The sequence below is a fragment of the Amborella trichopoda genome, chromosome 7, assembly GCF_054954075.1.
Source record: "Amborella trichopoda isolate Santa Cruz 75 chromosome 7, AtrichopodaSantaCruz75HAP2 v2.0, whole genome shotgun sequence".
In the NCBI taxonomy this organism is placed as follows: Eukaryota; Viridiplantae; Streptophyta; class Magnoliopsida; order Amborellales; family Amborellaceae; genus Amborella; species Amborella trichopoda.
The window spans coordinates 12,852,540-12,924,628 of NC_142342.1; the positions used below are offsets into that span (position 1 = coordinate 12,852,540).

The 72,089-nt window shown below is 36.5% G+C and overlaps 1 long non-coding RNA gene across 1 annotated transcript; it reads right to left on the reverse strand.

The window, feature by feature from the left end:
* Positions 1–29,493: 29,493 nt before the first annotated feature.
* Positions 29,494–32,615, reverse strand: LOC148781261 (uncharacterized). Its single transcript, XR_016058903.1, has 3 exons — positions 32,353–32,615; positions 29,920–30,049; positions 29,494–29,820 (listed from the first exon to the last, which is right to left on the reverse strand). It is a non-coding gene; the product is annotated as an uncharacterized LOC148781261 (long non-coding RNA).
* Positions 32,616–72,089: the final 39,474 nt, after the last annotated feature.

Consider the following 72,089-nt stretch of genomic DNA (forward strand, 5'->3'; position numbering starts at 1 on the left):
ACCCTGCGGATTGCCCTTCTCCCTAGTTTCCCATTTTAGCTGCTCACCAAAGCTCACCGGAATTTTGCTGAGTTTTCGATGAGCTCAATGAAGCCCCTTCTCCTTCTCCTCTAACAACCGAGGAGCTGACAAAGCGCTCTTGACTCTCTGCGACCTCCACTTCAGTAGCTGAATGACCAAGCAACAGTCAAACCCTGGTAGGACACCTCTACAAATTATGCTAAGGCCCTGAGAGACCCTTTTCCGTGCTCAGAATGTCTCGACACTTGCTAAAAAGTCTTCGCAATCACGCTAAAAAGCTTCGCACCTCATGAAGCTCGCTAGAAATATCCCTTAGGACCTGTCTCTGCATGTTTTGGCCCGGAAGTGCTTACCAGAAGACCCTCGCTAGGAAGCTTTGGCTCTCTCTCTCTCTCTAAAAACCTTTCTACTATTTTACCCCTCGGTAAAATAATAAACTGAGGTTTCTCTCCTTTTTATACCCCACTGTACCGAAGACTACAACCGACAAACATAGAATGATGCTCCAGTCCCCAGCTCTTGATGGTGATAAGACCAGGCTGAGGAGGGCCAACCTCAAGGCCCGAAGCATCATCACCACTCCCATCATCAAGACTTGCATCCCGTGCCTCATTAGTACGCCTCGTCGAAACGTTTACCGAGCACCTCTACCAGAGACTATCGTCGCGCATCTCGTCCAGAGGTTATCGCCGTGCATCTCATCCAGGGGTCATCGTCGTGCGTCTCGTCCAAAGATCATAGTCGCATGAAATGTCAGCGGTTACTTCTTTGCGCTTCACCAAGGGACCTAACTTAGTGCCATGCGCATGCCCTGGCGCTCCCCTTCGGACTATTGTCTATTATCCTCAAGAATTTCATTCCCTGCATCACAGTCCCACTCCTTAGGGAGCCTAGTCTCTGGTGACGGCTCTATTCCCCCATGGAGTCACATCCCCTCACCGCTACCGCCACAGTTCGCGCTGTAGAACCTTAAACTATACTGCCATAGTCCACACTACATGACCTTAAACTGCACAGCCATGGTCTGTATTGCATGACCTTAAACTGCACAGCCACGGTCCACGCTGCATGGCCTTAAACTATACTGCCACGGTCCATGCTGCATGACCCTAAACTACGTAGCCATAGTCCTGGTCACATGACTCAAAATTGTACGACCATGGTCCAAATTATATGACCTTAAACTATAGCAGAGGTCTAAACGTATGACCTAAACTACACGGTCCTAGTTGCATGACCTAAAACTGCATAACCACGGTCAAGCTATATGACCTTAAACCATAGTGCTCATCCTGACCGCATGATGCTAAACTACTTTGCCTAGGTCTTGGAGGTTGGACCATAAAACATGCCCCTGTTAACCGCACACCCCTTTCATGTGCAATTTCATGTATGCTTTCCCTAACTGACCCATTTGTGTGTGTGTATCCCCTTTTTCTCCCTAGCGAGCCTACTTAAGCGCACAAGCCCTTTACGTGCATCTCCACTCACGTCTTCCCCATCCGGCCTCATTCATGTGGGCGGGCCATCTTCACTATCTTTCATCATACCTCAGTGAGTCTTACCAATGCTCACCAAGTAGCAAGCTATCTTCACACCCATATTCCCCATCAGTTAGTGAGTCACCACCTTTCACCTACCATCCAATCAACTCTCCACAGGCAACTTCATGTCATCCTCTCGGCATCACCAGACTCACTTTGTGGCCTATACAGACTTCCATTCCTTACTGCTACGGTCCAGTTGTATGACCCTAAACTATAGTGCACATCTTAGCCACATGACGTTACAAGGCATCGCACAAGTCTCGAAGGCACGACCCTAAACCATGCCTTCTAAAAAAAAATGGGCATGGTGTACACTTGGATAAGGGAACGTTAAGAGTAAAAATGACGGATGAGCATGGTCACGAAACCATGAGTAAAAGAGTTCTGTGAAAAAAGAAGCGCAGGCACAGTGAAAAACCCAAGAGGGCACCAAGAACAAAAACAGATGAAAAGAGTGGACATGACCACAAAGTCATCAGAAAAAGAGCCCAAAAATAACATAAGTTGGTAAAAACCGTCCTCACAGTGCCACTTCCCATGTTCAAGTACGAAAGGGCTCTTGGACCGACAAGCAGGTTGACGCACTTGCACAGCCTCAGCCGACTCCCCAGTTTCATGGCTCATCAGGGACAGAGAGCCACATAAGATCTCCCTAGTTTCATGGCTCATCAAGGAGTGAGAGCCTCATAAAATCTCCCTGGTTTCATGGCTCATCAGGGAGTGAGAGCCACATAAGATCTCCCCAGTTTCATGGCTCATCAAGGAGTAAGAGACGCATAAAATCTCCCCAATTCAACAATAACAAGAGTCCTTGAGGGTGAGGATGATGACCAAAAAATCCCTTCAGAAATGCTAAGAGCCATCACGAAGGCAAAAAACTGATGAAGCCAGGGTCTAACCTGCCACAGGCTTCAACGTAGTCTTCGCCAAACCCCTTAGCCTACATGGGACCAAACTGTCGGGTTGGGTCAGAAGCCCCCGACTGGACTCCATTAGACGGGACCTACAAGAGATACTTTGAGCATCGAAAGCAAACTTGGTGTAGAAGCAAACAACACCGAGCGAAAGTTCGTAGCATTTGACCTTCAAAAAAGGCCTGGTTTTATACGAAGAGGTCTTGACAAAGGCCTCATGCTCCAGAACCACAGATAGTCTCTTGAGGGTGTGAACTTTGACAAAGATCCCTCAAACTTCCCAAATGATTCCACTTCTCGATTCTCTCGAAGCACAACATTCGGCGGGGCATGCTATTGGAATGTATTTTTCATCAACATGGGGCCCCTGCTCAATAAAGACCAAGCAAGTAGTGGAAATTTGAATAGTCTCAGAACAGCCCTAAAACTGCCCAAGATCTTCATGAGGTCTTTCAAGAGTCTCCTGTCAAGTTTCATCGCACTCCAACATGTCTAAGGCAGTGCAGACTGAGAAACAGTTCCGCTAGAATCGACCTCTAGCACCCTAAAATAGACCAATATAACTAGAGCTACTTTTTTCAGCATCCCAAATTGCTGTGGGACCACAACCATTGGATCCGACATGGTTGTAGACCCCCAGGGATCAAGTTTCACCTCAAACGAACATTCTAGGAAGAAGTTATAGGCGAAAGAATGAAACAGGAGAAGCCGCATGCTATTCCCGTGCGGCCACCCTGTAACACTACACCATTGAAGGGACAGTCATGACCAATGACTTTCGACACTCACATCTCACTCGTCCTAAGTCAGATTGTGCTCCAATTTGGTTATCATGTTCGTCTAGTTAAGACGAGCGATTTGAGATGTGGCACACCCGTGACGATACCCGAGCGTGAAGAAAAGCTACAGAGAACTTGCTAATCTGTGAAGAAAAATGCAAGAAATTTAGCAGCGTCATACCTCGTTCGAGCGGCCAAATCACGCCGCTTGCGAGCCCGATCGACGTGAGACCAATTCCATTGCGGGCGTAAGGTCTCCGACCATCTCTGACCCGAACCCGTACATGATTAACGGTCGGATTTGCACATGAAGCTGAAAAATTGACTGCAAATTTCCACCGCCGTAATCCTTGATTCCGGCTAAAATCCCAAACTTGCAAAATCTTCATTCGACCACATAATCGAGCTGCATTTGGTGCCCCGTAGTCGTAGTGGCATGCTCAGTGTGATTCAACAAATAAAACACATAAAAACATTAAGGAACAAACACACTATCGATCCAAAGTTTTAAGATCTACTCAAATTTCAAGTCACATGATCATGTACCAAAAACACGATCCATGGCTTGAAGTTGGTATCAAATCGATCACCATACCGAGCCCTACAAGAAAAAATCATCTTACGATCAATCAGGCATCAGAACGACCCCAGATCAATCATGCAAGATCACACAAGTCCTACGGCAATAGAGGGACTGTTCTGGAATTCTAAACTTGTTAGGAAGCAGCAAATTTGTCATTTTTCACCCTATTTTCTAATTTATTTTAATTCAATTTAATCTTAATTTCCAGTAATTAGGGTTACTTTTGATCATCCGCCCATGTTTGGGGCACACTTCTATATATACGTACCATCATTGTATACAGAAAAGAGAGGCATACACACACAAGAGAGAGTTTTCACTTAATACAAGTTTCTCTTTCTTACCATTGTGGTGTCATGTTTCAGAGAGAGAGTGAGGTGAGAGAAACTTTTAACCTGTACCCCTAGGGTTGAGGTAAACCTTCTCTCTCTTCTTTTTTCTTTTCTTCTCTCTCTCTTCTCCCTTTCTTCTCCCTCTTCTTTGTCTGAGTTCCTTGCAGAGGTCGTGCATGGCAGTGGCAGTGTCGTGCATGCCTCTCCCTTGGTCCTACAGGTTGTGCATGGTGATGGAAATGCCATGCACGAGTCCCCCTCCCTGCTATTCGTCTGTCTCTTTCTTATAGTGAAGTTTGTAGATAGCACTACCTATCACTGCCCATAGACGTAGGTGTGACATATCAACGAAGAACCCAAATGGCAAAGCTTGTTGTCGCATGCAGGGGTCTTCCTCTACTACGCGTCTAGCGAAGATGACGATACCTATCGCCACCCACTCGAGGCTCTGACGACACCCATCGCCGTCCGAGAGCTTCCTCCACGTGATCAGTTCCCATCGCTATTCTCCTTGCATCCCACGCCTCTCGCCGTGTGACCTATGAGAAACCATCGTCGTGTGCCTCGTCAGGAGCCAGCGTCATCTGCAAGGGATGTGTTGTCTCCTCGTGTTGTCAACGACAATGCCTATTGACACCCGATTTTCCCCTTCGCTCTTCCATCTCGTTCTTTCCTCGTTCTCCTCTCACTTGACTAAGAGTAGACCTAGCCTATCATCGATGTGTCGACCTTGTTTCATGTAGTATTGCCATCGTGCTGGTCCTGAAAACCATGCCTGTCTTGCTACCACTCCAAGTCGGTAATTTCTAGTTGTCATGCTAGTCTCATCCCTACGTCAAACTCTCTTCTCTTTTCTATCTTTCACGAAACCTTTCACTTCATCGTCTTCTCATGTGAATGTGCATTGCCCTAAGAAAAGGGTGGGTCCCAACGACCCACTTGTCTTATGTCGTGGACGGCAGAAGATCATCGTCGTCCATGTTTTCTTCTATTATCTTACTCCACTGTCATGGATGGCCATGGACGGTGAAAGCTCATCGTCGTCCATGTTTTCTCTCTCTTCTCCATCCTTTATCATGGATTGCAGAAGCTCATCACCGTCTATATTTTCTCTCTCTTCTCCCTCTATTATGAAAGATGAAAGCTCATCACCGTCCATATTTTCTATCTCTTCTTACTCCTTTGTCATGGACGGCAGAAGCTCATCACCGTCCATGTTTTCTCTATCATCTTTCATGGACGGTAGAAGCTCATCGCTGTCCATATTTTCTCTCTCCTCTGTCATAGATGGTGAAAGCTAATCACCGTCCATATTTTCTCTCTCTTCTGTCATGGACGGCAGAAGTTTTTCACCATCCATATTTTCTCTCTCCTCTATCATGGATGGCAGAAGTTCATCATCATCCTTATTTTCTCTCTCCTTTGTCCTGGATGGCAGAAGCTCATCGTCATTTTGCTTCTCTCCCTTTCTCTCTCCTTTGTTCTAGACGATAGGACCTCATCACCATCCATGTTCCCCTTCTTTCTTCTCTCTCTCTTTCTTCCTCTTCCTTCTTTCACTTCTTTCTTTCTTCTTCCCCCTTTTCTCTTCTTTCTCACTGCTCCTCTGTTCTTATTTTCCTCTCTCTCTCTTCCCTGTATTCTTCTTACATGCACAACATTGGTAGTACTATGAATGCCTCTCTTTCCCTTTTCTTTCTCCTTCTCTCTTTCTCTCTCGTTTGACCAAGGAAGGCTAAATCAAGCACCGTCATGGTAGTCTTATTGTCTAGCAGTATTGTCGCCATGCCAGTGTTAGTTACCGTTTCCATCTTACTACCACGATAGGCTAGCCATCGTGTTAAGCTGGTCGGTGATCATTTTATCGTCCTGTAGTATTGTCGTTGTGTCGGTTTGAGTTACCATTCCCGTCTTGCTACCACGTGGGGTCAATCACTTGGTAGTCTAGCTACTGTGTTAGTCTAGCCACTTGGTCAAATTCCTATCTTCCCCTTTCTATCTCTTTCTCAACTTTTCATCTATCCTCTTACTTTTTTCTTCTTTTGAATGTGCATGCGCCCAAAGACAAGGAGGGGTCACTTGGCCCACTTGTCTTGTAAATTAACCATGTGTGTGTGATTGCAAGAACTAGAGAGTACAAGCCAAGGGAGGCGATTCCGAACCAGTTGTAGGACTCGTGGGGCTTTCCATCATGATCTAAGAGGGTGCCTGCATGAGTCAACCTGAGTGAGTTATGGACTTAGGTGAGGTGTGTCCCGCCTCACATTAAAATTCCTCTCTCATCGGTTAGTATACCTAGCCTTATTTCCTAACAAGGTTCTCGCGAGAGAAATCTCAAGTCCCGGGTTCCCCTGAAACTCGAGACACACGTGCCACCAGGTCATCCCTACCTGAAGGGTGAGATCGAAGCACCTAACCAACGTCCAATGAGAGTGAAGATGTTAAAAGCTTCTTTGAGTCCAATACAGTGATGACCTCAAAAGCTACCTGGCTCAGTCCAACTTGAGTGACGACTCTAAAAGCTCTCTCCCTTTTTCTATCCCCTATTCTTCAAACTCATCTTCTCTAATCTCTCCTCTCTCAGTAGTTACTCTTAAATGCCCAGCCTTTGAGGGTCTTGATAAAGAGCTTAAAAGTTGTAACGCCAGTAAGCGGCATCGCAAGCAGTTTAAAAAGACATTAGCACAAGTGGTCGTATTCTTAACGGTTGTAGATGCCTTGGCCTCCAGATCGAGGAAGAAACCTCTTCCTACTCCTGAAGAGTTAGTTGAGCAATATCAAAACCCGAAACCCAAGAAGTCTCGATGGCCTCTTGAGCCCAACCCAGAGCAATAATGGAGGGATACGAAGGGGCAAAGCTACATTTCTCATGAAGCATGCCATATGGTACAAGTCACTAAGGGAGTGGTCAATATTAGTTAGATTGACATGAGATTCATGAAGAAGCTCCAGTCGCTCCTGCAAAAGTAAAAACTCTTGAAGAACCCAGGTCCCCACTTATACAGTACCCAAATACTCCAACCAATACACCACCCATCCTCAAATACCTTGGTCCAACACTAGTTCCATATCCATACCCATCCCCAACATTCCTATCAAACCCTCAAACTTCTCAAACTACACCAACCCCAATTCCATCGCCACCTACCCCATCTGTGCTAACCAACCTACTTGCACCTACTCCCACAGTAACAGCTAACTAGTGTGCACCCATTCCCGTTAGCCTGTCTAACCAACTTACACCCACCTCTACTGCGCAGTCAAGCCAGCTTAGCCAATCCCTCCAGGCTGCACAACCTAGCCAATCGACACCTGCTCAATCTACCTCGATTGTGCAGTCAAAACAGCTTGCATCCACAAACAATCCTCCTAAACCCATCCCACAAAGACCAGTGGCAAACCCCAGAGTTCATGAAGTGATGACAAAGTCAAGTATGATGTGGTTGGAAACTTGAGAAGACTCCCTGCTCTACTGAGTGTTTGTGACTCTCTCATGCTATCAGGAGACTATCGTATGGCCCTCATATAAGCCCTTTCCCATCTCGAAGTGTATGAGACCGAGGTTGAACGAATCGAAGTAAACCCAACAATCCTTAACAACTGTAAGACCGCCACTTTCTTTGATGACGACCTTCAGTTGGGCGGTAAATTCCACAATCGCCCCCTCTTCATGATTGGCGAGTTGCATGCCCATCCTATCAGCCGGATAATGCTTGATGGAGGTTTGACTGTAAACCTCATCCCAAGAAGAGTTCTCACTCGCATAGGGCTGGGACCTGATGATCTCACGCCAACGACTCTAATAGTCCAAACGTTTAATCGGTTAGGGGAGAAGCCAGCTGGCACCATTCATCTCCATCTTAAACTCAGTGACTTGAATGAGTATGCCCAATTCCAGCCTCTTTAAGAGGGGAGGACAATGCTTACCCTACCCAATGGTACGCTTATGTGTGCGAATCCCATAAAGTTTTGCATATTCCATATTCCTTTGACTGCCCCAGTACGATTGGGGCCTCGTCATCACATATTCAGGTTCTAAGTGACATCCCACTCCCTCCGCTTGACCACTTGAATCAGGCCACCATTGTTGATCTAAGGAAGCAAGCCTACGAACTCCTTGGTCAACTGGAAGACATCAGAAAAGGAAAGACTAAGATGGAAGAGGTCCCTTTAAAATTTACGGCTTCAAAGCCATTGCTGGGATTCGTTTCGGAGACTCAAAATCCTAAAGTCCCTGGGGCCACTAAAGGACTACCCTATAAAGCTGCTAAGGTGCTGCCAAAAAGGGCCTTTATAGCCACCAAGCCCATCAAATTATGAGAAAGATGAATTTTGAGCCCTTGGCCAATCAAGGGCTGAAAGACGACAAAGGGATGATTGCCCCATTCAAAGTCATTGAAATAGCTGCTGCTCAATACGACACGAGAAAGGGAGTAGGGTATGCTAGCATTTCTCATCTTCTACAATGACATGAAGCTTGACAAACAATTCGTATGCCAGACCTTCTCGGTGCATCATCACCTCCACATTTGAGATCTTCTCTCGGACCATGCACCCTACCATCATGATCTTGGAGGCACGACTCTAAAACATGCCCTTAGGTCTGGGGGCATAGAAGCGAGGCTCTCACTGAGAGTCCCTTCCTGCTCTGAATGGGATTCAACGTCAGATGACATGAATACAAGAGCCTTAGCTACATCGGTTGCATTGGGATGAGGAGCCAACACTGGTTGCTCAAACGCCACTATGACATCAAGATTTTCCCTTGGGATGACATCTGTGACCCAACCAGTGACCACGCTAGTTGTACAAGTTGCCTCTGCCACCAAGGAAGAATTTCTTTCTTCAAGGCAAGGAGTCAAGTGAAAGCTAACCCTCCCGGAGGATGAGGGTACGACTGATTGCAGCTTTTCCATTGGTTGCACAAATAAAGGAGCTCCCTCCGACAGAGGAAGAGCATTAGTGTTTACGATGAAAATCTAACAGATCTTCCGACAAAGATCTCTCGAATCGAACACCTTAAACTTGATGAAAAGATAGTGGTAGAGAAAAGTGGGACAAATCGAATTCAGATCTGAGGCCAGATCTGCCTGGAAACGAGCAAATCTACTCTCAGAATTTGTGGTAGAGCCAGCATGATCCAAAATACTAAAAATACAATTTTAAAAGAAAAATAATCAAAATAGATCAAAATAAAATAAAACAGTAAAAGAAGAAGAAAGAAAGAAAAAGAAACAATACCAAATCGGGCTGGATGGCCCGGGACTCTTGAGCCTTCAAGGGCTCGCCCCTATCAGCACCAGCGTCCTCTTTGCCTCTCTGATTTGGATGTTGACGAGTAGATCTCTAGTGTAGAAGGGTTGTTGTATCCTAAAGATAGTTTAGATCTAGGGTTGTTGTGCCCTAGGTCTACGTTTTCTCAGGCTTAGGGTTCCTCTGGATGTCTACGGTTTTCAACTTGCTCTAGGGTTTGCAATCTCTTATGTAGCTATTTTGTTTGTCTCTCCCTCGTTTCCAACTTCATCTGCCCTTAAATAACCACGAAAAAGGGATATATAAGGGCCTAGGATCTGTTGGGAAGGATGTACTTCCATCACCAACAAATCCTCGATCAAAGATATCCGTTTTTTAGGGTATGAATTTGGGCGACACGCCTAGTGTCACCCAAAAAAATTATAAAAAATGACTCAAAAGAGAAAAAAATGATTTGGCAAATGCGGCTCTACTGTTATACATGAAATTGTTCTTTTCTCATCATTAAGAGGCAGAGCTAGGTGCCATTCTATTGTATCTTCTAATAGTTTCATCTCTTAGATCATCATGTGAGCCATTGACACCACGGGCTTCCTACTCAAGGCATCTGCCCCGATGTTTGTCTTGCCCAGGTGGTAGTTGATTGTACGGTCATAATCATTAAGCAAGTCCATCCATCTTCTTTGTCTCATGTTTAGTTCTTTCTGAGAAAGTAGATACTTAAGGCTCTTATGGTCAGTGAACACTTTAAATTAGGCTCCATATAGATAATGCCTCCAAATTGTTAGAGCGAAAACCACAGTAGCCAACTCTCAATCATGAGTGGGATAGTTTTGCTTATACGGCTTTAATTGCCTGGAAGTGTAGGCAATAACCTTTCCCCATTGCATTAGTAAGCATCCAAGCCCTTTGTGTGAGGCATCAGTGTAAACTATAAAATCTTCGTTCCCCTTAGTTAAGGTCAGTATCGGGGCTGTAGTTAGTCTTTTCTTCAGTTCTTGAAAACTTTCTCGTAGTCATCCGACCATACAAACTTTACATCTTTTTGGGTTAGGCGGGTCAGTGGAAGTGTTTCTTCAAGAACCCCTCCACAAAACGTCTATAATACCCTGTTAGTCCCAGGAAACTACGGACCTCAGATATATCCGTTGGCCTTTCCCACTTAAACACAACCTCAATCTTACAAAGATCAACAACAACCCCTTCTTTGAAAATAATATGCTCGAGGAAAGCCACGCTTAGGAGCCAGAATTCACTCTTACTGAGCTTGGCATACAATTTTTCTGTCCTAAGAGTCTGAGGGACCGCTCTTAAATGTCATTCATGTTCTTCTTGACTCCTGAAATACACCAAAATATCATCTATAAAAACCACCACAAAGTTATCCAGATAGGGTATAAATACTCGATTCATCAAATCCATAAACACAGCTGGGGTGTTTGTTAAACCAAAAGGCATGACTAAGAACTTGTAGTGACCATAATGAGTATTAAATGCGGTCTTGGAAATATCCTTTTCCTTGACCTGCAACTGATGATACCTTGACCAGAGTTCAATCTTGGAAAATACGTGGGCTCTATGTAGTTGGTCAAATAGGTCATCAATTCTGGGCAATGGGAACTTATTCTTCACTGTGACCTGATTTAGCTATCAATAATCAAAATATAGTCTCAAGGTCCCATCTTTCTTTTTAACAGACAAAACCACACACTAGGTCGGATGAACTCCTTATCTAGTAATTCCTGTAATTGTTCCTTCAATTCCTTTAATTCGGCTGGGGCCATCCTATAAGGGGCTTTAGAAATAGGAACAGTATCAGGGGTCACTTCTATTTCAAATTCAATCTCCCTAACTGGGGGTAGAGAAGTTTACTCTTCAAGGAAGACCTTTTGAAATTCTTTCACCACCGGTATCTCTTCTAATTTGGACTGGACATCCCGGTTTTCTACTACATACGCCAAGTATCCCACACATCTTTTGGCCAATAAGCGAGAGGCCCGAAGGGCTGAGTTGATGTAGAAAGGAGAAACATCTTTGATGCCCTTAAAATTTAGTTCAGGATAGCCCGGGCGTCTAAAAGTTATAGTCTTGTCAAAGCAGTTCACTGTGGCATAGTGGGTGGACAACCAGTCCATACTCAAAATAATGTCAAAATCTTGAACATTTAGAAGTACCAAGTTTATAGGCAACATATGCCCTTAAATCGCAACCCCACACTGCTTCTACACTATATTAGTTTCTATTGACTCTCCCATAGGTGTACATACTACTAAAGTCCAATCAAGTTGTGTAGGCCAAACATTTAGGTGACATGCAAAGTGCGGTGCGACAATCAATGGGAAGTGTCAGGATCAATTAAAACTCTTGCTTCAATTAACATATAGAAAACGTACCTCGAATAACAGAGGTTGACACCTTGGCTTCTTGATCTATCAGGGTGAATACCTGACCTTAAGCCCTCGATTGGTCCTCTGATCCTCTAATTGGATAGTCCTTCACTAGATGGCTTGGTTTGCCATACCGAAAGTAGGCCCTGGTCTTTCTGAAGCCCTCAGCTATCGTATGATTACCTAGTCCACAAAGAGGCAGACTGAGCACCCGTTGTTCCGCACCTCATTCAAAAAAGCCCCTGGGATCTTGACACCGCCCTGATTATTTTTCCCCCTCAATTCTCTCCTTGGAGGTGGTTGTGCTCTCTTCTTAAAATTTCTAGGTTGTGCAATACCCAATCTCCCTTCTCTTCTTGCTCGAAAGTCTTCACAATCTTTTACTATCTTCGGGGCAAGGTCCACTAGTGGGGAGAAGGTCTTGAGGTTTCCTGAAATGATCCTCCCCCTTATATTACGGCAATTTAATTACCGTAAAGACGTCCTACAGAATTACGGTACTCAAAAGGCTGTAATGCTCAAGAGTCCACTAGAATTTTTGGGCATTTTGGTCTTTTGTTTACTGTGACGATCTTACAACCATTTACGGTGATAAAATTACTGTAATACCTATTACGGTAATCTAAGTACCATAAAGATGTCTTTTGTCATTACGGTAAACAAAAGATAGTGATGCTTCAAACCAAATTAATCTAAAGTAGTTTCTTTAAAATTTTAATATTTTTATCGATCAATCGGGTGATGCTTTGTATCACATTGCCTTTCTTTATGTGGACCATATATATTGGAATAATATGGTGTGTGAATGCATATAAAAGGATTCACAATTCCCATATGAATCAATGAGTTGGTTATTAGTTCATACTAGGAGTAACAATGCTTCTTTGGATTTATTTTAGCCCCAACTCCAAAGCAAACAAATAAACAATATTTTTACATAAGCATATCCTAATCATGTACATAAGCATATCCTGATCATGTAAAAAAAATATTGATATTTCAAATTTTCAACAATGCATCCAACCATGTACAAAAAATATTGATATATCAACTTTAAAAAATATCACACATCAAAAAGAAGCAATATAGGCTACTAGTCTCTTTACACAATTTAGGCACTACTGACTTCTTTACAACAAAAAGCATATTATCGTGAACGCTTTCATCATACTGGAAACTTCTCTCTCAACTATGACAGCTACAATTCAATATATGAACTGCTCTCCTATTGTGAGTTGCTCTCCTTCCGTCTTGCAACACGAAGACAAAACTGCCATCTAGGCTCCTTTGGTTGCACCAATATGAGGATGAGTTGTGTATTACTTGGCCCCTTATCTATAGTAAGTTGTCATCCATCTCATCATCCAACTCCAATTCTTCAGATGCATCATCTTCCCCTGCAACTTTTGAGCAAAAAGGTTTTAGGAATTCTAATACTTCCCTAACTATGTCCCAATTTCTTGAATTGTAACCTTTACGTACAAGTTCAGCTTCATGCCTGATGTCCCTAAGCTGCATCAAGTCATGTGAAACATGAAAATAGATTATTGAGACTTCCAAATTTAAAATGTCGCAAATAAAAAATATCGTAAATAATCACATCATATGAAATATGAAAGAAGATTATTACAATGCTATATACATCATTATAACCTCAAGGTGCATATTTAGAAGGACGTTTCCTAAATGGATTATGTATTAGGGACCTAGTCTTTAGCTTGCACCACTCGATGTATTTTTGTGTCGGCTTTCCTACTGAACTTATCTTTATCTACTTGACAAATATAATCTAACCTATTGATCCACATATCATTTTCTGTTCGACGCTCATCTGCCCAGTTGTCAGTCCTCTTCCCCTTTCTCTCAGTCCTTTCCCACTGCAAGGGATCAGCCGTTATCCCTTGGTGAAGTCCAAATTTCTAGAGCACACGATCTAGCATATACCCCTCACAAATGTATCCACATATGAGGTATGTGTGGTACAAAATAGTCTGACAAACAATAACCCTATAATATCTGTTATCTTTAGTTTCCTCTCCTAGGTCAGGATAATCATAGTATGAGGTCCATATGACGTATGAAAAAAAAAAGATAAAATTTAAATTGAATAACATGAACCAAAAAGTAATTAACTTACAAATAAATAAAACAATTATATTATATTAACATCATTTATCTACATGTTATCAATCTCTTGCCGCCCCACGAAATAGAAGTTGTGAGCGTTATCCCATTCTCTAGGAGAGGCCCACCTGAGGGATTTAGGTTGCCTTATCCTTATTTTTTTGGGAATTGGGCACAATAGTATGAAATGCTCGAATGCCCAACACTAAAATGCATGTATAAAAAAATAAGAATCAAAACAATAAATATCTATCGAACTTTAAAAAAGCTATCAAAACATTAATATACTAGCATTACTAGCAAAAGAATGGCTGATTCATTTAGGTGTTGATGACCATGACGAACAACTTTTGACAAGCCTCAAAACAAAAAAGCTAGGGCAGTTGTACCCCATGCATACTGATAAGCTACTTCCGTATCCTCAAAAATCTATAAATAAATTGTAGGAACCGTACCATCTGTGGAATCCACAAATATTATGTAGCCAACTAGATATAGGATGTAGGCACAGGTGTATCTTAAAAGAGTGATGTAGTTATAGTTATATGGTAGCATCTTAAATATATCCGTCGGATAATAGAATGGCTACGACTAGGTGGCAGCTGTTTTATCATGTAGATTATATAATCCTGTAATTCTCCACTCTCCTCAAAGTTACAGCTACGCGAGTCACCTTTGACAGAAGAATTTTTCATGTATCTTCAAGAGTATGCATCATCTCTTCGGTGTCTATATTGAAGTGCCTGGTGTTTATCTTTACACCTCACCTTTCGATAATAATAGATAGCATGCCACGGTCATAGTGAGTCATCAGTACTATGGTCAGTTGATACAATCATGATCTTTAGATCAAATCAATTTGATCGTTGTTTGTTAAAAGTCATAAAAAAACGGCATTGGGCTTCACCCTTAGGTAATTTTCTCGATCCTGAAATATAATTTGTGATTTCAGATACTCAAATAAGTAAATTGATTAACTAATATGATAGACAAATATTTAATTTTAAATACTTGTATATATATCTCCTTCGCAGATCTTCTGTGATATCTGTTCTCTCTATCTATTAAGCAATGTAGGAATTTAAGGACCTCCAAGGAAGGAATCTTCTGCCATGATTCCTATTCAAAAAATTATAATAAAATAACAAAGAAACAAAGATAGGGAGCTGAACAACTTCAAAACCACAAATATTAGAAGACCAGGGTTGTCTACTAGTCAGTGAGTTGCAACCTCAAAGAAAAATTTTCTCGAACAGTCTATGTTCACACTACTGTGACGCAACAAAAAACTAATAAAGGAAAGCAACAAACTTCTTTATGTCAAATCTTGCACAGTAATAATTTTCATAAATATATGAATATGTTTAACACAAGAGAGATAGTCTATAATGATATTTGATATTTTAAACAAAAATGTAGCATAACAAAAATATAGCATCAGAAGATCATAAAAAAATTTTACTTAAAGAAACCAAAACATAGGATAATTATGTATGGCAATGATAATTATGATGAAAATAAAATTATGGAAAGTCCCTAAATTATAAGCCACAAATAATGCATGCAATTGATATGTCGACCTTTACTCGAGTTCTTCTTGTGTGCATAACAATTTTCAATATTCCCAAAAAAAATATGTGCTAATTTTCAGCAGCAGTTATGTATTTCTGTCTCTCTATCTCTAAAATTACAGCAACAACACTATATCTATCTCTAAAATTTCAACAATATATTTTTTCGCTAAAATTGCAGCAAGATTTATTTTATTTTTATTTAATTTAATAAATTAATTAAAGAGAATACTGATAATTTCGTTTAAAAGGTATAGAAAAAAAAAAATATCTTGATATGTTAGATATGTAGATATGCAGCACATTTCCAAGTATATATAAGTATATATATATATATATCCCATGCATACCAAACAAAAAATACACAATGTTGAACAACTTCAAAGAAACAAAGATTAGAATATAGAAACAACACAATCAAACGTTACATGGTAGGCTTGAAATGTGGAATCAAAAAACAAATATAAAACCTCATTTATAAATCTAGAAAAATATTTTTTATCTCAAATATGTGATGAGGGAGAGTGACCTGTGAGAGATTGAACAACAAAGGTTGAGAGTTCTATAATGGTATAACAAGAACCGTAAAGAAAGAATGGGCTTCGGGTTAGGGTTTATAACATGCGAAAGTATTACGGCATTTCGATTGCCGTATTATTACGGTAGAAAGAATGTTGTAAAGAAATTGTTATCTATTACGATACTTAAAGTACCATAGTATTACTTCAAGTTATTATGATATTTTAATTACCGTAAAACTTGCAATATTTATTACGGTAAAATGACTACCATGAAGATTATTTTCATAGAAAAAATCCAAAAACGATAGAAAAAAAAAAAGGGTAGATGAAATTTATAGAGTTGGTTTTCTTTTTTCTTAATTAATCTAAAATTAACCTTATGTAAATACCACTAGTTTTTGAAAAGACATGTGACCACTAGATATACTACTTTTAGTCAACACCTAAAACTATACTTTTTTATTGTTCGAGGTAGTACTACCCCTCTCACAAGCAATGTTTTCTGACTTAACCTGATATAAAAAAAATCAGGGTTCTTTGGTCTTTCTCTAAAGGGTGCGGTTTGTATAGAGCCTACGCTCTGAACAATCAAATTAGAGCTTACCATCAAATAGTGTCGAAAAATATGGTTTCAATACTGGAAATCATTGTGATAGCCTTAAAATTTATTTTCATCTTTATTTATAAAGTTTAAAGCTTCAAAAATAGCGTAGATCGACATATCTATAGAAACTTGGAAATCTTGAAAATTGATGGTCCAAAAATGCCTTACAAAATACACCGTTTCTAAAACTTGAAATCCTTTTTTTTCTAGGTCCATACATTTTGATGTCAAGATGATCAATTTGAGAATATTTGAGCATCAAAACAATCTCTTTTGGTGAAAATTTTGAAATTGGTTCAAATTTGATTGTTTAGAGCCTTGGCTCTACATAACATTTTTTCTTCTCTAAATGGGCTCTCCGGTGAGGTTTTAACGGTTGTCAAAATTTCACTAAAACAATGGGACGTCCAATCTACTTTTCTCTCTAATTTTGTAGGCGTGCAGTTTGCATACGGACACCTCCATAGGTGTAGACGTAAGGTGCCCTTCAAAATTTAATCATGGTATATATTTTTTATATAAAATGTTATTAGGATTATCTCAAAATCTATTTTTATATCTGATTATAAAATTTCAAATTTCAAAAATGGTCAAAATCAAGTAGATCTATAAACTTATGAAAATCTTGAAAATGGACGGTGTAGATAATATATTGTAAAATGCACTATTTCTGAGATTTAAAATCTTTATTATTTTTCATAGTCATATATCTTGATGTCGAGATGATCAGTTAAATGGTATTTTAACATTAAAACTACTTTTTTTTGATGAATTTTTGAGAGGCATCCATAGTTCTACATTATAAGGTAGCATCCTTATTTAAACTTTTTCCATTTTATTAAAGACAAATTTCAAATATTGGTTCTCTAAATGTCCTTGTTGATATGTTTGGTGCTCACACATTTGCACTTCTTAGCTCACATACTTGCAATGAAATATCAATATCTCACACACTTGGTTTCATAGTCTTTGTTGATTGAGTTATGTTTCTTCTTTGCGACAGTGATTCGTTGGGGCTTCATTGAGTGATTTTTTTCCTTTATCTCGTGACGCAGATCTGGCATTTAATAATGGAGCACGAAAGTTTATCATAAATTCTAATAAGGAAAAAGTTTATATAAAGATGCAACCTTATAATATAGAACTACGGAAGCCCCTCAAAAATACATCGAAAAAAGTAGTTTTAATGTTTGAAAAACCCTTTGATTGGTCATCTTTACATCGAGATGTATAACTATGAAAAATAAAAAGATTTTAAGTCTCAGAAATAATACATTTTACAACATATTATCTACATCGTTGATTTTCAAGATTTTCATATGTTTATAAATTTACTTGATTTTAACTATTTTTAAAATTTAAAATTTTATAATTAGATATAAAAATAGATTTTAAGATAATCCTAAAAACATTTTACAATAAAATTACATACTATGATAAAATTTGAAGGTGCACCTTACCTCTACACCTACGGATGCATCCGTATGTCAACTGCACCCTTCTAATAAAGCCCTAGGTATCGCAATGTTACAAAGTCATAAATAAAGAAAAAGTTAGCCTGACAAAACATGCATCATGAGTTCCGTTTATACGTTAACATGTTACCCAATATCTTTATTTAAAGGAAAAGGTTAAAAATAAGGGAAAATTTAAAAAAAAAAAAAAAAAAAAACTATACAAATTACCTTCAACTTAATTTTTTCTCTCACTTTTTTCCCCAAAACACATTTTCTATACAAACACCTCCCAACTAAATAAAAAATTTAAAAAATATCTAAACTACCCTCTCTTACTTTTACCTCATCCATATCTCTCTCCTCTATCCCACCTAAATAGGGGCTCCGGCACTATGTAAGTGCAATCCAGCAGTAGGGCTCCGGTACTGTGTAACGTGTGTTCCGGCATTAGGGCTTTGGCACGGTGTAAAGTATCATTCAGCAATAGGACTCTGACACTACGTAAAGTAAGGTCCGGCAATTGCAAAGGGTTGTCTGGTAATAGATGTTACTAGATTCCAGGGCTTCAGTACTATGACAAGGGCAGTTCGGCAGTACTCAGTTTCGGTCCGGTAAATGCAAAGGGCTATCTGGCAATAGATGTTACTAGATTACAGGGCTTCAGTACTATAAAAAGGGCTGTCTAGCATCAGTTTCGGTCCAGTAGTTGTCTTTGGGCGGTCTGGCACTTGTGAACTTCGACAATGTGATGGTACGCTCCAACAATGTGCTACTGGGCTCCAAACGTCAACGTAAAATCTAGCAAAAATGATTTTTGTGTACAGGAAAAACACTTCTGTCTAAAATATGAACTTTTCTCTTGGGGAGTATTTACATAGAAAGTTTTTTTTTGGGGAAAAAGTGATAGAAAAAGTTACATTGGGGATAAGTTGCATAGTAAGTGTGGTCTTGGGGGTTTTTTGTAATTTCCCCTCAAAATAAAGCTGCGGATATGGCATCACAGACTCACAAAAATGTGGGCCATTAATAATTTATTTCTAAATAGAATTTAGGGAAATTATCGCTAATATACCCATATTTTAAGGAAATTGGAAAAAAACCCCTTAACTTCCCAAAACCTCGCCCACACATTTTTTCCCCATTTTTCTAAATTTTTGGACGAAACTACCCTTTACGGTAGTCTTTGTATCGCAAAAAGAATTATGATATTTAAAAATACTGTAATGATTTTTTTACGGTATTAAGGTTGCCGTAATAAGGATACGGTATTGTATTTACAGGAAATTACGGCGGTCGTAGTACCGTAATTCTTTCCTGCTTTTTTTTTTTTTTTACCAAAATTTTCATAAAACTCTATTTTGACAAATTGCATAGCACTTTCATCTTTTTTTATCGCTCTCATCCATTCTCTCATCTATTTTCTATCATATCATCTACTATTTTATCAATCTTTGAAGGATGTCTATCAGAGGATCAAATTTACAGACCAACTGATTTTAGGTATGTCATCAAAATATTTTGTTATTTTTAGCATAAAAAAAATATTATGTTGCATAAATAAGTTTGAGATTTATTTATATTGTTGCATAAATAAATTTTGGCTTTATTTAATAGTTGGCCATCAAAATAATGTTTTCCAAATATTTTTATATTATGACAATTGTAGTTTGGATGACAATTTTTTTTATATTATGACAATTTATTTAATGGTTGGCCATCAAAAAAATACTTGATGTAGTTTGGATGGCCATTGTAATTTTTTTTATATTATGAAAGTTGTATTGAAACCTCATGTTCCTCATGCAACCTCCTCACTATGTGTAAATATTTTGAACTTCTTATAAATATTTTTTTTTATATTTCCATCTGAAATTTCTATGTAGTGATTCAACTTGTACGCATCAATAATGGATGAGAACAGAGTGAAAATCGTTTTACACTTTGGTCGATTTTTTAGTAGGAAATTGATATGGAAGGAGCTTCTAACGACATTGCCAATATGATGGAAGGGGCTTCTCCAATTGCTATATACGTATCAAATATACCAATTGAGTCTGACTGCACTGAATATCAACCCCAACAATGCCCAATATTGGTTCGTCTGACTACACTGAATATTGACCACCAACAATGCCCAATAATGATCCATCAAGATTGGTCATGTAAAAAGTTTGCAATGGAAATGATTATTTTAATTATTTGCCAATTTCTTGTTATTGGGTTAGGATAATTCTGACTTGTCTTGTTATTTTTTTTCTACAGCACATCCCGACCAGAGCAAGCAGGTCAGAGTGAATGTGTTGTAGGCATAGGCATACAAGATGAGCATGAATCAGAAATCGAGCGGTATATGGACGACATTGATCCGAAGAAAGCTCCTTGAGGATTAATCGTTACGAAGTTGTACTTCATGATGGTTAGATATTTGATGATGTACATGCATGACGTAATCATCTTATTGATTATATCATATCACAAAAATTCAATATGAATTTCATAAAAAGCGAGGGAAGACGTGTATAGGCAAGGTGTGTTGTAGATGGTTGTTCATGAAAAGTGCGTGATTGGAGGGTTACTACAACAAACTTCTTAGGGGTAAAGAAGTTGGTAAACATACACACATGTGCCGGGGGAATAGGTCGGGTTCATCGGCCACTTACTCGAAGCTATTTGGTGACAAGCAAGATCAAAGACCGGTTGAGTGATATGCCCAATCTTACACCTAGAGATATGGTTAATGATATACAATGTGATCACGGTGTCATGTTATCATACTAATAAGCATGACGGGGCAAAGAGGTTGCACGATAGATAAATGGGGGTTCCTATGTGAAGTCATACAAGGATCTCGCTAAATATCTTCATAAGATCTGAGTCACTAACTCTAGAACCTTAACGATCATTCAAACAGATGATCATGATAGGTTTGAGCGTGTGTTTATGAGCAATCGTCCATGTTTTTATAGATTTTTATTTGGTTGTAGCCACTAATAGGACTAAATGAAACATGGGGTAGATGCAAATGAAAATACTTTTCCTATAGCATATGCAGTAGTTGAGAGTGAAAATACAACAAGTTGGACTTGGTTCCTAGAATTTCTGAATGAGCAGTTTTTAGAGAGGTCTGATTTGCCAACATTGACTATTGTCTCAGATCGATAGAAAGGGTTACAAGTCGCAATTGAAACAGTATGTCCAACCAGTGAACAAGGCTATTGTATGAATCACCTTGCCAATAACTTCAAAAAAGCCTATAGAAATTCGACGCTTACAAAGTTTTATTGGAAAGCTGCACATGCATTGACTATATCAGACTTCAATGAGTACATGACAAAGATTAAGAGTGCAAATGCTAAGGCCTATGACTGGATAATGTTACAACATCCGAAATATTGGGCAAACACTTATTTTCAAGGGTGTAGATTGTAGTTGCATGGTAACCACCTAAACGTGTTCATCAGCCATGTCAGTCGGATAATTGAATGGTTACGGCCAGTTGGCAGCTGTCCTATCATGCAGACTATATGATCTTAGTAGCTTTCCACTCTCCTCACAGTTACAGCTACACCAGTCACCATTAACAGCAGAATTCTTCATGTATCTTCAAGTGTAGGCATCATCTCTCTGATATCTACATTGGAGTGCCCCTTGTTCACCTCTACATGCCACCTCTCGAAGATTGTAGATAATGTGTCACGATCATGTTGACTCATCGACACACTATGGTCAGATAATACAATCCTGATCTCCTGACCAAATCAATTTGATCGTTGTTTGTTAACCGCCCTGAAGCATTTGCATTAGGCTTCTCATCAATCCTGAGGGTATTTTTTCGAGCCTGAAATAGAATTTTTCATTTCAGATACTTAAAAAAATATATTGATTAACTAACATGATAGAAAAATAATATACTATTAAATATTTCTACAGACATCTCCTTCCGATATCTTCTGTTCTATATGTTCTCTTTGTCTAGTGAGCAATGAAGGAATCTCAGGACCTCCAGGGAAGGGTGAATCTTTTGCCATGACCACTGTTTAAAAAGCCATCATGCATCAAAAACCATTGTAAATCAAAAAGCCAAAAACTATTCATTAATAAACATTTTCATAGTAAATAACACAATAGTATGATATTTAAATGTCCTAGCAAGTATTCCTGAAGTCCCTAATAAATTTGGTACCTATATTTAAAACAATATATTTGCAACTTACGCTCCATTCCAAACAATGACTCATGCCATCAAATAACTCATGTCATTGATGTACATTTATGTTAATTCTATATCTGCAACTTGGTGTACATTTATGCCAATTCTATTTAAAAAAGACTAACTTGGTGTACATTGATATCATAAGCAAAAGGAAATAAATCATTCAAAGATGACCAACAAGATGAATTAGTGGTTAATGTCTACAACTTACATAATTCATATCCGGACAAAGTTCATTGACAACATAATGGCATATTCTGATATCAAGAATGGATTTGGTATGCAAATATTAACCAACTTATTGGTTATAATTTTAGAGTTACAAAGAAACTGTCTGAGAAGATGGTTAGGAGAAGAAAGCAAAACATTTGGCATGAATGTTACCAGGATATCATTTTTGAGAAATTTGGCAATATTTGACACCATATATTTTTCCATATATATATATAGGAAACGTATGGAGTTAGCCCGCTTGCGCACTCCATTGAGATGAGCCGAACGGTGGTGATGCGAAGCTGAAAATCCGATGTCTAAAACGTTGTAAAAGAGGTCCACATTTTACCTCAAAAAAGAGCGGTTTTTTTTAAAAAGCTGACCAGCTGGTACGCTGTCAGCGATGCCTTAAAAAGAGCGCCTTTCGCTCTCTCTCTCTCCTTGATTTTCTCTCACTCTCCTACTTCCTAAAAAGGCACTGCACTCTCACTCTCTATCTCCTGGGTTTCTCTCTCTCTCTCTCTCTCTCTCTCTCTCTCTCTCTCTGCTCGTGCCCTTATCTTTCTCTCTGCTCGCTCCCTGTCGCTACTTTCGGCCTCTCGCCCTCTTGCCCTCTCTGCCTCTCCCGCTCTCTCTCTCTCTGCTCGCACCTAATTCAAGTAACGTATGCTCGTGCCCTCTTGTTGCTTTCACCCTCTCGTTGCTCGCCGAGAGAAGCCGCTCGCAGCTCTTTTCATTGTGCCTCTCTCCAACCCACCTCATCTGTAAAGGTACACTCTCTCCCTAATTTGCCCACCTCTTCCTTGCTCTAATGGAAAGGACAACTGACTCAAGAGGGCCTCCACATAAGCTGTCGATACTCATTTGAAATCAAAGACTTAATGCAAAAGACTGAGTAATTGTTGCAAAGGATCCAGGCTAAAAAGATGACTTAGACTTTCTGATTCCATTGCTTCGTTGCGCATACATTTGAAATTCTACATTCCTTTCTTTCTTAGGTTGTCCACTGTCATGACTTTGTTTGACATGACATTTAAGGTCTTCGTTTTCAGAGGGCTTGGGTGGACCACAACTTCTTTTTATTTCAAGAAATAACCTGTGAAGCTCATGTTGTAGCTTTTTTGACATGTCTCTATTTCATCATCCTTTGATGCCCTTCTGAAGCAAGGGATTCAAATAGCTTACAGCTCCTCTCTTCCACCACCTCTGCCACTGTAACTTCAGACCTTGAATCCACCATGCTTATAGAGTATTATTTGTTAATGTAGTGTAGACCAACCATAGGCCCTTCGAAAAGTATATTTTCTCACCAATGACCTGCATTCGTTCTCTGTTCATGAAGCCTAAACAACAGTCTATTCATCCATTCCATGCACTTGAGAATTCCCCCTTTTGTCAGATGAGATCCCATTAACCTTCTACTTTCATCTACCCCATAATCTCGAGCTACAATTCATAAAGACAAATATGCAATGGAAGTCGGCTTCTTGAAAACAAGAAATAACCTCTTCTCAATATAGGGAACACAACACTTTCTCCACCATTTAAATGATTGGATTTTACTAAAACATGAAAATGAAGAGTGGTAAATGCTTTCATGAATGGTGCAATTTGACTAAATTGGTTCTTCTTATTTTTTAGAAGAAAAACTAATTTTTTGCTATATCACTTGTATTAGTTCAACTAGGATGTGGGTCTTATGGTATTTTATTTTCTACATTTTTTTTTTTTTTCCCCAAATAAGTGGTTCTCTATTTGTTCTACTTATTTGGTTATAATTGAATGGACTTTTGTCATAGCTTTTGAGTTTGTTCTGTTAGAGATTTTTGACACATAGTTCTTATTGGTTGATAGTTTTCTTGCTATGAATTTTTCCTAGTAGCCACATAATGCTGAATATATAAAATTTTTCATGTTGCATAATGTTTTCCTCTAATTTGTCCCTCTCATCAGATTTAAGTAGATTAGGTTTATTTGCATCAGTGGTATAAGTAGATTAGCTTAGTCTGCATCAGTAGCACTCCATGGTTTGAACTGCTTACTTACTTTCCTCACAAAACTAAGGGATAACACCAGTATGAACCAAGGCTTTGAGATTGTTTCCAATCAAATAGGGATTGATCTAGAAATAAAATTGGCATGATAATTATTTTGCTCTCATCACGAAATCACAATTTTTGTCAATTGTCCTCATCTTGCCTCATACTTTCACTTTTGTCTCTACTTTCATGGTATTCTTAAGCTGAAGGTTTGAATACATGTATTTTTGTAGTTTGCAGTTTGACGTTGGGTAAGTTGGAAAACTGAGATGGATCCCATGAGTTCAGTCGGTGTGCCATCTAGCACATGCCAAAATGTAGGCAGCAATGATGAAATCCCGGATGGTGGTTGCGGCTCAGCAAACATAGGCCAAGAAATAGAAGTACCATGTGTAGGAAGTCTTATGCATTGACCAAAGGTTTTGGTATTCACAAGGGGAGCACTCATAACAAGAAAGGTAAATAGATTGATAGGGTTTATGTTTGCTCGAAAGAAGGGTTTAAAGCAGAAAAATGTAATAAAAGTGGAAGCAGAAAAACGTAATAAAAGTGGAAGGGTTTAGCCTGAGTTAAGGTATGGGTGTATGGTTAGGATGTGCATAAGTAGCCAAGAAGACAATGAGTGGAAAGTGACTAGCGTCGTTAAAGATCATGATCACGATCTAGTTAGTCAAAAAAAAACTCGTCTAATTCGCACACGCCAATTATTGTCAAGTGCTGCAAAGTCATTGATACATTCAATGAGCTCGATAATATTTAAGCCTAAACATATTTATGACATATTCATAGAGCAGGCTGGAGGGATCGACAATGTCCCTTGTGCACAAAAGGACATCCAAAATGAAATAGCAAGTGCTAAAAGAAAACTTAAAGGAGAAGATGACAATTTAATTTTGCAATGGCTCTATAGAAAGAACCAATCAAACCCATTGAGATTAGATGATGCTAATCACATTCACAGTTTCTTATGGATAGATTCTACATCTAGAGTTTCCTACCAATGCTTTTCTGATGTGGATACCTTTGATATCACATATAAGACAAATACGTTTGGTATGCCCTTTGCAACTATACTTGATGTAAATCACCATTTCAGTACAACTTTCTTTCGATTTGTACTCAGATGAGAAAATAGAATCATTTATATGGGTATTTGAGAGATGGTTGGAAGCCATAGGAGGACGGCAACCATTCATTATTCTCACTGATCAAGATCCTACAATTTCATATGCAATGAGACAAGCTTTTTCCAAAGTAAGCATCATTATTGTAAGTAGTATATACTTATTAAGATCAAAGAAAAAATGTGTCATGTCTTGCGTATGCATCCTTCCTATTCAGATACCTTTAGGAGGTATGTGGCTAACCCAACAGTTTAAGAACTTGAATCGGGATAGAAATCAATGATTGAGAATTATCAGCTGAAAGACAATGAATGGCTCCGCAGCACCCTTTCCTACAGCGTTGGTGGCTCTCTTTGACCCAAAGACATGTGATGTGTCAGGTGTGGACATCCACTTCGAGTAGTAAAGCCCCTTCCCGGGCGACTACCGGTTTCACGATCCGCCCCCAGTTTCTCACGTAGTGGATTGGGAAGTAGGCTTTATAGTTGTCGAATGCAATGGGTTGATACATACTTAGTTGACACGTTCACAGTGAGTATGACCTTTACTCAAAGGAGTTAATGGATGAACACACACTTTAAAATGTACTTGACACCAATAACATGCTTGCGTATATTATTAGAAGTTGTTGCAAAAGTCCAAGATAAGAAGGTGCACAAAGAGAGGGAAAATGACTTGAAAGATATTCAAACTACTCCAATCTTATGAACAACCACTTTTATTGAGTCACAAGCATAAAAAATCTATACTCAAAAGATTTTAAAGATACTTAGGGAAGAGGTAGCTAATTGCTTTAATTTTACGAGGGAGACAGTTCAAGACAATGGACAAGTTGCTACTTTTAAGGTGGCAGTCTCGGGGATGTAGACCCTACTTAGTGAGATTCAATTGCCATGACAATTCTGTTTATTGCAGTTGTCACTTCTTTGAGAGGAAGGGCCTTCTTTGCAAGCATGTATTGAATATTTTTATAGCGAAAGATGTGTTTGAAATCCCTCCACAATATATAATGAGGTGTTGGACCAAGAATGTAAACAAGGGAGTTTTTGTTGATGACATTGGGGAACAAATTCAAGTAACTTCTGAACTACCACACTCCATTAGATATAATGAGGAAATGCAGGCAAGTTGATCCCTTGCCGAGCGTGCTTCACATAGTGTAGAGAGATATAAGTTTATAATGTCCATAATACAAAATGGAATTCGTCAGTTTGATGAAAAGTTTGTGTACAAGAGAGGTCCACGGGGTAATGCCATGAGCCATGTCAACAAAGATGAGAATTCTGCTAGTTGTAGTAACACATCAAGTGGAGGAAGCCATTATCGCAGTATCCTTGAACTTGCACGAGCACAAACAAATGGACGACTGCCCACTAAAAGATTGAAAGCTCATTCTGAGGTATGGAAGCCAAAGACAAAAAAAATAAATGCGCAGTCTGCAATGGCAGTGGACATGACAAAAAGAACTGCCCATCGTTCATTTGTGATAGCTACAACTACATACCTTTAGTCATTATTGTTGATGTATTTGATTTACAATTATATTAGCTTCAATTGGAATGCTAACATATGAATTTATCTTCCTCTTACAAGGCTAAAGGCAAAACACGTAGTAAGCTTGATGGTGTTGTAGAGCCCATCGTAAGCAAGGAGGTCAAGTGACAATAGATGTGCATTGATGGTATGGGCAAAACACATCGTAAACCACTTCTGTAATAATCTACATGCAAATCACTAGGCCAAGGCCTATCTCATATATAACTGCTTGCATGCAATTTATTATTGCATTTCCATGGTAATATGGAAATTGTGACAATGCTGTACGATTTTCCTTACATGATAAAATGTTCAATTTGCTCTATTTTCAACTCAGGAATACTTTTAGTGAATTCATGAATAGGAATGCTATAAAATATTGTATGTTATTTCCTTCTTTATGACATAGGGCATTTTATTCATACAGGTGGATCATAAACAATGAAAAATGTATGATTGTTCACTGCTTTCATCTGCTAGATTCTGAAATTTTATTTTGTGATTGTGCTTACAATGAAAAATGTATGATTGTTCAATCATTGCCCAACATCATGTAGTCAACAAGTGCATGGATGCCCATTCTAAGGACATATATATGACTGCTCATTGTTTTGATTTTGCTATGTTTTCAACTCAGGAATACTATTAGTGAACTCAGGACTAGGAATGCTATGAAATATTGTCTGTTATTTCCTTCTTTGTGACATAGGGCATTTTATTCATACAGGTGGATCATAGACCCCCCATTGGTGAGTGTTGTTCCTGCTAAACGCACGTTGTGGCTTGATGCACCCCCTGAACATGTATCGAGTGAGAGATAAAGTGGGTTCAGAGACCATGATGAGAAGCAAATTTGTACTCGATTGCAGATGGAGTATTAGGACAAGAAGCAAATTTGTATTTAATATATTTTGTTTTATCATGGAGAAATTTCATATTGGTTTCGTCAAATTTAGTTTAGATCATGAACTATTATGTAGTATTCTCATTGGCTATGAAGAAGGTTCTGTTACATCATTATACTTTTTATGATTCTTATATCGGTGTATATAATTTCAATTATTTATGTTGAATGGTTCCATTGCAATTATGAACTTCTATATGGAGTGAAAGAGAGGCACGTGATCTTAATGATGATTTCTCATATTTCTTTTATGTTGCTAGAATCTTATAGCATCCTCCTTATAGTTGTTGTCTTTTGCGTTTATAATTCAAATTATAACCGAGTCATTTAAAATGTTGAGCATACAATATGTAGGGAGAGAGAGAGAGAGAGATGAGGGTCTACATTCTAGATCTTTAGCTATTAATTGGATGTCACGCTTGTTCAAAAAAACAAAGTTCTTTTAATTGGTAACAAACAATTTATTAATGTAGAAAGCATTAGGAAACAATATAAATGAAGACAAGGAGAATTATTGTGCTGAACAATAATATAGTGTACATCGTATTAGTGTAAGCGATGGTTAATTATTAGATAGAAAACAGTGTAAGAAATAGTTGGTAGGAGCTAGTTTGAATGACAAATATAAATTAAAAAAAGAAAAAAATCTTTGCTTGGTAAAATTGCAAAGTTTTTCCAAATGAAAGTTGAGAAAAACTTAAAGTTATTTTTCCAATCTTGAATAGCTGTTTGGGCCTTCTAAAAATCCTTTTTTTGGTATCTCTCACTACCCTATCAAGAGAGCGAGATGCCACTGAATCTGATTCTTCAAGTGAAGAAGGGGCCATTGAAAGTCCAAACACAATTGGTAAGAAGAATTTGACCCAAGAGATCTACAGCCTTTTCATGTTCCACTCCTATTATGAAAATGGTGGCCTTTGCGAACAATACTTTTAGATAGAGAAACACGATAGTAGCCTTAGAGAGGAACAAGTTGGAGATTGGCCATAGAAAGAAATAAGGTGAAGAGATAATCTAGAGAGAGAAACAAACTCAGTTCGAGTAACAAACTGTGCAAATATGTGGTTTTCAATTATGTAATTCAATTATCCATGGCCTCCTACGCTCAAATTATAACCGATTCAATTTATGAAAATATTCAAGCCACAACACTACAAAACCACAAAAAATTCAATACCAAATCATTCACGATGTACTATAAAAAAATAAATTATTCATCACTCAAACCACTTAAGAATATCTGACGCTTGAGAGAGAGAGATTCAAACCACTCAAGAATATTAGATGCTTAAGAGAGAGAGAAAGAGAGAGAGAGAGAGAGAGAGAGTTCCAAATCATATTAATGTACAAAATATATTGAACTGGACATAGTTATTCCATAGAAGATAGAGAACTATATGTATATACAATTATAAATATATAGATACCATAATACATATATCCATTCTTTTTACAAAAAAAATAGGGCAAACGTCAATATCATAAATAAAATTACACTTATGAGAGTAATTTTTTGAATGTTTGCTTTCTCAGTGACCATTCCAACAGCTTTGTGTTCTCTTTTTCTGATAAAGATGCATCTACTCCATCAACAACACTAGCATATGTCCTCTGAGATACGAACCTTTTAACCACAGGCTTCCTATTTTCATCGAAAATTTCATCACAGTACTCTAGATAGCTGCATCCAGTCTCATTCTAGTGGTTAACACAATAAGATAACTGCGTGTTAGATATATGCTTACAAACGAACACCAATATGCTTATACATTATATTAATGAATGAATATTACATACCTTCCAGTTAGAGCATTTATAGAAATGCTTATTGCAGTTATCGTATCTCTTTGATATAAACACGCGCATCAGACCACATCATGGTTTATATTCACAAATCCTTGGAGGGAATTGGTGGTCGAGATCCATTCTATAAAGAAGTCACAAAGAATATATTACAAACTTCAACAGAACCCTTCTTAATCCATTTATCTGAGACAGTTAACAATGGGTAATGCAATTGATAGAAATCATAAAATTCATCCATATCATAATAGTTATTGTGTGCATAACAATTGTAATAAATGCAGGCAATTGATATGTGGACCTTTACTCGAGTAGTTATTGTGTGCATAACAATTTTAAATAATCCAAGAAAAATCTGCATTAATTTTCAGCAACAGTTATGTGTCTCTGTATCTATCTAAAATTACAGTAGTAATAAGAGCAACAGTTATGTGTCTCAATCTAAAATTACAATAGCAATAAGAACAAATAAGAGCAAAAGCCTTATGAGAAAAATCAGCATAAATATCAATTAACAAATAAATTTTCCAAGCAAAAACCTATTCTTGAACAAAAACCTCTTCTGAGAAAAAAAACCTATTCTGAGCAAAATGAAAATCTATTGTTTAACAAACAAATATTCTGAGGTCATGGATCTCCAAACCCTGTTATCTGGTGATGGTTCTTTCTTCCCCTGATTTTCTTATTTAATTTACTTATTTAATTTACTCAAAAAATAATCGATGTGAAAACAATTGGTTCAACGATTTTAATATTATAGACCACCCAAGGAATCCCTGGTTCACCTGACAAATTGGAATTTAAGCATTAAGTATGATGCTTTGTACATTTGTGTGAGTTGTAAACATAAAATGGATCTCATTTACTGAGGCTGGATAGGTTGCTTATTGGCATTTGGTTTTTTGCAGTGGATTTATGATTAACAGAACCAACTTGTCTGTTTTGTTTGTGTCTTCTATATGTACATATGGATTTCTGGTATTTTTTTTTCTTCAATCGCATGCTTATAGGATTTGGCATGTCTTGGACATCGGAATTATTGATTGACATATTTGAATATAATTTGAATCATCCTAATAGCTTTACATTTTACTTGTCAGCTGTTAGGCAGTAAAATTCTCCTTATATTTTTATAACAACTAGCATGCTTGATATAAAGTGTGTTGAAATATATTGTTACCATCTTGTACATAGAAGGAATCATAATGCAGGTTTATAATGTAGAGGACTAGTAGAGATGTTCATTGTTCATAAAATGAGGAAATTTGTCAGAAAACACTCATAGTCCTAAATAAGCACCTCTTAGAAGCATTGATGCCTCTTCCTGGAAGTCCTAAAACCTATTAAAGCAGGGCACTTTTGTGGGACTTACCCTTTGCATTGTCATCTTATGACTAGCTAAGTGGATTAACCTAAGCTGACCGGCCTTTGGCCATATCTTTACCTAAGGAGTAGAGAAGGTTGGAATTTGAGTGCGAAGAGGAGGGAGATTGAGAAAAATTGACATCATTCCGAATAGAAAGGCAAAAAAACAAGGGTTTGATGGACGGGGGAATAGAAAGGCAAAAAAACAAGGGTTTGATGGACCGGGGAATATGTATTGTCATAGTGATGAGATGGCTGAAGCTAAGAATAAGTACCATAACATAGAAAGTGCTAACCATTAGCCATAAAGAAGGAAAATAATTAGTGGCATTAGGAAATTTTTTATTTCCACTAGTTATGCATTATAGACTTGGGGTAGGATGTGAGTTTGGAAATGAGCTCCTGAGATCTGATGAAGCTTGTGGATGATAGGGGAGCCAAATTTTTATTTAAAAAGGTGGAGAAAGTGTTGTGTTCCCTATATTGAGAAGGGGTTATTTCTTGTTTTCTAGAAGCTGGCTTCCATTGCATATTTGTCTTTATGAATTGTGGCTGGAGATTATAGGGTAGATGAAAGTTGAAGGTTTCTTAGATCTCATCGGACAAAAGGGGGAATTCTCAGGTGCATGGAATGGATGAATAAATTGCTCTTTAGGCTTCATGAGAAGAGTACGAATGCAGGTCATTGGTGAAAAAGCATACTTTCGGAAGGGCCTATGGTTGGGATACACTACATTAAAAAAGAATACTTTATAAGCATGGTGGATTCAAGGCCTGAAGTTCCAGTGGCAGAGGTGGTGAAAGAGAGGGGCTGCAAGCTATTTGAATCCCCTACAGAAGGGCATCAAAGTACGATGAAATAGAGACATGTCAACAAAGTTACAACATGCGCTTCACTGGTTATTTGCTTGCAATAAAAAGAAGTTGGACTGATTTGGATTCCAACGAGCTTCACTCTTTGATGTCAAATGAGTATCAGCAGCCTCTGTGGAGGCCCTCTTGAGTCAGTTGTCCTCTCCATTGGAGCAAGGACGAGGTGGGAAAATTATTGGGAGAGACTACCTTTACAGATGGGGTGGGATGCAGAGAAGCACAGTGAAGAGAAGTTGCTCGAGCAGCGAGAGGCCGAAAGCAGTGAGAGGGAGCGAGCATAAGTTACTTGAGTTAGGCACGAGCAGAGAGAGAGAGCGCGAGAGGCAGAGAGGGCGAGAGGCCGAGAGCTGTGACAGGGCGCGAGAAGAGAGAAAGAGAAGGGCGCGAGCAGAGAGAGAAAGAGCGAGATGTAGAGAGCAAGAAAGCAGGTCTGGTTTTTGGGAAGTAAGAGAGACAGCGTGAGGCAGAGAGAGAGAGAGTGCAGTACCTTTTTTAGGAAGCAGGTGAGAGAGAGAAAATCCAGGAGGGAGAGAGAGAGCGAGAGGCGCTCTTTTTAAGGCATCGCTGACAGCGTATCAGCTAGTCAGCTTTTTTTAAAAAAAGAACCGCTCTTTTTTTAGGTAAAGCGTGGACCTCTTTTATAGCGTTTTAGACAGTCGGATTTTCAGCTTCTCATCACCACTCTTGGGCTCATCTCAATGGGATGCGCGAGCGGGCTAACCCCATAGATAGGATCTCTCGATTTGAACGGGCAATCTCCCACATCCTTTATGTCGATGGCCTCCAAAACTTTAGGTACATACCAAGATATTTTCCCATTTCCACTATATATTTAGGTTTGCTACTACTTGAAGGTAGACTTACTCTCTAAATCTTCGTAACTCATTATTGAGAAAATCTCATCCAAACTTGAAAGATAAAAATTGGACATACTTTCGTACCCTGGGAGAGTCACCCTAATCACCTCAAGCCATACCCCAATCCCCAAGTGCTCCATCTTCATATTAGCCTCTACTGAATTGAATATATTCAAAGGAATTCCTTTGGATCAATCATTTGAACGAAAATTATCTGATAAACTGTCATCAGTGACTAATGACTGGGGAAATTACATCAAACAATGCACATTAAGATGGGGTCCTAAAGCATGAACACTCATTTCATTATGGGAACATGGGACTGCATAGTTCACATACATATCAAAATAGGCTTCCAACTACCAAAAGCATGCAAAAATGGGGATTTCATGTGCACAATAGGTGGTACTTATGTAAGGACACCATAAAATGTGCCTAATTCTGAGAAATTTGGCAAGCATTTATGTGAAGATTCAACATGGCAATCACGATCATCGAAAATCATCCAATTTGATGTAGAAATTAAAGAGAACAAACATGGTTGGTGAAAATAATTTTTTCGCTCAAATAAACCCAAAAACGAATAATTCTATAAAAATTAAGCCAACAACCAATCTATTTGATAGTGAAATAAGAGAGAATAAAGATGTTTGGCAGATTTTCAATTTATTTCTCAAAGAACTCCAAAACAAAACAAAAGTCTCTAAAAATAAATATAAGAAATTAAATCTTACTTGAAATATGTGATGAGGGAGAGAGAGATTGAGATTGAGAACACTACCGTGTGCAGCAGTGTTGATATAGCAGAATGAAAGACCGTAAATGGGGGTTTTTGTTTTTCGTTCTTAGGGTTTGAGGATTTATAAGGGAAAAATGGTTACGATGTATTACGGTACTACGAGTGCCGTAATACCGTTTCAAATTAATAAAGTATAATGTGTACCGTAATACCTTTTCATGGCATTACGGTACTATAAGTACCGTAATCCTTGTTCTCTATATTACGGTACACTAAGTACCGTAATTCAATGTTTTGTGAGCCCTACGATGTATTATGGTACCATAAGTACCGTAATCCTTGTTCTCTATATTACGGTACACTAAATACCGTAATTCAATGTTTTGTGAGCCCTACGATGTTTTACGGTACTATAAGTACCGTAATATTTGTTTTGTATATTACAATACTATAAGTACCATAATTCATTGTATTACGGTACTACATGTAACGTAATTTTTAAGTCACTATGGTAGAAAGACTACTATAAAGGATATTTTCATCTGAAAAAATGCAAAAATAGGGAAAAAGGATGTGGGCGAGGTTTCGAAAATTTTGGGGTTTTTTTTTCTAATTTCGTTAAAAAAAAGTATATTAGCCATAATTTCCCTAGAATTTAATCTTAATTTTTTAAAATATATAATACTTAACCTGTAGATAATCTGCAAAAATAAATGAATTTTAAAATTAAAATTGATATTTTTTGGAAAGAATATTTGAATTGTTAATTTTACTTTTTCTTTGAAGGACTCTCATTTATGGTGTAGATCTACACTTTCTTTGATGAATGGTGTAGATCTCCAAGCCTACATCGTAATAAATGCAGGCTTGGACACACCAAACAATTCTCCTTATAATAAAGCCTTGGGTATTGCAACGTTGCAAAGTCATGAGAAAAGATAAGTCGTCGATCTTTGTTTAAATGAAAAGGTTAAAATAAAGCAAGGATTTGCAGAAAAAGGTCAAACCTCACATCCAAATTCACATAGTTTTATAGCCCAGGCCTCAAAATATTCTTGAAAACAATCATCTCAATCTTAGTCCAGTAGCTGTTAAAAGAAATTCAGGATTTCAAATCCTAGAAATAGTGTATATTGTAAATCATTGTTTATTTTCAAGTACACATGTCTACAAGATCTATACTAGTTTGGAGGTACATATTTCATAATTGTAAATAGATTTCAGAGCTATTTTAAAATTTTCTTATTTCTTAAGTGTTTTATTATCTATGACTAGGTAACATGGGTTTTTTTCAACTGACTGGCCTAGATCGTCAAACACAGTCTGGTATCAGCAAACATCTTTTGCTTAGTGTGATCCACGAGGGACCACACTCCCACTGAGTTTATGTTCCACTATGTCAAATGTTTTTATTACACACTCATAAGGTCTTTAAAGGCCACATAAACCCAACATCTCTAACTTGGCTTTTGAAGGTCATACATTTTCCTCACTTTCTCTCATCCCCATCTCTCTAACATGTCTTACAAAAACATTAGGGGCAACCCCTTTAGTCAGAGGGTCTACAATCATCAAATCTGTGGGTATGTGGCTAATCTCGATCTCTGTCAATCTCACCTCATTTCTCAGGTGATAGAAATATAGTTTGATATGCTTGAAATTCTTGTGAAATCAAGTCTCCTTAAAAAACGTAAATTGCCGCCGTATTGTCGTAGAAAATCCGTACTATCTCACAACATACGAGATGAAAGTTGAGCTGAGTAAGAAACTTCTTAATCCATACGGCCTCCTTGGCCGCTCGATAGCACGTCATATATGTTGGCTATGTGGCCTTTCAAGGCTTAAAGTCAATAGTATTACGCTCAATGGGAGTTAGAGAGAGACTAAATCTGGGTGCTTGGCGTACTGGGGCCCAGAATCATATACCCTGAGTATTTGAGGCATTGAGAGTATACATTTTGAGAGTGTGAACTCTCAGGGAGGTGTGAGGGTCACCTCCTAATGAGGACTATATTGATTAGAATGCCTTACAATTGATGTGATAAGCCAGGGCTTGGAGAAATCAATCAAGAATAATAGAACCCGAGTTTTAAAAAGAGTATTCGCCCTATATGGAATGTTCGGCTCATGGGACATGAGCCCGTATCTTGACACGAGACCGCTCCATGGCATGTATACCCACAGTCGTATGGGGAAGCCACTCTTCTATAGTATTATCCGACTTAGAAGAGCTAATGCGCATGTGCTTTGAGAGGACCCCTGTATTTGAGTAGGAATATGTCCCACAAGGGTGCACCAGTAATCCATTGAAACCCTGGTGACGGGAAACTATAGATCAGCGACTTTGATGTGACCAATTATGTGTCCCTGCCATTGAATATGGACCATAGGTCCATTAGGTCATCTTGAAACACCGGTGGAACGTCAGTCGGGTTAGCTCAATGGAAGACTCTGACAAGGGTTATAAGTTTAGATATCTCATTTACCTTTGGCCCATATTAATCTAAAATTTATGAGAAAATATTTTATATTGATGAAAAATTGTGTAATAATATTGAAAAATTATTTAGATAATTTTTGGTATTTTTGGAGATTTTTTCAGGTTTTTTTTAAATAATAAAATATGATTTTCAAATTTGTTTGACAGAAATACCAAACAAGGACATTCTATGGGGATGACCACATGGATCCCAAGTGGCACCCCCACCTCCCCACTCATGGATGACATCATGCTGACATCATATCTATGTGGGGACCTATTTGTCATTAATTCTTTTGTTGGTATTATATTATAACATGTTATCTTGTTATTTAAAGTGTTATATATTGTTATGACTTAAGTTTGATTTAAGTCACATGTTTTTTTTTTTTTTGCTCATATGTGCCATTTTTGGCATGTGTGAAGTCATGAAATTTTAAAAATTAATTTAATTCATATTATTATCCACATATGATTTTGTAGCATGTGAGTATATCTTATGTGGCACCACCTTATGAGCTTGACCCATATGAAACTTTAGTATTATTAAAATCCTATTGGTGGTGTCATAAGATATTTTATTCACATGTATGGATGTCCCATATTACCTTTATGTCCATGTCCTTGTATTTTAGTGACTCACAAATTATTCAAAAACTATGGGCATAAGTGTAAACATGAATTTGGACTTAATGGAAAATAAAACATGGAGCTAAGGGCTTCCACGTAAAATGACTATAAACCTAGGTTTTAAGGAGTAAAAGGTGTCAAAAACTCATTCATTAATCTTGGTGATAGGTTATGGATGAGTAGCTTGGATAAAAGCCTCTCATGTGCCATTGATCTAAGGCATTAAGGATCAAGATCAAATCCATCTTTATGATCTAAACATAAAAGTAACTTATGGGATCAATTATAACCCTAACGTGAGTATTCACTTCAAAGAGAAAGAGAGAGAGAGAGAACCCTTGACAAAAATGTGGTCACCCATGAGACTATCTTTTTCCTTGGGCTTTCATTTGAAACCCTTCTATAGAGTAGTTTATCATTTATGTGATCAAGCCCATACTATTGTTTCATTAATGTATTGATTTTTCTTCTCATATTTTTAATTCCTACCTCATTTATATTATCAAAGCTTTGTAATTCTTAATTTACAGTAGCTTTATTCATTTTTTATCATGAAAACTTGATATTTGAAGAGTCCCAAAGCAATAGTGTAGTCTATACATATAGTATATGTAGACTAGCTTGCTTACTCCATGATTTTGAGTAGTTTTAACTTGATTTCTTGATCTTATTTTTCTGAAATTTTTACTGAGAATATAAAACTTATTAGAGGTTTATTTCATCATATTTGAGCATAAGAAATAGTCCATTGAGTTCCTTTTTTAATGTTGAAAAGTTCGTGTGGTCCCTTATGGACCACATGGTATAGTTTCACCATAACTTCCTTATTTTGTGTAGTATCTCTCTCAAACTTTGAAGGGCTATCTTGATACATGTCTCTCTCATAATTTGATCCCCATTAAGAGAAATAAATGTGATCATTTGCTACCCATTGGATTGATATCCTTGAGTTACTATTATCACATGTGCCTTAGACAATGGGACAAAATTAAGTCCTCAAAAGACCCTTTCGTGGCCCGGACACAAGGGGTTCGAATCATGATTTTTCCATGTATGTTTGCATGTTAAATTTATGTATTTACAGTTATTAAATGGATTCATGATTGGTTAAATTGAGTATGATGTTTGAATATTGATATTGTTTTTTAATCTTGCAATATGAGCTTTAATGCCTTGCATTATTGTTTATGCGAATTGAAATCTTATTGAATTATTATGACCAAGCGTATATGCGTATGAGATATTATGATATATGATGAAGATGAAGAATGAAGTTTAAATTATCATATAATTTTAATATAATGAGGAATTCCGAGTGCAAGTCATACAATATGTTGTAGAGATTTACAATGTGAATATTTGAATATTGTATTCAGTTTAATTGAATTTTTGAGTTAGGGGATTTGTAAGGGACATATTAGGGCTAAATTTTATTATTCAAATGTGTATAAATCATGTTTGTAAGCTGGAATATATGTATTATGGTTCTGTATTGAGATATTCATGCATTTAAACCCTTGAGTTTTTATACAATAGAAATTTTTTAAAAGATTGTATTTTTAGCCCATTGGTCTTATACCACCAACAATATATTCGTTATCCACAGTGGAAAATGCCACTATATCTTTTTTCTTTGATTTCCAAGAAACTGCATCCCCTCCAAGCATAAACACAAATCCAAATGTAGACTTTTGCGTTATCTCGATCTACGAGATAGCTTACATCTGAATATTTCTCTATTGCTATTTCAAATCCCCCTTTGTATGTGAGCGTATAGTTTCATGGTGCCTTTTAAATATCTGAGGATTCTCTTCACTGCTTTTCAATGCTCTTATCTAGGATTGCTTTGGAAACGACTAACGATCCTTATGATGAAAGATAAGTCAGTCCTTGTTCCTATCATGACGTATATAAAGGACCCAACTGCGCTCCTATAAGGCACTCTCTTCATGACCCTTTTGTCAATATCTTTTGCAGAACACATTTTATTGCTTTGCTTTGTCTTTTTGTTTATTGGGGAAGACGTGGTTTTACATATACTCATATCAAACTTTTCCAGTATCCTCTTGCAGTAGGTTGCCATGGAAAGTTGGATGGTTTTCTCTTTCATGTTTCTTATTATCTTGATGTCTAACACATATGAAGCTTCTCCAATATCCTTCATATCGAAGTGTTGTGAAAGGAAATTTTTCGTCTCTACTACTACGGCAATTGAGCTACTAATAATTAACATATCATCCCCATATAACGAAATAAAGACCACATCACTCCCACTAACCTTTTGATATATACAGTAATCTTCATTATTTGTAGAAAATCCTGCAAGAGCAACAGTCTCTTGAAATTTTATATACCACTATCGCGATGTTTGTTTTAACCTATAAAGGGATTTATTTAGTTTGCACATTAGGTTTTCCTTCCCTTTTTTCTCAAATCCCTTGGCTTAGGTTCTGTAAATTTCTTCTTTTAAGCCTCCATTTAGAAAAGTTGTTTTGACATCCATCTAATGAACTTCATAGTCAAAATGGGTTACTATAGCTATATGGATTCAAATAAATAGGAATTTAGCAATAGGAAAAAAAGTTTCCTCATAATTTATTTCTTTTTATTTGGTGAAACCCTTTGCAACCAACTTAGCTGTGTATTTTTCTATTTTCCCTTCTGAGTTTAGTTTTTTCTTGAAAATCCTTTTACAACCAATGACTTTACGTTTTTGAGGTAGAGGTTCACTTTTCTTAGGGACTTCAGGTTCAAACTAGGATCGTTTGGAGGTTTCAAGTTCAGGTTCTCGAATCACATCCTTGTTTTTCGCCTCCTCAAAGAAGTCGGCTTGTTTTCTACTCAACCTTGCTTCAAGGAATTCTTCCTCGAAGAAGTGAGCATCGTGGCTCTCAATGACCGCTCTTGTTTTAAGGTTGTAGAATCGATACCCATTACCATGATTTGGGTAATTAATGAAAATGGACTTGATAATTTTGGGTTGTAGTTTGGTCATATTTTGGTGTGGGATAAGAACATGGTCATATTCTGTGAAAATTTCGTGAGGAGTAAGTGGGGCAGCTTTTGTGGGAGTCCGATTAAGGATATAGCATGCTATTAACATGGCTTCTCCCCAAAAGTCTAGAAAAGACGAGCATATCTCATCATTCTCCTTACCATTTCAACCAAGGTCCTAATCCATCTCTCAGCTACACCATTTTATTCGGCAGTATAAGGCATGGTGTATTGATGGATGATATCATTTTCAATACATAGTTCTTTGAAAGGTCAGATGAATATCCTCCCCCCTCTCTATCGGTTCTAAAGACTTTGATTTTCAAGTTGGTTTGATTCTTTACCTCGGCTTTATATTCTTTAATTTGTTAGGGCTCTTGATTTTGTGTGAATAAGATACATAAGGCCATATCACGAGTAATCATCTATAAAAGTGATGAAATATATTTTACCACTTTTGGTGATCACATTCATAGGTCCACATATATTACTATAAATGATTTCTAAAACGTTAGTAGCTCTTTTTGCCCTGATGGTATTTTTCCTTATTAATTTTCCTTACACACAAGACACACACACTTTCGATAAATCTCCCTTATAATTTGAATAATGACGTCCCTTTTCAATCTTTCCATTCGTTTGAAATTAATTTGTCCTAACCTCATATGTCATAGGGTAGCCTCTACTTCATTAGGGAACGAGACATAAGCAATGTTTTCTTTTATTTAAATAATAAATAACCCGGCCATGATAATATCATTCCCCTTCTCAACCACCACTTTCTCCCAATAAAAGTGGTCATGAATCCAGTCATAGATATCTTGGGAACTGAAACCCAGCACTTCCCCATATCAAGAGCATAAAGTACTTGCTTTAGGATCATGATGCTCCCACTCTTTAATTTTAGCTCAAAATCTCCAACTCAAAGTACATCAGCTTTTTTATTACCTCCCATATATACATGTTGTTGTCCTGGCCCTATGGGAGTAAAAGAAAAGAAACCTTCCTTGGTGTTTGTGACATGAGCCGTAGCCCCCAAGTCAAGATACAAGAAGCTCCCTTAGGGTCAGCCAGCATAGTCTCAAAGATCACGCAAGGTAATTTCTTGTTGGTCCCTTCGGATTTGTTGAACCGACAATTATTGATTATGTGGTCCACCTTCTTGCCAATAAAACAAATTTTAGTCTCTCTTTTTCCTCCCTTATTACCAAAATCACTCTTTTTAAAATCTCTTCTCTTCCCAAAATTATTTATTCTCTTTTCTTTCTTATATTTAAAAGAGGGTGGAGATTTACCATATATACGGCTTCCCTTGGAGTTGTTGTCAATACTTGCCGTGAATTCCTCCTTTCCTCTTCGGCTTTGATTATCGTGATAAGCGCCTCCAGTTTTGGTGCCTTTCTTCTAGCCGAGATGGACGATATAAAGGTCTCCAATGAATTAGGAAATGAATTCATGAGATGAATCACTTGAATAGATTCAGCATGTTTTATGCCGGTGTCTTCCAACTCTCTGACTAGTGCACGAAAGATGTGCACATGATCTGCAAATTTGGTACCTTTTGTCATCTTTAACGCATTATACCTTCTCATAGCCATGGTTTACTTCGTGATAGAGGGTTCAGCATACCCTATCTCTCAAGTTTATCAAAGATTCCACTTGCAGTACAGATTGACTCGTACTCTGAAGCATACGAGTCGGTCATGACACATAAAAGGATGAGCTTGAATCTTAAATTCCTCCTCTTCTAATTGACGTACTCATCTTTAGTTTCTTGAGATGAGTCATCAGTTGGACGATGAGGACGATGCTCAGAGAGTATCTCATGTAAGTTTTTTTCATAAAGCACTTACCAAATCTTTCTTTTTCAAGAAGAATAGTTGGTCCCATCAAACCTTTCGGTTTTCAGGATCTCTGAGATGAAGGTACGAGCAGCAATATCTATTTATTCTCAAGCAAAAAATAAGAAAAGACTCCGAATGACAATCAAGTAAACTTGCTCTGATACCAATGAAAGAAAGACCTATGTGATCTTTTACCAGGGAATATAATTTTTTTTTTAATTCACCCTTTTTGTTTTGACAAAAGATCACTTAAAGGTGGTCTTATTGCATCATCATATACATCAAAATAAAATCAACAATAAAATAAGCTCTTAACAACTTGATGTCATTTAATCAACTATATATTATGCTTGAAAATATAAAGATAAAAATGTAAGAAATAAAAATAGAGGATGTCGGAGATTACCTCAATCATGCTTATTACACCTCATACCGAGTCACCACCATCTGATGGCTCGGGATCAATGATCTAGCTTCAATCTCGAACCAGGAAAGCTAATTTCAGCAAAACTATTTATGCACCCCTTTTTGGGTCTATTCAATTTCATAACCTAACCCCAAAATATCTTGGCTTATCCCCACATTACCCAACCCTTGTGCTCTATGAATCCATATGGTTTAGGAATTTATTTCAAAAAGCATGAGGCACTCCACCTTCAACTGTGGACTACAGACCACATTTTCTTTATCGAACTGATTCAATATATCTTTATGACCACACTCCAAGCAGGGGTTCATTAATGGGTCAACAAAGTCTGGTCGATGAGTCAAGGGGTCGCAATCCTAATCTGTGGATTACAAGTCCTTTCCTAGAGAGGAGTCAAGGTCACTAAGACCTGATGCGACCATAGCTCTATGGTGTATACGCTTCACCCTAAAAGGTGGCTTTCTTACTTTCTCGAACGATCTATCGATATGCATGATATGTGATGGATCATGATTGAGGTTTTGGCCCCCATCTCTGTAAGCCACCATCACACACAAGGGTCACACAGTTCCCCTGCTCACTCATCCAAACATAAGCTCCGACCTCAAGAAATAACCAAGAACCCTTCTTAATTTATTCTCTGCCCTAGTAACATGAGTTTTCCCCAATCAATTGGCCTAGATCGTCAAGCACAGTCCGGTATCAGCAAACATCGTTTGCTTAGTATGATCCACGAGGGACCACACTCCCACTGAATTCATCTTCCACTATGTCAAATGTTTTTATTACACACTCATAAGACCTTTAAAGGCCACATAAATCCAACATCAGAAGGGCCACGAGGTCTGCCAAACTGCTTCGAAGAGAAGGTGAAGGGAGAAGGTTCATTGTGAGGGAGTGGGCTCCACAGCTCCATCGACGGGTGAGTTCTTGAGCCATTGTGGATGGAACTCGTGCATGGAAAGCATCTTCATGGTTGTGCCGATTGTGACTTTGCTGATGCACTCAGACCAACTAGCAAATGCCCACCTCGTGACTAAAATTCTCGGGATGGGAGTGGTGGTGAGGGAGTTGAATGAGGGGGACGGATTCATGACAACCAAGATGGTGGAGACAACTATGAGGAGGCTAATGGCATCAGAAGAGGGGGCGGAGGTGAGGAGGAAGGCATTGAGGCTGAGGGACTCCTTCCGACAGGCTGTGGTGGAGGACCGAACATCCCATACCGCCGCAAGTCCTTTCTCGCCTTCATTTCTAGGCCTTAATTCCCTTGTGTAAATTATGATATTTGGGTACGAGAAATGTTTATATAGAGCCAAGGCTCTTAACAATCAAATTAGAGCCCACCTCAAAATTTCGATTAGAAGAGGTTGTTTTGGTGCTCATATATCTTTAAGTAGATCGTCTAGACATCAAGATGGATGGATATGAGAACAAAAATGGATTTCAAGTTTTAGAAATAATGCATCTTGTAACACATTTTTTTGGACTATCAATTTTCAAGGTTTTCAAGTTTTCATAGATCTGTTGGACCTACACTAATTTTTAATTTTTTAAATTTATAATTAAAGGTGCGCTTTATTTTGATTATGGTACACAAGAAGACATTGGCCTGATAAAAGTTTTGATTCAGAGAAATTACACATCTCAACCATCTGAACCAACATCAGGTGGCATGAGGTGATTTGGAAAAATTGCACATCTCAGCCATCTGAGCCAACATCTGACAGCATGAGGTGTATGCATGGTTTCAAATGACCAATCTTATCGCATACAATCCTATTTTTTCATTTTATTAAAACCAAATTAATGTGCATTGATAAGCAAAATAGACAAAAGTGTAGCATACATATGCTGGATATGCTCTAATAACTTATTTGGACAAATTAATGTGGGTTCTATTAATTGTACTTTCTTATAAATGTTTTGAGATTTGCACTGGTGGATGGAGCTGGTCATCCAATGGCTCCAAACCGACTTGGAACCGTATGAATGGAGTGGTTAAGGTAGTTTCTTACAACATCTGTCAGCCTTCACTTGCTAACAGTTCATACATTTATAGACAAACTGTGCCACATCCCTCTTCATTTTCTTCCACCAAAAAGTCTTCTTTAAATCCTGATACATTTTTGTACTTCCTAGGTGTACACTATAATGGGAGTGGTGTGCCTCTTTTAAAATGGCCCTCTTTATATTCTCATCACTTGGAACACATACTCGTTCTTTAAATCTTAATAAATCATCACTGCTAACAGAGAAATTATCATTTCTTTCCCGCTTTAAGTCTTCGAGAATTTTCATAAGCTGGGGGTCTGTCCTCTGTGTTGCCCGGATCTATTGGAAGAGCTGAGGTTCCAACCTTATAGCCGCAGTTACCCCTACATCAAAACTAAGGAGTATTGTCGGGCGCCACTCCACTTCTTCTTCTATCAGTTTCCATCAGATGTGCTACTAATATTAAGGGTTTCCAACTCAAAGCGTCGTCCACTACATTTTCCTTGCGTGGTTGGTAATTGATGGTGCAGTCATAATCATTTAGTAGGTCCATCCATCTCCTTTGCCTCATATTCAACTCCTTCTGAGAAAATAGATACTTGAGGCTCTTATGGTCTGTAATTATCTTAAACTAGGCCCCATGAAGATAATATCTCCAAACCTTCAAGGCAAAGACCACGCCCACGAGCTTTAACTCATGAGTTGGGTAATTTTGCTTGTACGGCTTTAATTGTCTGGAGGCATAGGCTATAACTTTCCCTTGTTGTATCAATACACACCCTAGTCCCTTGTGGGAAGCATCAGTGTAAACTACAAAGCCTTCGTTTCCTTTGGGTAAGGTTAATATTGGGGTCGTAGTCAATCTCTTCTTTAATTCTTGAAAACTCTTCTCACAATCATCTGACCATATCAATTTCAATTCCTTCTGACTAATCAAAGATAGCACTATCTTTGAAAAGCCTTCAACAAGTCACCTATAGTATCCCGCCAGACCCAGAAAACTACGGACTTCCGTCACATTTGTTGGCCTCCCCTATTTTAATATGGCTTCAATCTTACAAGGGTCAATCGTGACCCCGTCCTTAGAAATAACGTGCCCAAGGAAGGCCACACTTGGAAGCCAAAACTCGCTTTTCCCCAACTGAGCATATAACTTCTCTGTCTTTAGAGTCTGGAGGACCATTCTCAAATGTTGTTCATGTTCTTCTCAGTTCCTTGAGTACACTAGGATGTCATCGATAAAGATTACTACAAAATCATCTAGGAAAGTCTGAAAACCATGTTCATCAGATCCATAAAAGCGATCGGGGCATTAGTTATTCCAAATGGCATTATTAAAAACTCGTAATGACCATAACGAGTCTTGAATGCTGTCTTAGGTACATCTGCTTCCTTGACTCGCAGCTAATGGTAACCTGATCAAAGGTCAATCTTGAAAAATACTTGGGCCCCTTGGATTTGATCAAAAAGGTCATCAATTTTAGGTAAAGGGTACTTATTCTTCAAAGTGACCTGGTTCAGCTGCCGATAGTGTATACATAACCTCAAAGACCCGTCTTTCTTTTTAACAAACAAGATAAGTGCACCTCAAGGCGACACACTAGGTCGGATGAATCCCTTCTCCCACAACTCTTGTAATTGTTATTTTAACTCCTTTAATTCTGCTGGGGCCATCCTATAAGGGGCTTTAGAGATAGGGGTTGTGCCCGGGACCATACCTATCTCAAATTCTATTTCCCTAACCGGGGGCAGAGAGGTTAACTCTTCAGGAAAGACCTCCGGATAGTCTCTCACCACCGGTATTTCTTCTAACTTAGACCGGTCATCCCTATTTTCCATTACGTAAGTTAGATACCCAATACATCTTTTAACCAGTAAACGGGAAGCCCAAATAGCCGAAATAAAATGTACAAGGGAAGCATCCTTGATGTTAATAAAGTTCAACTCAGGCTGGTTTAGATGTCTAAGGGTCACAGTCTTATCATGACAATTTACAGTAGCATGGTTTGTGGATAACCAGTCCATGCCCAAAATAACATCATAGTCTTGGATATCTAACAATATCAAATCTATATGCAGCTCACACCCTTCAAGCAAAACCCCACAATGTTTATAAGCAATATCAGTTTCTATAGATTCCCCCATAGGTGTACATACTACCAATGTGTAGTTAAGCAAGAAAGGTTTAGCGTTTATGTGGCATGTAAAGTGAGGTGCAACAAAAGAGTGTGTAGATCCAAGATCAACTAGAATTTTTGCTTCAATGCCACAAACAGAGAGCGTACCTCAGACAACTAAAGTTGATACCTTAACTTCCTGCTCGGTAAGGGCAAACACCTGACCTTGAGTCTTCGGTCAGTTTTCCAGTCCCCTTACTGGAAAATCTCTAATCTGGTGGCTCGGCTTGCCACAACGCACGCCCCTGTCTTCCTTCGAGACTCAGCTGCCGAATGATTATCTTTCCCACAATGCAGGCACATCGGATGCGAATTCTTTCCTACATCGCCGGGTAATGTCCACTGAATCTTCTTAACCCTATGATTTTCTCTTTCTTTAAAGTTCCTTCTTGGGGTTGGTCAAGCTTTTCTTCCCAATCTTCGAAATGGGGCTGGTCCCATCCTTCCGTTTCCTCCAACTCAGGACTCTTCACAGTCCCTCTTAATTTTCATGGCCAAGTCCACTAATGGGGAGAAAGTTTTAAGATTTGCTGATATCACCCTCCACCTTATATCTTGGCTAAGGCCTCTCTCAAACTTGTTCGCTTTCTGCGCCTCAGTATTGATGATATGTAGCGCATACCTCGACAGCTTCGCGAACTTGGCTGTATACTGCTTCACAGTTAGATTTTCCTGTTGCAGCTCGATGAATTTTACTTCTTTTCTTTCCCGCAAAAAATCAGGAAAGTACTTCTCGTTGAAGGCTTCCAGGAAGTTTCCCTAGCTTGCTTCTGTCCCGGACTCCTCCCAGGACTGCTTCACAGAGCCCCACCAATGCTCAGCGTCCCCTTCAAGCATGAAAGTTCCTAGCCTTACTTTCTGCTCATCAATACAATTCAAAACTTCAAATATCTTCTCCACCATTCTTCTCCATCTTTCAGCATTCTCTACTCCCCTTAGCCCCAAGAAGGCCGGAGGAGTCAGCCTTTTAAACTTCTCTATCAAGCCACTATCGTTCGAGTCAAGGGAGGGGGTAGACGGGGCCAGCATGGCTTCCTTCATCATCTGTGTCATGGCCTCTAAGGTTCTGACAAACTCACCGAGGGCCTCTGTGTTCTCATTACTAGAACTGGCATTGTTGGCCCGCATCCTCGACATCTTCAACCTAAGACGCAAGCACTCAGTTACTAATCTACCCAAAACTATTCTAAAAACACTTCTAAACTCCCTATGCCAAGAATCTTCTCCTGGCTGCTCTGATACCATAACTGTCACGACCCCGCCCCCTGACTCCTGCTGTCCCATACCAGAGGGCAACAGAGTGCGGGATCGTGACCGATCACGTACGTCACTTATGTGGGAGTGGCATTAATACGCGTTACAAACGCGGAATCAAAGCAAACCACAAAAAAATAAAATAAAACTTGATCAATAAGCACTAAAAACCGAATAAATTAAAACTATTGAACTTTCATTCTACTTCAAAAGCCATTACAATAAAGTTTAAGGCTTACAAGTCTGTCATTACGATACATCATAGAATAACACGTGGCAAACACCACTAAGCACCTACTACGCCACAAGGAAAGACTCAAATAGGTTTCACTCCGAGCGCCTTTTATCACCGATTCGTAGCTCACCACTTGTGGTCAGGCACTATCACTCTACACAGATGAAAAATAAATGGAGTGAGGTTCCTAGTAAGTAGATCACTATCATTGCATTCCCATCTATATGTGTATACATAATAACATACCTATGGTTCATCAGAAATCACACTTACCTCACTGAGTAAGGTCACACATTAGAGTACATATAAATATTGTATAAAGAGTGTAAGATTCAGTTAACAGATCCTTACTAGTTCTCAAGATGACATCTACCTTTGTATATATCACAGTTACAGTCAGATGTTCATACAGAATACTAAATTCAGACAAGCAGAACAGATTAAATTACTCCCGAAATAGAAGCCACATCGTTCAGGCTAAGCGAATCCTGTAACTTGGACCTTCTACGCTCATTCGGGAGGGAAGATAATAACAAGCACTTCATAATATCCTCACTCACGCATACATCCCCAACGCGCTTTGGGGTTTCGATAGGCTAGGGCCTTGCAAGACACGATCCTCTCTTGTGCCCTCAGGCGAGAGGGCGTTACACCATTATCGGAGGACCCAATGCGTAGTGTCAATGACAACTTGGGGGGCACGACCCTCCCTATTACTCACAGTCACCTCTCTACTCCATTCCTATCAATAGAGGACCCATTGCGTAGCGTTCATTGCAATATGGTCGTATTCTTATACCAGACAGACAATATACTACCAATAGAGGACTCATCACGTAGCATTCAGTGCACATATCGTAGTATTCATTATTCATATAACAGAATCCCAGTGTCACATTCATAGGGTGACAATATCAGTATCACATGATAACGTTATCCGTATCAGAGAATATCAGTATCAGTATCCAAAATAACAGTATTAGTATCACATGATCACATAATCAGTTTCACGGAATCTCAGTGTTAATGGCACATTTCCTACAACTTTAGGCAGTGACATCCGATCATAAATAGGGTCATAACTTTCAATTCGTTTGGAATTTAAACATGGTTTCAAAACCAACTTTACACTAGGCGCAACTATCTTTCAAATGGGGGTGGTTTGAAGGCAATTGGGCCTAGTTTAGTCCCTCAAAATTTTTAGAAAATGGAGGCATTTCATCATAAATCTATTATACATTAAAAATAGTGACATATCTTTAAAATTAAAGCCATAACTCACAATCAAGAAGAAATTTCGAACAGTGCTCAACATGTGATTTTAAGCTTACTCATGAACCATTTAAATGGCCATAGTTTGGGAGAAAATGGACCCCTTTCAGTAAGCCAAAATCCAAAGCAATAAAGGCATAAATTTTGAGTTTTATAAAAGCCATCCACAGTGACATATCGTCACAATGAATCATATATCTCTCAAATTAGGGAGAATTTCGAAAAGTTCTCAACATATGATTTCAAGCTAGTGCATAAACATTTCCAACGGCAGTGGTTTGAAGGAAAAGGGACTGCATTTGTTAGTCAAAATCCATGACATCAGAGACCCCAGTTTTGCTTTTTTAATAAAACTGTTCACAGTGACCTACTGGCATATTTTGAAGCATAACTTTACATGCATAAGGAATTAGAGCAATATTTTAACATGAACATTAGAATAGACTCAATTATCTTTCCAATGTAGATGGCTTGAGGTCAATTGGATCTCATTTCATAGGTCAAAAGTAGATTGCAAGAACATCAAAGCTTTCAAGAAATTCACTGCACAGTCACATTATTATGTAACATGATACCCAAATGGCCTCTAATTGTGCTAATTCTCGACATAAACCTTCCATTTTCATCCATTTTCATAATAGATACTTAAGCACACAAAATTACAGACATTTCATGAAGAACAGGGAAGATTCGATGCTCACGGTAATCATACAAATGCAAGTTCTGTTGCTGGAAAATAACAGTGGCATGAACTTCCTTCATTTATACTACTATTCATTTGCATTTACATGCTAATTCATGATTAACTTTCACTTAAGGAACTACAAGGTAGTAATCTATTTACCTTAGGTATATTGTGCGTTCAAAACCTCCTTCCATAGCCTTCTTCAACTCCTACAGTGGTTGTTCTAACAGTGAGCTAAAAGGGGAGCTTTCTTCTAAGTTCTCCAATTGCCTTAGAGAGAGAGAGAGAGAGATGAAGAGGAAGTAAAGTGGCATGAGAGGGAAAGGAGAGGGCTTAAGTATTCTTGTGGCTGGGGTGGCTGCCCAAGTGATGTCAAGTCTGGATAAGTGGCCCCCAAGGCAGCATGCACTCAACAGGTGGCACTCACAACTCATGCACGTCAGAGACACAGCCTACACAGCCGGCACCACGGACAAGAGATACACAGCCAGCGCTACGCACACGGCGTTGCTCCATTTTTCCCTCTCTTCTCAGCCAACGCTCCATTTTTCCCTCTCTTCTCAGCCAGCGATGCCCTTCTCATTCATAGACGATGATGCCCCTCATTCATGCGCGACATCGACTTTCTCTCTTCTCCAGATGGCGTTGCCCCTAGAGTCACAGCCGGCGATGCCCCAAAAGGTGTTGCCCCTTCTCTTGTACACACGCGGTGTTCCTCCTTGAACTACAGACGGCGTTGCCTCTTGAACTTCAGACGGCATTGCCTCTTGATCTACAGACGGTGTTGCCTCTTGAACTACAGACGTCGTTGCCTCTTGAACTACAGACGGCGTTGCCTCTTGAACTATAGATGGCGTTGCCTATTGAACTATAGATGGCGTTGCCTCTTGAACTACAGACGGCTACCGCCGTGCGTGCTACTGTGGCAGGGAAACTTTGGTCCTTACACTTGCCACCCAAGAGCAGGACTCATGGGCCCCATCTTATAGAAATATGATCGGCCCATGTACACAATGGGCCCCCATTGGTATTTTTATATTTTTAAAATTAATAAAATAATTTTAGAATAGTATTTATATATTTAAACCATTGTAAAATCAATATCTTTAATTTTATAAATCCAATAATTATAAATAAAATATTCAATGATTCATAAAAATTCAACTACTACTTCTAAAATAATTTCTATCATAAAACAAACACAGTTAAATTAATTTGATAGGAAAATTATCTATATGATTTAGTAATTGAATCAACAATCATGGGGCTCTCCAGCTTCAACTGTGGACTAGATACTATATTTGCTTTATCAGACTGACCCAGTGCTTCACATGACCCACAGTCCAAGCAGGGGCTCATTAGCAGGTCACCAAAGTCTGGCCGATGAGCCAAGGGGTCGCAATCCCAGTATGTGGATTGCAGGTCCTCACCTAGAAATGAGTCAAGGTCATCAAGACCTGATACGACCACAGCTCAATGTCACATATGAGTATCTTTCGCACATGCATACGCTTCATCCTAAAAGGTGGATCTATGGCTTTCCCGAACGATCTATTGATATGCATGCCATATAAGGGCACATGGATGAGGCTTTGACCCAGTCGCCGTAGGCCACACCACACACAAGGGTCACACAATCCCTCGATTCATTCATCCAAGTATACTCTCCGACCACCCTTCTCGGTTTGTTCTTTATGAATAGGTAATTTGGGTTTTTTAAAACTGAGTGGCTTAGATCGTCAAATACAGTTCGGTATCGGTAAACATCATTCACTTAGTATGGTCCACAATGGACCACACTCCCACTGAGTTCATGTTCCACTATATCATTTCATTTTACAAGCACTCACAAGGCCTTTAAGGGCCACATAAACCCAACATTAATACAAGATCTGATGCAAATTCACTCTTCATGAATTAACTGAAAGTATATGGGCATCCTATCGATTTCCCCTCCAAAGGTGATCAGATCTCGCTTAAGAGATCAAACCCTCTTTGAACCTTTGACAGTGTGGACTTGTAATCACATCAAAGTTTAAGGGAAACAGGTGATAAACAACGGTACAAGAAATAAAGCATGAGACAAAGCTAAAAATGAAAATAAAGTGAAATAAAGAGCTTATGCTTTGGCCGAGGCCTATCACCCTACCGCTAGAATAGGAGTCTTGATCAAAGCCTGATTGATTGAATGAACTCCTCCTTCTGAAGTAAAATAGGTGAATTTGAATCTTGAATGAATAGAATTGATAAAGCTTTAGAAATATAGGGCTTACTGCATAACTTAATAAAAAGATGGATGATTTCTCCTAAGAAATGGTTGATCATGGCTAAGGATTTGAAGGCTCCTAAGAACTAAACTACAAGGGTTTTTAAGGATTAGGGTTGAGTTAGCCTAGAAAATTAGGGTCTCTTTTGAAAGTGCCAACTGACTAACCCCTTCGAAGGTCAAAAATGAGACTTGCATAAATGGGCAAGCTTTCTATGCTTCCCTACAATATAGAAGTTCTATCCTCCCCCTTATCCAACTGTCCATTCTGAATGGAGGGCTAAGATTGCCCCAATCACAATGACACATCTCTACACTATTTTATTTTAAAATTTTTTCTCTAAACTTTTTTGATACCAAATTGTGGATGTCCATTCCTCTATTAAACTCGCACTAGCAAAAAATATTAAAAAAAAAATTAATAAAATAAAATGACCAAAATACCCCTAAAAGTTTCAAGTGGTATGTTGGTCATCATTTTTTATCAAAAAATTACTGTTAATATTTTTTATAGGTGTGCCCTAATGAGAAGATGGCACGTACCAAATTTCACATTCAGAAAATTTGTATTAAAAAAAACTAAGAGTACAACACTTTGAGACATCGGATCTAAGATCAAACAGTGAGTGGTTGTCTTGATCAAAATTGGACGGATGGATGGTAGGTGGTAAGGGGAGTGTAGAAACCTTTCCCTAAACAAAATGGACTTCGGAAATTAAAAGGCAGCAGTCAGAGCAAAATGGACTTCGGAAATTAAAAGGCAGTAGTCAGAGCAAAATGGACTTTGGAAATTAAAAGGCAGTAGTCAGAGCTAATTAGAGACTGACAACTTTGTCGAGGGCGGTAGTCAGAGCTAATTACAGACCGACAACTTTGTCGCACCGCACTTATTCGAGCTTGACTATGATTTGATGGATTATGGTTTAGTTTGTCCTAGATCCTAGGCTTCCTAAGACGGGATATTTGAGATTTTTGTACGTAGTGCTAGCCGCACACGTGCACCAGAATGTCTATCCTCAATACATGTTGTTTATCATGACAGCTAGGACCAGCGTTTAAAAAATCGCCGAGTCGAACCGGACTCGCCCGGTTCGACTCGGAATTCACGAAAAAGGTACCGGATCCGTTCAAAAACCGGGAATCGTCCGGTTCTAGAGAGAACCGGACAATTCCGCACAGTGACTCGCCGATTCACTGTGCGGAATCGGCGAGTGCGTGAAGAACACGGGTTGCACAGTGTTCTTCACGGATTTTTTCAAATTTGTCATTTTTTGATCATTTTTTTTGTTTTTTTCGGCATGTGATCTGTTTTGCAGGCTGTAAACAGCTTTATTCAGATTTTTCAAGGATTAAATGGTGGAAAAATTGGTTGTTTTTTGATCAAGAAAAATTCGGGGTTTAGGGTTTCCGCCATTTCTAAAATTTCATGCCAAATAGGGCATGAATCTTTCAAAATTTGTAGGCATATTGATCTTAAAGCTGTGAATCAAAAGCTTTTGTTACTAATTTGTGATAATCGTTGAGAAAAACAGAGTTTTTTGGAGATTGAAGGCTTCAGTTCACAAAAACAGGTAAGAACTTTGGGTTTTTTTTTTTTTCCGCCATTTGATTTATTTCACGGCATATTTTGAACAAAATGAGTTCAATAATTAGGGTTTTTAATCTTTATTGTGTCTAGTATGATTTAAAATTTTCAATTTTACGTAATCTGATCAATTACAGCAAGAAATTTGATATGAACAGTGAGATGCCTGCGGAACCAAATTCCGCTGTTTTTTTTTTTTTTTTCCGCCTTTTGATTTTGTTTTCATGATATATTTGAAATAATGTGTTAAAAATTTAGGTTTTTGATTCCTTATATTGTTGTTTATCAGAAAATATAGTCAATTGGATGTAATTTATTCACTTGGAGGTGAATTTTTGAGTTAAAATCGCTTATGTAAAACGACTCTGAGAAGAACAAATTTTTTTTTTTTTTTTTTTTTTTTTTTTTTTTTTTTTTGTGTAGCCCATGATAGAATTTTTTGTAATCTATGATCGAATTTTTTGTAATCCATGATCAAAATGTTTGTTTTTTTTTCTTGTAATCCATGATCGAATTTTATTTTTTATTTTTTATTTTTGTAACCCATGATAGAATTTTTTGTAATCCATGATCGAATGTTTTGTAATCCATGATCGAAATGTTTGTTTTTTTTTGTAATCCATGATCGAATTTTTTGTTTTTTGTTTTTTATGTAACCCATGATAGAGTTTTTTGTAATCAATGATTGAATTTTTTGTTATCCATGATGTAATTGTTTTTTTCTTTTTTTGTAATCCACGATCGAATTTTTTGTTTTTTTTTTTTGTAATGCATGATCGAATTTTATGTAATCCATGAACGAATTTTTTGTAATCCATGATAGAATTTTCTGTAATCCATGATCGACTTTTTTGTAATCCATGATCGAATTTTATGTAATCCATGATCGAATTTTTTGTAATCCATGATAGAATTTTCTGTAATCCATGATCGACTTTTTTGTAATCCATGATCGAAATGTTTGTTTTTTTTACTTGTAATCCATGATCGAATTTTTTGTGTTTTTTTTTTTTTTGTAACCCATGATTGAATTTTTTGTAATCCATGATCGAATTGTTTTTTTCTGTTCTTGTAATCCACGATCGAATTTTTTGTTTTTTTATGTTTTTTTTTTTTTTTGTAATCCATGATCGAATTTTATGTAATCCATGATCGAATTTTATGTAATCCATGAGCGAATTTTTTGTAATCCATGATCGAATTTTTTGTAATCCATGATCGAATTTTTAGAAAATTTATGATTTTTTTTTTTTAATCCATGATCGAACTTTTTGAAAATTTGTTAAATTTTTTTTTTAATCTATGATCGAATTTTTTGAAAATTTGCTGTACTTTTTTTTTTTATTTCTTTTTATCCATGATCGAATTTTTTGAAAAATGATGATTTTTCGAAAAGATGTGAAAATCGTGATAAAGTTTTGATTATCATGATGTATTAAACATTTAAACCCAATTTTAAATTTTTATTGTTTGAGTTTGCTGTAAATTTTTTTTTTTTTTTTCCATGATCGAATTTTTTGAAAAATGATGATTTTTCGAAAAGATGTGAAAATCGTGACAAGGTTTTAATTATCATGAGGTATTAAACCATATTTTAAATTTTTATTGTTAAAGTTTTTGTTGAAAAAATTGTATGTTGATGAATTATTTATGCAAAAAAATGCATGTTATTATATTTTCAATACAAAACTGTATTTTTTTTATCTGTTGTTCATGGATTTTTTAGTTGGAATGACTGATGTTAGCCGGCTCTTTGAAGAATTGTTTTTATTATTAATTTTTTAATGCAAAAAATGTATATTCTTGATAATTGAGTTGTAGCCATGTTTGGAGCTTGCATTTTGTATTATTCTAAATGTTTGTAATTGATATGTACGAAAATATTATTGTCTTTTTACAATAACAAATAACAACGAATATGACTACATGAACTACCGCAACATATTATCATTACATATGGTGATTATTTTTCTTTTTGAACTGTCAGGTTAATTTAAACTTTTTACATCTTAATTTAGATCGTATGTTACTAATTTTATGCTTTATTGTAGTCCATGTATGTTGATATACTTATTCCATGATAATTCTATGTTTATCCTTTTGTGTGATGTAAATTAAATGTTGAATGGCGGTTCATGCAGGGGAAGAACATATCAATATTCGCATATTCATTCAAAAACATGAAAATTCTTAATGGAGTACCCTCATTTTTTATTGAATTCCTAAAAAACAATATTTATAATGAATTTTAATAATTTTTTCGGATTTTTTTGAAGCTTTATTCTGACCGATTCATCACCCGATTCCGATCCGGATCGTTGATTCGCCGATCCGGATTTGTTTTTGAAAAGCCCGATCCGGTTTTTAAACCATTGGCTAGGACCATCATAACAACTAGGGGTTGTCCGCCTCTCAACAAAATCAACAACCAACCGTGCAAAAGGTAAAAGTCCAGGCTTGTATATGGCCCTTTTACCCTCCCATTGTGAGATGTGGGACAATTCCCAACTTTTTAACTTGCAATGAGCCATTAATTGATAAGCATCTAAAAGCCAGGATATTGTTTTAACGGTCGTATTCAATGATACGCTAAATTTAATGAGCATCTCAAAACAATATCTAAAATTTAATGAGCATCTCAAACAGCTATATATGATCATTAATTAACATGCTCATTAGCAGTTAATTAATGAGCATATAAAACAACATATTGTTTAGCCCAATGGTTTAAAAAACGGATCGGTGTCCCGGATCAGACACTCTAAAAACTCATCCGAATTAGTGCATCAACGATCCGGATCGAGAATCAGCCGAATCGTTGGGATTAAGTTTTGAAAAAAATCCAAAATATTTATTAAAATTCATTATAAATGTTGTATTTTAAGAATCCAATAAGAAATGAGGGTACTGCATCATTAGCATTCATTTTTTTCATCAATTTATAATATTAAGATGTTATTTCCCTGTGTGTAGTAATAATCCTATAGGACCCTCCCCATCCATGTGTATAGGACCTAAAGGATCATCATTAAAGTTGGCACAGATCTCTAAAAAAGTTATCTCATGGGGGTGGGACTTGACTTTTCTAGAGATCTGTACCAACTTTAATAATGATCATTTGGGGGTCCTATATACATGGGTGGGAGAGGGTCCTATAGAATCATTTCTCTTATTTTATTATACAAATAATAACAAATCCAAAATATTTTATAATATCATCTAATTTAAAATGTATTATTAACAACTGTAAGAAAAACAATACATTACATGATTTATAATGAAAAATTAATATATAAAATAAATTATTTGGTTATCAATGTATAAATTATTAGAATGCGTACCAATTTTTGAAATAACATTAAGTTGCTTCCAAGAACTTGAATGTTACCTGTTACTTTAGATGTTTTGTGTTTGATAAAAGTGAGTTGGTTAAAATGATAACTTACCCATTACAGTAGAACTTCTTCATTTACTCTTAAAAAAAGTTTCGTCAAAATTCGGCGTGAAGATCAAACTTAAAAGCTGAAACGACGGTTTTTTTTTTTTACCTTGGCTGTCTCAAGGGTTTTTACTTTTTACTTTGGCTCTCTTTTTGTGCTCTGGACTTTAGTGCTCCACCCTCCACCTTCAAGATCAAGATTCAAGGTCTCTTTCTTCCAAAAATTTCAAGTACGCTCTCTCTCTCTCTCTATCCCACCCTATAGCCCCAAGCATGATGCCCTCTCTCTCTTCCTATGTCATGGAGCTCTACACTAACTTTGGGGATTTCATAAAATAACACAGAATAAGGGCAAGCGTATGTACTGATATTTTTATGAATCATTATCTTTGATTGTTGCTTATCTATTTAAATGTACTAGGATTGTTTTTTGGATACTTTTCCTTTATGAAGTTTCATGAATTTTTTGTTTCGACTATTTATTTGAAAATTGAAAGGATGAAATTGATTATATCTCTAGGATGAAATTGATTAGATTAAAATTAGGATTTTATACTTTCTCTGTGCTCTTTTTTTGGTTGGATTAAAATGCTCTTTTTTTGTTGGATTAAAATGCTCTTCTTTTTTTTTGAATTTTTGGCAATGTACATTTGGACTAGATACGGAGTAATGGATCTCATGAACTTTATTATTTGTATCTTTCTTTCTTTTTTTTTGTTTATATATTATGTATGAGCAGGAATCTTTTTGTGATCTCTGTGGTTACAGATTTGTTGATATATGTTTTTTACCATTGAATTTGTAATTTTTTATTTGGATTAAACCAGAAAATGATGGATATTAACATGTTTGTTATCATTTAATATTTATTTGGAATGTAATATGATGAATACCAAAGCTATAACTTGCTGTTTTTAATTAAGATTTATCATTGGTACTAGTATTAGCATATAAGTAGTAACAAATTTTTTATTTTTTATTTTTCAATTTTTTAAAATTTTTTAAACTTATAAAAATATATTTCTATTTTTTATTTTTTAAAAAAAACTCGGAGTCTTCCCCCAAATCAACCAAATCACCGAATTGCTTCATTTTTTTATGCAAACCGAAGCAGACTTCGAAGTGAATCTGATAACATTAAGGGATATATATGTACGTTTCATTGATTTTCTTTTGTGTATGTTTATGAGAATTAGGGGTTTCTGTTACTGGATTTAAATATTTGGATTGTAGAGTATGGGATATATGTTTATTCGTGTTGAAAATATGTAAGCCTTCTTTGGATTGTTTTTTCTTGAAGAGTATTTTAGAAGCTAAGGATTTATCGTGGTGTTAAATTTTGTCGTGGATTGGGGTTTAGGGCATGTGTGATACATGTACTTTCATACACGTACTCTTGTGTTTGCGTTTTCGAAGGGATTTTTGATGATTCCTGCCCTTGTGTTTGAGTTTTTGAAATGATTTTTTATTCTTAGGGCTTTCTCTGTTGGTGTTGAATGTTTTCCTCTTGTTTTACTGATTATAGTTGGTGTTGAATGTTTTTTTCTTGTTTTACTGGTTATAGTTGAGTGAAGGGCAATTCTTGTTCAAATAAAATGGAAATTCTTGTTCATGTAAACAATGATTTGGTTGGAGTACAGGGTCTGGTTTGAGTACAGGTTTTTAATGATGCTTTTCTATGCCTCTTTTATATTTTTTTGAATTTTGCTAGACAAGTTTTATTTTTCTTTTCTTTTTACAATTCATCTTGTATATTGGTGGTTTTGTTGGTACTTGTTAGTGAGTATTTTCAGTTTGAAGAAGCTTTATCTTCTGCAATTTTTATTGAATATTATTTTTTTATTTGAAATTTTTGGGAACTTATAAGAATTGGATTTTTCTGTTTTGATATGTCAGAATTGGGTTCTCTTGTTTGATAGTTGAAGGTTTTCAAGATGAAGTTTTTCATCATCTTTCTCTCTCTATCCCTTGGATCGCTTTCTTGGGCTCTGATCCTTGCTATTGAGCTTTGATTCTGTCCTTTCATACTTATTTAACATCCATGAGGTTTTATCTAACCATTGAGAATGTTGTTGTAGAATCATCAACAAAAAAAAAGGAAAAAAACTTGTTATAGATTGATTGGAATTTTTTACAAATAACAATATTTCTCAGGGAAATCAGCATGAAATTTGTTCAGTTTGTTGTGGAATTTGAGTTCAAAAAATGGTTGAAGAATCCAATATTGAGAGAGATATAACTGAGAAGGTAGACTTTAAGCATTAAATTCCTAGGAGGTTATCAAACACAATTACCTAGGTGGTTATCAAACATAGAAACCAAGAACTTTTTAACTTCCCAAGAGGTTTTTTAACTTCCCAAGAGGTTATCAAATACATAAATCAATAACTTCTAACAGTAACTTCTATCTTCCTAGCAAGCATGAACTTTCAATTTACAATTCATGAATTTGCTTCCAGTCATTAAACAGGCCCTAGAAGTAAGGCACACCACCATAGTGTATTTGAAGAAGTGGTTTGCATGCCAGAAACCTTAAGATGGCTGGGAAATCTATTTTTAGCCCTAGTTATAAATTTTAAAACTTCAAAAATGGAGTGGATCTGTATTCAACTAAATTCGGGCCTAGACTAATTGAAAGACATGCCAATGTAATCTTACCGGGACTTTTTTTTTTTACATACCCATTTTCTTTTCTTTTCCATTTTCTTTTGGCAAAGATCACATACAAGTAGCCTTATTACAATAACTCTTGCTTCAAAGAAAATAAAACCTTACAAATCCAAGATCTTAAAAATTTTGATGCCACTAAACCAATTTTCTTTAATCAAAGAAAATAACCTCAAATTTTGTGCTTGATAATATAAAGACTATACAATTAAATATGCAAGAAACAAAATAGAAAGTGCCGGAGATTTTCTCAATCAGGTTTATTATGCCACACACTAAGTTACCACCATCCGATGGCGCGGGATCAACAGTTTAGCTTCAATCTCGAACCAAGAAAGCAAACGTAAAATTATTTCATACAACCCTTTTGTAGCTGATCAAGCCTAGATCCTACCCCCAAAATATTTTTGGCATATATCCCAACCCTTAGCATATAAGATGAGATAAAAAGTGGGAGGAGACACTAGGGTTGGGGCGTGCCCCCCTCTATGGGTAGGAGAGAGAATATAGAGGGGGAGAGGAGAGGGAGTGGGGCATGCCCCCTTATAGAGAGAGAGAAGAGAGAGAGATGTGGGAAAGAAGAGAGACATTGTGTAGAGAATAGGGGGTGCACCCCTATTTATAGTGAAAAATTGAGTTTCGGGTTTCTCATAGTTTGCCTCTTAAGTGACATTGAACATGGACCGTCGATCAAAGGTGACTTGTGGGGTGAGAGATTTGAGTCATCCATTCCATAGATGGGCCATCAACATTATGGTAGGTGTATGAACCCTTATCCCTCTTTCTTAAACCATTTTTCCATCAATAGAAATTAGATAAAATGAATTTAATCAAATTATTGTGCATACTATAAAATAACACAAGTCTACTCAATCTTTCCACTAAATCTTTCAAAGATATATCAAGTCAATATTTAGTCAATATCTTCCATCTATATTTAAACCAAAGTAAAATCAATATATTTAATTTTATAAATCCAAAAATTAGAAATAAAATATCCAGTGATTTATAAAAATTCAAATAAAAATTCTAAAATAATTTTTATCATAAAAAAAACACAGTTAAATTAATTTGATGGGAAAATGATCCATATAGTTTAGGAATTGAATCAACAATTATGAGACACTTCACATTCAACTGTGGACTACAGACCACATTTGCTTTATCAGACCGACCCAGTGTTTCTCATGACCCACAGTCCAAGTAGGGGCTCATTAATAGGTCACTAAAGTCTGGCCGATGAGTCAAGGGTCGCAATCTCAGTCTGTGGATTACAGGTCTTCCTCTAGAGATGAGTCAATATCACCAAGACCTGGTGCGACCACAACTCAATGTCGCATAGCGGTATCTCTCGCACATGCATACGCTTCATCCTAAAACGGTGGATTATGGTTTTCCCGAACGATCTATCGATCTGCATGCCATATAATGGTACATGGATGAAGCTTTGGCCCCCGTCTCTGTGGGCCACATCACACACAAGGGTCACACAGTCCCTTGGCTCACTCATCCGGGCATATTCTCCGACTTCATCAAGGGTTAAACCATTAGAACCCTTTTCGGTTTAATCTTTATGACTAGGTAATATGGGTTTTTTCCAACCATTTGTCCTAGATCGTCAAGCATAGTTCGGTATCGGTAACCATCGTTTACTTAGTATGATTCACGAGGGACCACGCTCCCATTGAGTTCATGTTCCACTATATCTTTTCATTTTACAAATACTCATAAGGCCTTTAAAGGCCACATAAAATCCAACATTAATACAAGATCTGATGCAAATTCACTCTTCATGAATTAATTGAAAGTATATGGGCATCTTTTCGATTTCCCCTCCAAAAGTGATTAGATCTCACTTAAGAGATCAAACCCCCTTTGAACCTTAGACAGCTTAAGGGAAACAGATGACAAACAATGGTAAAGGAAATAAAGCATGAGACAAAGCTAAAACTGAAAAATATAATGAAATAAAAAGGTTATGCATAGGCCAAGGCCTCTCACCATACCCTTAGAATAGGAGTCGTGATCAGAGCCTGATTGATTGAATGAACTCCTCCTTTTGAAGTAAAATAACTGACTTTGACTCTTGAACGGATAGAATAGAAAAAAGCTTTAGAAATTGAAGGATTAATGCATAAGGTAATAAAAAGATGGATGATTTCTCCTAAGAAATGGTTGATCATGGCTAAGGGTTTGAGGGCTCCTAAGAACTAAACTAACAGGTGTTTTAACGATTAGGGTTGAGTTAGCCTAGAAAATTAGGGTGTTTCTTTTGAAAGTGCCGACTGACTAACCCCTTTGAAGGTCGAAAATGAGGCTTGTATGTATGGGCAAGCTTTCTATGCTTCCCCTACATCATAGAAGTTCTATCCTCCCCCTTATCCAACTGTCCATTGTGAATGAAGGACTAAGATTGCCCCAATCACAATGTCATATCTCTACACTACTTTATTTTTAATTTTTTTTCTATAAGCTCTTTTGACAGCAAATTGTGGACGTCCATTCCTCTATTAAACTCGCACTAGTAAAAAATATAAAAATACATTTTCAATAAAATAAAATGATCAAAATACTCCTGAAAGTTTCCAGTGTTATTTTGGTCATCATTTTTTATTGAAAATTTATTGTTAATATTTTTTATAGCTGCGCCCCAATGAGAAGATGGCACGTACCAAATTTCACTTTCAGAAAATTTTTATTAAAAAAAAACTAAAAATACAATACTTTGAGATGTCGGATCTAAGATCAAATGGTAAATGGCTGTCTTGATCAAAATTGGTTGGCTGGATGGTATAGATAGAACTTAGGGGGAGTATAGAAACCTTTTCCTAAACAAAATGGACTTCAGAAATTAAAAGGCAACTATCAAAGCCAATTAGAGATTGACAACTTGTTGCACCGCACTTCTTCGTGCACAATTAGAGCCAATTAGTTTTTTCTGGAATTCTAAGTTTGAGGGTTATCTCATGTAATTCTGATCAAATTCACGGGCTTTGGCAATTTCCACAGTATCTAGTTTCTTTGTTTCCCTTAGACCTTCTTTTTATGGATCTTAGGCTTTTGGATCCTAGGCTTCCTAAGATGGGATATTTGGGATCTCTAGGTATATTCTAGCTTGACTATTATTTGATATGGATTATGATTTAGTGTGTCCAGTGTTTAAAAAATTCTAAACCGGACGGTTCTTGATTACCGATTCTTGTGTCGCTTCGGGCGAGTCCATTTCGATTCCACCGATTTTAAATCACTGGTTTAAATATTCCCGTATCGATTCGATTTTTAAATCACTGGTTATTCCCGTATCAACTCGATTTTTAAACCACTGGTTATAATATTCCCGTATCGACTCGGGCAAGTCCGTTGCGACTCCGCCGATTTCTAAATCACTGGTTTAGCCCAATAGTTTAAATTGTTATCCGATAATAAATCACTGGTTTAGCCTAGTGGTTTAAATAAATCACTGGTTTATCCCAGTGGTTTAAATAAATCATTGGTTTAGCCCAGTGGTTTAAATAGCTATGCGATAATAAATCACTGATTTAGCCTAGTGGTTTAAATAGCTACCCGATAATAAATCGGGTGCACGGGTGACAGCGGGGGATGGGCAGCCCAACGTTTGAGTGGTGCCACGCGTAGCCGCGATGACGGTCAGTTAGAGGTTGTGCCACGTGTAGCTTAGTCATACGTGCAGTTCTCATCGGTTTATGATGTCACTGTTCGGAACTGGTAATTCTACTCTAGAACCAAGCGATTCTCACTCGCCAATTTTAAAATCATTGGTTTCGCCTTTATGATCTCAATGTTCAGAACCGGCAAATCTAATTTAGAATCGGACGGTTCTCGATTTTACACAATAATCGGCATGGGGTTACCGATTCCCGTGCCGACTCAGGTGAGTCCGTTGCGACTCGCTAATTTTTAAATCATTGGTTTAGCCTAGTGGTTTAAAAGTGGCCGAGTCGACACGGATTCGGCCGAATTAAACCAGGAGTCGGTCATCCTGTGTCAATTCTTCTGTAAAACGAAGAATCGATAAAACCGACGATTCTGTATAGATAATCGCCTGGTGACATCATGAATCGCCCCGTTCACCCGCTTCTCTGACATCATGAATCACCCGGTTCGCCCACTTCTCTAACGTCATGAATCGTATGGGTTCGCCTGCTTCTCTGACGTCATGAATTGTACGGGTTCGCCTGCTTCTCTGACGTCATGAATCGTACGGGTTCGCCTGCTTCTCTGATGTCATGAATCGTACTGGGGAGTTTTTGTAATATTTTGGATTAAAATTTACAATTACGGTTTAACGCCACGTGTTCCTCGTCACAAGTACCATACTCGTCCTTGCGTTTCACATGCAAACGGCGTCGATAGCAAAGTAGTATTTAATCTGGCTAGCTTTCTTATTTAGGTTCGATGTGGGATAATTGTGGTGAAAGGTAATAGCTGAAAAGGAGATATAGTATAATCTTTAAATCGGCCTATTAATAACCAAAATCAACTTGTGATGTGGTGGATAGCGCGTTGCTTTTTCCTTTGGACGTGGTGCGATCAACTCTTGGGTAGGTTCTACATCCTTTCCTCCTCACAAACAAATAAAAGTTTTTTTTACAAAATAAGTTTTTTTACAAAAAAATAAAAGTTTTTTATTAAAAAAAAAAAGAAAAAACATAAGTGATACAACCAAATTTCATTTTGTTGTCCAAAAAAATATAAAAGTATAAAAGTTTCTTGTAAAAATAAAATATAAGGTTCTTGTCAAAAAAAAAAAAAAGGTAATACAAGAAAATTTCTTTTTCTTGTCAAAAAATAAAAGTTCATTGGAAAACAAAATATAAGGTTCTTGTCAAAAAAAAAAAAAAAAAGGTAATACAACAAGTATTTCTTGTAAGAAAATACGACAAGCATTTCTCATAAAAAATAAATGAAAGGTTATTGTCAAAAGAAATAAAAAGTTTTTGTGATGAAAGATAATACATCAAGTATTTCTTGTCAAAAAAATAAAAGGTTGAATTTGTTATTATTTATATAATAAAATAATTATAAAATGTAAACCAACAATTTAAATTTCAGTATATAATGTTCTTCACCAATTCGAGATTTTGGTGGCCATTTTTCATTTATTTAAATCATTCTTTATTGTAGTCCAAGTATGATTATATATTTTATCCATGATAGTTCTATGATTTTTCTTTTGTGTGATATAAATTTAATGGTTAAAATAAGTTCATACCGGAAAAATATCTCAATATTCACATATTGATGAAAAAAATGAAAATTGATAATGTAATACCCCAATTTCTTATTGGATTCTTAAAGAATAATATTTATAATAAATTTTAAATTTTTTTGGATTTTTTTTTAAAGCTTAATCCGACCGATTCGGCCGATTCCCAATCCAGATCACCGATTTACCAATCCGAATGGGTTTGTTGGATGCCCGATCAGGGACACCGATCCTTTTTTTAAACCATTGGTTTAGCCTATCATGTTTTCAAATTAGCGTGCCGTATTCAATGAGGATGGGTGTCCCATTAGGTCCATCAGCACATTGATTGCCACCCTTTCTCAGTTGCCCACCTAGGAATTCTTGCATCCAAGGCTTCGGGGTTGAGCATTCTCTTGGACAGTGGTTTAAAAAACGAATCGAATTCTTGCATCCAAGGCTTCGGGGTTGAGCATTCTCTTGGACAGTGGTTTAAAAAACGAATCGGTGCCCCAGATAGGGTACCTCAGAAATCCGATCGGTGAGTTGGCGTTTATGATCAGGAATCAGGCGGAATCAGCAATTGTTGTCCCAAAGATATTTAAAAATTCACTATAAATCTCTAAAAATAGTGTTTTTTTAATTTCTAAAAGAATTTATAAGTGGTGCATTATGTATTTTTATTACTTTGTAAAAATAGATAATTAAGGAGACCTTATTTTTCTATCTGGTTGTCTGTATAATTAAAATAAATCAATTAATAAATAAAATATAAAACTTGGTTATCATTGCAATTAGTATAATTATTAATTACAATATTACAATAAATGTGATTCAAAAAATAAGCGTATGACCCTCACAAATAAATAAATTTAATATATAATAATTAGTGGAGGTAGAAATATAAATTTACAATAATGTTTTAATAAAATTAAAAAATAAATAAACAATTCATACTTGCAATATGAGGTAATTGATAAAGCAACTTACAAATAAATTATTAACAGGTATAAGTTAGCGTTATTTTTTTCTATTAAAATATCCCATAAACTAATATTTTTTATTATTCAAATTTTTTTCTTTTATTAATATATTGTGAGCTAGTATTAATTTTTTTGATCCTAATTAGCTAATAACACTTTAAATTTTTCAAAAATCTAATTTTTCGAAAATCTAAATAACTATTTACTTTTTGTCAAAAAATAACACTTTAATTTTGCTCAAACTAAGAACCTTTTGTGTACAAGGTGGACATGAAAACCGAATACACCACAACACCACTCATTGTCTTACCTTTTATAATAAAAGCCTATATCGTATGACCTTTTCAAGCCTAAGTTCCATCTTCAAATCCCACATTGAAAATCAAGAGACGTTTTATGTAAGTAAAACCTCATCAGTACCATATTTAATTGCGCGCCTGAAATGCATGCAACTGACAGAGCCACATGTGTTATGCCCGCTTTTCTTAAAAAATACCCTGTAACACGACTATAACATAACGTTTTGTGATTCGATCGGTTCCCTTGTGATTCGATCGGTTCTCTTCCAAACATGGGCTGTTTTTTTTTTTTTTACGTGACCGATTGGATCGGTTCCCTTCTAAATATGGGCTGTTTTTTGTTTTGAGTTAAAATCGACACAGGGTGATCGATTGCCATATCGAATCGCTCAAGTCCGTTGACTCATTCCTTGACCGATTCGACCGATTCCGTTCTAAACATGGGCTGTTTTCTGTTTTGAGCTAGAATCGACATAGGGTGATCGATTCCGTATCGAATTGCTCAAGTATGTTGATTCGGCAATTTTTAAACCATTGCCCTAGGGTATGCAGTATATGTTGGGATTGCTGCCTAGGTTCCATCATGTTAGTGATTCTGAATTTTTGAAGTCTATGATTGAAATGAAATGATAAGAATGAAATTGATTTTTCTCTCTAATTTCTCTCTTTCAGCTTTTCTAATGAATGGGTAGGATCAAGCTTTTCAAAATCGGCCGATTCGACTCGGCCTCACTCTACTTCAAAGGCGGCCTCTTCCTACATCCGAGGCCGAGAAGCCCCAAGTCACTTGTGCAAGTGAAGTTATACTCCATGCGTGTACGGGAATCGGTGGAAAATCGGAAGACAAGCCCTGAAAACAATAAAAATTGCTGAGTAATAGTTTTTCACATATGAAACTTGGTTTTGAAAATATGGAAACTTTCATTAACCAAAAATCCAAAATTTGGGACTCATTTTGATAGACTTTTGGAACTTCTTTGTGTTTCTAACAATAGAAATATCTTTGTTAGACGATTTCGGTTCAAAAAATCCAAATCGTGCAAGCATTTATAAAGAATATTTTGGATGTTTAGGGTTCTTTGTGGATAAATACAAAATCGATCATTCTTATTCGTTCTCTCTTATTTCTCCACCAAATTGATTGACTCTAGGTTCTTTTTAAATATATTGAAGTCATATACAAAAACCTATACTGATTTGAAAATTTATAATGTTTAATCACCATAATCTTTTGGTTTTCTGGTTATCTCTACGAATTTTATTTCCCGCCAAACCTTGTTGTTTTTGCTGATTTATACTTCAAATCGCATGATTTTTGGCTTGTTTTGAAGATTTTGAAGTAAGCTGCAAAATCCCTCTACAGATTGGTGGCTTTCTTTCACCATTATTGACTTATTTCATGCATCAACGGGTAGCTTAGATACTCTATGAACTAATCGCCAAGTCTTGATATTCTTTCTAATTACTCAATTATTTTTTGTTATTTTTAGTTCGTTTTGAATATTTTGAAATCATCTTCAAAATCCCTCTACATATTCATAGTTTTCTTTTGCCTTGGTTGAATAATTTCATACATCAACAAGGTAACTTTGATACTGTGAAAAAATCGCTAACTCTTGATGTTCTTTCTAACTACTCAACTAATTTCTCGACAATAACTTTTTTTTTTTTTTTTTTGTGTTTTGATTTATTGAATTCATGTGCAAGATGTAGTTTTTGTCATAGAAACATATTTCTTTAGTGAACAAGGAAAATTTATAAAATTAGTCATATTTAATTTATTCTAAAAGTGTGCATCCATTTTTCATCACTTCTTGATTTTTTAGACTTCTTGATGCTTTAAACCTCATGAGATGTATGATTCATGAGATGTATGATTTTAAAAAAGAGAGCTCCAAAAAAAAAAAAAAAAAACACTTTTCAAAAAAAATGACGGGTTGTTTTTTTTTTAGAATTCATGAGAGGTAAAAAAAAAAAAATTTAAAGAGTTAAAATAAAAGGAGTTCCCAAAAAAAAAAATTGTAGCGCAACCCCAAATAGAACTCAAGACCTCTTATAGAATCATGAGATATAAGATGCGGTTTTAAAAAGGAGTTATGGAAAAAATAGCTAAAAAATAAATCAAAGCCACAAAGAAATATAGACTTTTTTTAAGAGAGTTATGGGAAAAATAACTCCAAAATAAAGCCAAACCATAAAGAAAAATCGAGTTCAAAAAACAATCCTGCCCTTAATAAATATAGAGATATATATATATATATAAATATATATATATATATATATATATATATATATATATATATATATATATATATATATATATATATATATATATATATATATATATATATATATATATAGAAAAAGATGGGATTGGCCCACTAACTCTTATGAACATATGAGCCCAACGGTCCTGATTGAATCTGGGTTGATCTGATTATCACGGATGTCCAGTAGTGTTTAAATTTATTTTATTTTCTGTAAATCTAAATTATTTGAAATTTTAGGCGTGTGTTTATCAAAAATAGATGAATCTTAAAAAAATATCAATAAAATATTTTACATGAAATAAAATGACTAAAATAGCTCCAAAATGTTTCAGGGGTTTTTTGATCATTTTATTTTTAACGAATAAATTTTTATATATATTTATTAGGTGCACCTTGATGAGAAGAACACACACCTAATATTTTAACTGATTTCGATTTGTAGAAAATAAAATAAAATTCAAACACTACCGGATATCGGTAATTGTCAGATTGGTTCATATTCAATTTGGGCCATTGAGCTCGTATATTCATATAAGCTTGAGCTAATATATATATATATATATATATATATATATATATATATATATATATATATATATATATATATATATATAAAGATATTTAAAATTATGGATATATTTCATAAAAAATTATGAAAAAAAACTCCAAAGAAATCCAAACATTAAAAAAAATAGAGTTTAAAAAAATTTAAGAGTGGATCTCACAACTCCTTTAGAGATAAAGACAAAGGGTACTAACGAATTTGCCACACATAACCATTCTAAAAAAAATAAAACTAAAAATAAAAAAGTAAATACAAAGCAAACAAATTTTCCACACATAACCATCGTACAAAAAAAACAAAAAGGAAAAGAAAAGAAAAGAAGAAGAGATTTTGGTGATTGGATCCGAGTACGACAGGGACAAAGGGCAAGCTACGACAACGCCGTCAATTGCAAAATAATTAAAAAGTGCTACTCATTATATATAGCGTGCGGTTTCTCTAAAGTTGCAACGTTAAACAATCTAATTAAGGCGTACTTTTAAATTTTTTTATAACATGCAATTTTGACGTAAAAGTTTTTTAGGATTATTTTAAAAACTATTTTTACATCTATTTAAAATATTTTAAGTTTCAAAAATAGTTAAAATCAAATAGATCTATAAACATATGAAAAATTTGAAAATGGACGGACTAGATAATATGTTGCAAGATGCATTATTTTTTAGACTCAAAAGCTTTTTTTAAAAAATATTTGTACATCTCGATGTCGATATGATCAATCAATTAGAGAGTTTTTAACATTAAAACAGCCTTTTCAATAGATTTTTGATGTGCATATGTGATTCTATATTTTAAAGTTGCAAACTTATATAAACTTTCCTTTATATATATATATATATATATATATATATATACATATATATATATATATATATATATATATATATATATATTAATGATCCTATAGGACCCTCTCACAACTATGTGTATAGGACTCCAAAGGATCACCATTAAAGTTGACACAAATCTCTAGAAAAATTATCACATAGGTACGAAACTTGACTTTTCTAGTGATTTATGACAACTTTAATGGTGATCCTTTGAGGATCCTATACACATGGGTGGCAGAGCGTCCTAGTTTCTCATATATATATATATATATATATATATATATATATATATACATACACACACACATACATACATACGGTTTTTATAAGGTTGCAACCTTAAACAATCCAATTAAGGTACACCTTAAAATTTTATCATAACATGTAATTTTATTGTAAACAATTCTTGGTATTATCTTAAAATCTATTTTCATACCTAATTAGAAATTTTTAAATTCCAAAAATATTTAAAATTAAGTAGATCTATAAATATATGAAAATATTGAACATGGATGGTCTAGATAATATGTTGCAAGATGCACTAATTCCGGGACTCAAAAACTTTTTTTTTTCGTTTTCATATATCTCGATGTCGAGATGATCGATTAGAGTATTTTTTTCAACATAAAAACAATATTTCCAATAGATTTTTGAGGTGCATATGTGATTCTACATTTTAAGATTGCAACCTTATATAAACTTTGCCATATATATATATATATATATATATATATATATATATATATATATATATATATATATATATATATATTTCATGATTTTTGTTTTTTTTGAAAAAAAGCTTGAATCGGCCGAGTGAATCGCCTCGGTCAGGGCCCAAGTACCTTGGGTGAGTCGATCTATTGAACCTTGGGTAGGATATCCAAAGAAATGCTATGGATAGAATATCCTAATAAATGCAATTTAGGCTCATGTGACCATGTAGCCTTGAAAATTTAGAAGAAGAAAGAAAACTTAAACAAGGTAATTGTAGTTTAGAGTCATTGAGGGTCCATGAAGATGAATATTGAATGAAGTGGTCATAGTTTAGGCTCATATGACCAGGGAGCCTTGAGAGAAAAATTTCGAAGATGAAAAAGAATTTGAATGAAGAGCTTGTCGTTTATGCTCATACAACCAAAAAGTGATAGAAGGAAAAAAATTTAAATGAAAATGAGAATGGAATGGAAATTGGATTGAAGATGAATTTTGATGGACTGGTAGTGATTTAGGCTCATACGATCATGGAGCATTAAAGATGAATTTTGAGTTTTTGAATTTTTTTTTTTTTTTTTTTTCGTTTTTTGTAATGAAAATGGGATGACAGTGAAAAGAAATGGTCATAGAGCATTGAAGGTGAATTTTGAATTTTTGTTTTGGTAATGAAAATGGGATGACAGTGAAAAGAAATGGTCACAGTTTAGGTTCCTGTAATTGAGGAGCAATTGTAAACGATTTTGAAGTTTTTTGAGAAATTTGGAAGCGATGAAGGCATAATGAAAAATGTATCTTCTTGAATTTATTTTAACAAAATTCGATTTTTTTGAAATTTATGGAATCTTAGGGAGATTTTGAAGCTTTAGAATAGCGGATGAGTCATTTGAAAATTCAAAAGATGGAGGTACTTTTTCGAAAGATTCCTCTTTCCCTTCTTTTTATCCATTTTATTTTATTTTGCTTGAATTTAGGAGCAAAATCGAGATTTTGAAATATGGTAGAGAAGAAGATTCTAGAGCATCCTCCCTCCGGCCTGCCGGGTTCTTTTTCTTTATTCTAATTTCTAATTTCTAATTTCACATAAAATGATGTTTTAGAAAATATGGAATGTGATGGGGAAGGGAATGTTTGGAACTTGAATTTTGGAAGCCTTTTAATATTGATTTTCAAACCCTAATAAATATGGAAAGTCAACAATTTCGAAAATAAATAAAGATGAAATTCTAATCTGTTTGACTGCCTGTAAATCGCTCAAACTGCATTGTAACGTCACCGGACCTGTACTATTCTAATGGAAGGAATCTTCTCAAATAATCGGACGAAGTATGGGATTTTGGGGCGCATTTTCTCTTCGGATTTCTTGGAAAGTTTTCATTTCCCATGGTAAGCCAACTTCCTTGTTCAAAGAGTTCTTATGAAGTTTTAAAAGGGCGCCTTAAGGTTATAAACTTCTCATCATCCCTTAAACCTATTAACTTCTTTTAATTTGTTTTCCTTTAAGCTTCTTTTCA